Source organism: Strongylocentrotus purpuratus, unplaced genomic scaffold, assembly GCF_000002235.5.
Source record: "Strongylocentrotus purpuratus isolate Spur 01 unplaced genomic scaffold, Spur_5.0 spur5_scaffold_21, whole genome shotgun sequence".
NCBI classification, from domain to species: domain Eukaryota; kingdom Metazoa; phylum Echinodermata; class Echinoidea; order Camarodonta; family Strongylocentrotidae; genus Strongylocentrotus; species Strongylocentrotus purpuratus.
Window position 1 is genome coordinate 19,604,538 of NW_022145607.1, and position 72,089 is coordinate 19,676,626.

The window sequence follows — 72,089 nt, forward strand, 5'->3', positions numbered from 1 at the left end:
TTGATATGATATACAGTTCGGTTCTAGGACACCTACCCCCTGGACAACCATCCCTAGGATAACCATCCCTAGGACATCCACCCTCTAGGGCAGGGCAACCACCCTCTAGGACGACTACCCCCGCCTTGATTATGACCCTGATTCGTGTTCAAGCGAATCATTCTATGTTTGCTCGTTACGAAGTGTGAAAAATGGGTGCGTCCAGGGGTGCGTGCAGCACACGAGTTCATTATCCGAGTACGGGTCATTGCAACGATATCAGGAAAGGTAACGAATTCATGAACTACTGTTTCTTTATTTGCATAGATTTGAATATAGTTCATCGTACTCGAGGCCGTTAGTAGAGAGATACGGCTTGGTATCCATCGCATACATCATTTTGATTGCAAGACTATGTTTAATATGGGGACAGTTTATATATTAATTATGATACGAAGCCGTGATGGCACTTTTTTCGCAAGATTTGCAAAATAGACATGACAATTTTTGTCAAATTATTGTCAACATTATATTTTTCTCCGAGTTCATTGCAAATTGATTATTTTATTTAAAAATCGACTTGCAGGAAGTACTTGAAATGCAATTTCCCTGCTTTTATGATAAACATGTGTTTGTTATGTAATTTGTTTCCTATGCAATGGAGCTGAATGTCTACGAAGGAAGCAGTAATTTCATAAACCTTTTCAGCTCCTGTCAAATGTGATGCACATAAATAAAGTTTAATATTATGCCGACTTGAGGAAGAATTAATATGAACAAGAATTATTCTTGTTTAAGAAAACTACAAAACAATTTTTGTCAAACACATCTGTTACAAGAAATGCAATTAACTCTTGCCTAGCTTTGGTCGACTGATTGAACGATTGAACCAGGGACCCGTTTCAACGACTCTGCTGATAACCAATCACAAGCAATGATTTTACTAGCTTATAACAAAAACTGTCATTTTTCACCGATGACAACTTTTGTGAAATGGGGCCCTGGACTAGGACATGCAGTGGACTTGTCATAACATAACAGTGTACATGTACATCTATCATATTATAAATGATAACAATCAAGCGGTGTGCATTTGTGTTTGATCATTACAAAAACCAATTTTATTTTCTTCTTCATATCAATTATCATGTAATATGTGAATAAACTGTACAATACTCTGCATGATCTTCACATTTAGACCACGATTAGCAAACCTATCATCAAATAATGCAAAACAAAAGTAATGAGAAAGAGAAAATAAACTTAGATGAAAAGAAGAGCAAAAGCTGGCATGCCGTCCCATAACCTTATATTATCCATCTAAATTTAACCCCGAATCGCGTCGATCTATGAATCACATACATAACATTGGACGGTTACAAGTACATTTGTTTCAATGAACTAGTTAACGAAATATCTTCAGAGTTGTGAGCAAAGTCTGAGAACCCCCATCAGGCAACTCAATAAACCAGTCTGTAGTTAGCACAAGGTACAAATAACCCAAATTGTTCACAGATCCGTTACATATTGAGAACTCTAAACTTTGTGCATTTTAGAATAATTACTGCTTAAGTCATGGATGTGCTTCGTCATGAGGAACCTTTATTTGACCCCTTGTTTACCCCCTTGTGAAGAATACTATTCTACCTGTGCATCATTGAATATCCAGTCAGTGCATGAATGAATTAATTACACAACTTTGATGAGCATGTATCCAGCCTATGCATGCGCGCAGATTGTATCTACGAATTGTGTATCTAATGCAAACTACTTTGATTTAAACATCGCCATATCGGCTCTACACCGACCCCAAACCGACCAATACTTGGAAGATACTTGCAAGATGTTACACACTTGAAAAAAAAAACTCTCTAAAGCTTGCATGTTCTAGTAACTATCCATAAATTCATCATGAATGAAAATTTGGTGGGTCTCCAGGTATATTATATCAACATACCGGTACTTACTTTTTAAGTATTCTAATGTACCTTAAGTATTACATGTTCACACATAACAGTCATGTTATACTCATTCATAACCATGAATACTTTTGTGAAACACAATATACTGTATTAAACTGATATCAGCTAACTTTAGTAATACTTATACAGTAGGCTTACAGGTGCACCATGTGTGAGAGAGAGAGAGAGGATTGAGGAGTCCTGAAAAGGACTCTCGGTAATCTTTCTTGGGGGTGTGTAGTCCTGAAAAGGACCGTTTGTGTAGTCTTGAAAAAGACTGTTGGTTATCTTTCATAGCTTATAGTTCTAAGGAGAACTATAGCGCTTGGAGAGGATGAGTGGCGGGAGTGGCTCGACGTTTCGAACAGGTCGACTATCCGTCGTCAGGAGTAATACCGTTACCAACTAAATTATTCATATCCCTAGTAAATTTGATGCTTTTTGTGTTTTTCATAACTCAAGAATAAAAGATGGACTGGTTGAATCAGGGCCTTTCTTCAATACTTTCAGATGTAAGCTTTTATAACTCACATTCAAAAGAAACATAAATCAGGACAAATCAATTTTACACTAACTTAAGTTACAAAACTTGGTAAGGGTATGAATAATTTAGTTGTTCACATTAGATTCTCCCTGATTCATGTAAGTACCTCAAGAGTAATTATCAACCATATCCTCATGACTAATTGTTAGCAACCTTACACTTGGCATTTTAATTGTCTCACCAACTGTCAGAACACACTTGGTGTTAGTACGTGAAGGTGTAGTAGGTTTATGGGGAACTTTATTTATGTTGCGCTGTTGTCATGGTGAGGGGGTGGGGGATGTTTGCAACCCTGATTTTACATATTCAATGACATGTGAAAGAAAGTAGGTTACGTTTAAAGGAGCCTTTTAGGAAACCTTCACCTCTAATGTCCTCTATCAATTTGAAACACAAAGTTAGTGTCTTATTACTGTTTAAAAAAAGAAGTTTCAGAGAGTTTGTTTATGGTCGCAAAAGAAGTGGTGTGCACCAAGAGAATAAAGTGATGTGGGAAAGATAGCTCTAACTTCCATTTGATACCAGTATATTAAGCATCAGAAAGGTATGTCACCCATCTTGACAGCATAAATACTGCGTTATGAGCATTATAGGCATTGGGTAGCAGGCTTAAGTTGAATACATGCTACATGTACATTTATGCTTACATCAGGAAACAAAATGTGAAAATCCAACTCACAGAACAGATTATGCCTTTTTCATTTATCAAGTCTGAAGAAAAAAATATTCTAAGCTGACAGACATTCATAAATTTCCTCATGATTGCTTGTAAAAGAAAGTAGGCCAAGAAAGCATAATATGATATGACACAATTGTATATCGATATAATATATAAACCTTTTTTTATATACAAGTGTCTTGCATATCTATATGAAAATATGCATGTACCAAACATAACGATTCATGGGTAGCCCTATGCATCAGTTTCTATTTTTGGAAAACATGGTTCAAACTATTTGACACAGTTGGTACGGTAATTGTAGAGTAAGCAAGTACATCATGATCACCCTTTGAAATTTACATAATGTACTTTACAAATGCCCTCAAACATGATCTGATGACAACATATTTTTATTTTAAATAAGAATAATAATAACAGTCACATTTATTTGTATAGCACTTAATACAACATTTCTAAGTGCTTTACATTGTAGTTATTATCACCTCGGTCAATAAATTCAATTGGTTATCCACACGTGATAGTGTCAACGCTCACTCCCTGGGGAGTATTAAATGACTGCAACTATATTTTGGAGACACAACAGAGGACTGTAGAAAGAAAAGAAAACACATTAGGTACCGCTACATGAATGTACCTCTGACAAAATGTGTGTGTTGTGTGTGTGTTTGTGTGTGAATAGGGGGGGGGGGGTGGGTGTCATGAATTATGCTCTTTGCATTGAGAGGACCACTTTCATCACACTGATGCCTATAGGGGTGAATCTCTTCAGCAATTTCCATTTATTGTACAACTTGTCCATTTTAAAGCTTCATGATCTGTTTCAATGTTATCAAAGTAAGTGTTGAAAGTGGTAATAAGCCTTGATTCAACACTTCTAAAGATGGAAATGATGCTATTCTTCTTTTTATCGGAGATACAGAAAAAAAATATGTCTGTTTGGTGCCAGAAAGGCCTTAACACCAAACACTTTAAAACAGAGTTAGTGCCCTTCTGGCTCTCAATAGACGAAATACATTTCAAAAGCCTAAAATATTAGGAGCAGACAAACAGACATTTTGGTTGAAAAAAATGACCAGGTTTGTTTAAAAAAGAGAAATAGTAATGCATATTGCACAGATAAGTTCCCCTAAAGCACAGAAGCTCTACTGATATTATAACCATAACAAATCATAGCTAAATAAAGTCATACAGATGAGATAACTGATACACGATTTGTGTGGAAATCTGCAATTATATCTTCTGATGAAAGTTCTAGCAAGGCTATTCGGCGATCAGATGTGGTATGCAATGTATAGGATAAAAAAGCAAAGGCATGCCTTTTCATACAATTGAGTTGTGGTGACTGGAGGAAATACAGTGTAATAGACTCTAACATACATTATAGATTTTGAAGCTCTAATTCAATTACTATTACCGTTATATGTCACTTGGTTCATACAATCGAAAGGACCAGCAGTATGGATACAATATCAAATCTTTGGATAACTGCGATTTATTCCACAGATCATATTTAACCACATTGCATTGCATCTTGATTTAATCAGAATGCAATATCAGAACCGTTTCTCAGATCCACTACAGATGATGATGATAGGAGGGTTGTTACTGTTCTATGAATCATATACAGTTGAGGACATTGAAACAACTGCACTACATCACAATATGAGCACAGAAGTTGTTTTGAGGCTTGCTTTCTGTTGTAATTGAGCTTTTACAGATATGTATCAATCAGGTATGATTATTTACGTCTTTGGAGTTGGAACCGACCTTTATGTCACCATAAAAGAGACAAAACTCAGTTTTTAACCGAGCTTTGTCGGAGGAAGGCAACGGCACAGAGCTGACCATACCACTAGACCATGTTACATCTCCTCTCTCCAATTACAGGCATCCATATTCAATAACAATCTTCCATCAAGTATGCTGCAACATCGGGGGGGGGGGGGGGCATTTCACAAAACTTGTCATCAGTGACAAGTGACAGTTTGTGTTAAAAGCTACTAAAATCCTTGCTTCTCATTGGTTATCAGCAGATTTGTCACCTAATTTGTTTAATTTGTCATTGAAAAAAAGAATTTGTGAAATGGGCCCCAGATCATTTTTGCATCAAATAGTACAGTGTGCAGATTAATGCTGCTCTTCTTATCCTTGCCTCTTTCCTTATGTTTCTTTCAAAAATCTCCACAACATGTAGCAAATACAAAATGAATGATTGCTTCCAACTTTATACAGATAAATATATTTTTCTCTGTTCAGTATATTCACAAAAGTCAGTCTATTGATTAGGCTAGATATATGATGAGTTTGCAGTTACATTTACCACTTTCTTGTGGATTGTTTTTAGAATGAGCCCAACATGACAGTTAAAATCGGTCATTGATTCTACCTTCTGCACATCTCGCTATACCTTTCTCTTATCAATTTACTTTTGTAGCAAACCTGAAATGAATAGCCACTTCCAACCTAATGAGATAAATATATGACTCTCTTACCAGTGTATTCACATCAATACATCAGGGCCCTGTTTCACAAAACTCATCAGTGACAAATTACAGTTTTTGTTATATTAAGCTACTGAAATTCTTGCTTCTGATTGGTTATCAGCAAATTTGTCACTGATTTTTGTCATTTGTCTTTGAAAATAGGCTCTGTGAAATGGGTCCCTGGTAAGGTTGTTGACACTGCCCTACATGTAGATAGATGTTGTGGATGTCACTATCTTCTTCATCATGTTCTTTAGTACGAGATGACAAAAGACGGTTTGAGGGCAGACATTCATTGTATCCATCTTCACACCTCATCGATGCTTCGTCTTTTGATCTGCTTCATGAATGGTCACTTCCAAATTCATGGAAATAAATATATATATATATATATCTAAATCCAGGATATTCACATTAACATCAATTGATTAATTGTCCTATTTAGGATAGATGGATGATGGTGATGGTGTTCCGCATCAGGATTGTTCTTAAGGTTCAGCAGAAACAAAGGTTGGAGGGCACACCGATTCCATTCATCTGCACATCTTGTCACAACTTTCTCTTCTCAATTTCCCTGACGATAAACATTTCTTGTTTCCTTATCTCCCTCAGATCTCTTGTAACTCTTTCTAGTATATTCACACCAATCCGCTAATTCAGTCCAATTACGCTGGCGTGATTAAGCTAGATAGATGAAGGTATTTCCAGTATATGCACACCAATCTGCTAATCCAGTCCATTCACACTGGTGTGATTAAGCTAGATAGATGAAGGTATTTTCAGTATATTCACACCAATCTGCTAATCCAGTCCATTCACACTGGTGTGATTAAGCCAGATAGATGAAGGTATTTTCAGTATATTCACACCAATCCGCTAATCCAGTCCATTCACACTGGCGTGATTAAGCTAGATAGATGAAGGTATTTTCAGTATATTCACACCAATCCGCTAATCCAGTCCATTCACACCGGTGTGATTAAGCTAGATATATGAAGGTATTTCCAGTATATTCACACCAATCCGCTAATCCAGTCCATTCACACTGGTGTGATTAAGCTAGATATATGAAGGTATTTCCAGTATATTCACACCAATCCGCTAATTCAGTCCATTCGCACCGGCGTGATTAAGCTAGGTATATGAAGGTATTGATGTCACCCTCGTCTCTCTTCATGTACTTGTGTTCTATGAGCCACTCTATCTGTTCTTTGATCATCTTCTTCTGCGGAAGGAACATGTTCTTGAGGATCTCTACCAGTTCAGTCTGGAGCTGGGCATTGTTTAGTTTCTTCCTCATCTTCATGATCTTCACTATTGCCTCCTGTAATCATAAACAGAAAAAGAGGGAAAAAGGGGATGAGTATTTCAGATGTACATAACATAAAAGTTAATGTTTTTCACTGACAAGTAGTAGAAATGTTCAATGATTGAAAAGAAATATACAAATATTTCAATAAAATAATAAATGTTGTTAACAGCACAAGATGATGTCTCTAGGTTTTGTTTTTCTCCATTTTCAATTATATCTACAATACAGGAGAATCTGTACAGATCAATAAAAATGCCTTCAAGTCAACTCATATGTACCACGTATAGAATTTTGTAAGGTAAGATTTATATCATAGTGCCTTTCTAATTGCGACTTTTAATACAAACATTGTGAAATAATATCCTATTTCACAATTACTGAAACTGCTTTAATCCTAGAGAGAATAATAAGCTTTTCTTTGTACAATGATAAGTACAAGAAAAAAAAGGGGCAGGTTAAGCAACTGACGGCACTGAAAGAGTTTACAACAAATTTGACTGACCTGAGTTCTAAGAATCCTGAGTTGCACGATTCCTTCCTTATCCTCTTCAGTACTCCTCTCCGTAGATAGCTGAAGTCTTCCAATCAGGTTGATCTTACCTCGCTTCTGTGGCTTCCCATTCTTACTGCAATACAAAACAGTAAAATCATTTCAAATCAATTTATGCTCTATGTGATCTACTTTCTGTGAGACTGTACATTTTTGTCCTCTTTTCATATATTTGTATTTGTATGCGCTATGGTACTTTATTGTTTTTAGCGCTCCTGAATATTCAATATCATTATTATTATTATCTTTGTAAATTTGTATATACAGAGGCCCTATCAAATCATCAAGACCAGTCAAATCATCTCAAATCAAATAATGCCGATATCTTTGTAAATGTATATACAGAGTGGCCCTATCAAGATACATGGTTAGTTTGATCGATGAGATAAACATCTTAATGTGGTCCATGGTTAGTACACAGTGAAGGGTTGTTGTATGAAAGCGTTTTATGGACATATGTAGTGATGTTGTACTTACATGCCATTAGATGCATCAAGGGTAAACATTAATAAAGTAAATCAACACAAATAATAATAGTGGCTTCTTGTATAGCGCTCATGTCTGTCAGACTTGACACTCCGGGCGCTCCACATTATTACCCCAGCAGGGCTGCCATTATGGCACACTAGCATTTCATGGTATTAATTCCTGCCAGTTCCCCATTTACGTCACCTGGGTCGAGTGTGGCAAATGTAGATTAATGTCTTGCCAAAGGACAATAGTGCCGCGGCGGGACTCGAACCGTGGACCATGCAATCCACAGTCAGGAGAAATTTCCTCTCGACCACGACACCTCTAAACAATGAAGGTAAATAAATATGTTACTACTTGTCCTATAAATGTTTTAAAAATTCATATATGAAATGATATCAAAAACTCACATGACAGCAAAATCTTGGTTGACCCAGAACACTGTTCCATCTACGAATTCCTTGGGTGACTTTGCCTCTGGTTGCATTAGAACCATTTGTCTCTTTAACTTGGCAAAGGCTACCAACGACTGCAAGAGAAATAAAAGAAATTGCGATTGAAGCAACTCTTCATACTCATTTCAAACCACTGAGTAATCACTCTCTACCATTCCCTAATATTCAATAAATTATACATGGTAAGACATATATCCTCATTACAAAGTCCCTCGAAGAGGACTAAAGCCATTAGTCCCCTGTTGCTTACTTATAAGCATATACATGCTTTCTTAGCAGTCAGTTTTAAAAAAATACAAAATGGAGATTTTATTTACATATCATGATATGTAAGTCATGTTTCAAGGACTAATTATCCATAACAATAAATCAATGAAGCAAACTTCTAGCAAGCCCAAGGAAGCACAAATATCACAGTGCATGACACTGCATAAGGATTTAATACTGGTTTTGCTTCCGAAAACCAGAAATGTCTCCTTCAAAATAATTATTACAACTCTCAATGAAGAACTAAATGACCACAGCTTTCATATGTCAAGCTAGACATATTTAAGAAGCACTTGTAGACCCAGGTGTTAAATGGGTAACGGTAGGAAGGAATTCCTTAAAATGCTGTGAGCGTCGAAATCGGCAGCCTAGCATAGCCGGGTAATGTTGGAGCGCCTTGAGGACCTTTACAAGGTCGATACGTGCGCTATATAAGAATCCAATATTATCATTATTATTATTATTATTATGTATTTAACTGATTTTTCCACCTTTATACCATGTGACAGTGCTATATAAATCACCATATAATAATCATTAAGCTGCTCTTCTTACAAAGGAAGAAGACTTGAGATCGAATAAGACATGACAAGGCTCTGTCAAGTCAACAAAAAATATACTTTCTTGTATAGTGCATAAATAACGTCCCTATGCACTACCAAAGAGCTTTGGAAATTATTACCCTAGCTTTTGCTCCAGCAGCCATTATCAGCACACAGTGCATTTTCAAGGAATAATCCTACAAGGTACCCATTTACTCCACCTGGGTGGAGTGTGGCAAAAGTAGATTAACATCTTGCTAAAGGACATTGGTGTTGTGGCAGGGATTCAACCCCTGTTTCTTCATTGACCCAAGTGTGCCTCATCGATTCAGTTTAGACTTACCCAAAGCGTTCTCCTGAGTTCATGATCTGGTAATTCTGTTGCAAGCCTCAGGTTTTCCAGTGAGATCTTGTCTAGGGGTCTTTGGTTCCATGCGTATAGTACTGCCATTTGAAATGTGGTGACTTCAAGATCGAACATACCGACTTCATTCTTCATCGTGATCTAAATTGATTAGATAAAAAGGAGGAAGGACAATTAGAAGGTGATGATATAGAGTGAACCTGTCTATAAAGGCCACCAAAGGGAGACAAGAAAAGTGGTCTCTAGAGGCAGGTTGTCTTTGTAGACAGCTGCCTACAGCAGGCGCGGATCCAGGATTTCTTAGGGGAGGGGGCCCAACTTTTTTTTTTTTTGCTCCCGAAAATTTGAAAATCGCTCCGGCCGAAAATTCGCTCGGTGGGGGGGGGGGGGGGGGGTAGTGAGCACATTTTTTTTTTTTTGATCCTCAAAAAAATTTCAATTTGCACCCCCCCCCCCTTGAGCGCCAGGGGGGGGGCCCAACCCCCAAAAAAGGTAAAAATCACGTGATTTTACATGATTTTTTTCTCAAGGGGGGGGGGCCCGGGCCCCCCCCCCCCCCCCCCCCCCCCTGGATCCGCCACTGGCCTACAGTACATGTTTCAATGAGAAACCATTTTCAAGGGAAACACAAAATGTGGTCTTTGTAGACAGGTGGTCACTAAAGCAGGTTTGACTGTATTAGCAAGCCCAGTATCAATGCATGTATCCTAATACCATCTCCATATAAAGAACACATTAGTTCAAGTTGAACATAATGTTCAAGTTCTGCAGAGAGATGTGAAATTGGGATCTTGTCTAAGGGTCTATGGTTCCATTTGTATAGTACTGCCATTTGAAAAGTGGTGACCTACAGGTCAAACATACATACTTCATTCTTTATGGTGATCTAAGTTGCATTACGTAAGATATATGAGGGATGGTTATGGATTTGACTTTGATGTCTTGAAGTCTTGGTATAAGATCAGTACCAATGCATGAAATATATGACTTTCTTTCATCACCCAAGGTTTTGCATTGTGATATTAAACATATTAGGATAGTATTTGTGGTCTGAGTAGTTACCTTGATAATATTATTTTGGTTGTTCAACTGGTTTCACACTGATGTTTCTCAAAATAAAAATGTAACACTGACAAATAATACAACTTTTTTTCTGACAATGCTAAAATGAGCAAATCTAACCTGCTCTATAGTCTTCATATAACCAGCATGTACGATAAACAAAAGATAAATACCAGAAAGGGGGAAGTAAATATGTTAAACGAGTATAGAGCAGCTTTGAAAACCTGTAAGAGAATGCATGAGAAAGAGAGAGAAAGAGAAAGAGAAAGGGGGAGGAAGGGGTGAGAGTGAGAGAGAGAGACACAGAGAGAGAAAGGGGGAGGAAGGGGGTGAGAGTGAGAGAGACACAGAGAGAGAAAGGGGGAGGAAGGGGGTGAGAGTGAAAGAGAGACACAGAGAGAGAAAGGGGGAGGAAGGGGGTGAGAGTGAGAGAGACACAGAGAGAGAAAGGGGGAGGAAGGGGGTGAGAGTGAAAGAGAGACACAGAGAGAGAAAGGGGGAGAAAGGGAGGGAGAGTGAGAGAGAGAGAGACAGAGAGAGAGAAAGGGGGAGGGAGGAAAAGAGAGAGACAGAGAGAGAGAGAGAGAGAGACTGATAGGAAGATGAGATAGAGGGGTGAGAAGAAAAAGAGAGAGAGACAGAGAGAGAGAGAGAGAGAGACTGATAGGAAGATGAGATAGAGGGGTGAGAAGAAAAAGAAAGAGAGAGAGAGAGAGAGAGAGAGAGAGAGAGAGACTGATAGGAAGATGAGATAGAGGGGTGAGAAGAAAAAGAAAGAGAGAGAGAGAGAGAGAGAGAGAGAGAGAGAGAGACTGATAGGAAGATGAGATAGAGGGGTGAGAAGAAAAAGAAAGAGAGACAGAGAGAGAGAGAGAGAGAGAGAGAGACTGATAGGAAGATGAGATAGAGGGGTGAGAAGAAAAAGAAAGATAGACAGAGAGAGAAAGATGGGAGAAAGGAAAGAGATAGAGAATGAGTGAGAATGAGAAGAAATGAGGACACAGGAGGGGGACAAAACATGGAGACGTAGGGAAAGAGGGAGGTGGAAGGAGAGAGGGAGACAATCAAACTTACTATTCCATTGGACATGAGATGATGCCACTGTAGTTTCCTGCCGTTGTGCTTGTTGCGATAGAATTCCTCTACCTCGGGGATGAAATCTTCTAGCTCGACTGGTAACGAGCACGGCACCCTCTCACTACTCCTAGACCATGCACCGGCATTGAGGATTTTTATATTCATGTTATCTGTTTGAAAGATTACAGGCAGAAAAGTTAATAATCTTATAAAGCTGATGATATAACCATAAGAAGAATGACAAATACATAATAAACACTGAACCCTCTCACTACTTTTAGACCATGCACCAGCGTTGAAGATCTTACTATTCATGTTGTCTGTTGGGAAAGTTCTTTTTTTTTAAATGTTGTCTTGTATAACATATTACAAAATCAAATTTCTTGAATGAATGATAATAAACTTGTCTGGGTTTCACTACTTCTAGAATAAGCACTGGCATTGAGGATCTTGATACCGATGTTATTGTTGGGAAAGTACAAAGGTAAATATCACAACAACATACAAGTCTCATTCAAAATTGCAACATAATGACAGATTACTAAGAACAGAAGATACAGCATCTCACTACTTCTCTACTAAGCACTAGCTCTATTATCTATTTAGAAAAGAGGTAAATCTGATAAGGTGAATAGTTGTTCTGCATGTTCCTGATAGAACCCAGCCATATCACAATGACAATCGACAATAAGGTAAAAACAATTTTTTACTGGAATTATTATTAAGTCTGGGGCGTCATTCTAAACTTAAGAGGATCGTTCGACCTTGAACTTTGCATAGAGCCCTGATCTAAGAGACTAGAAACTTAATAGGTAACTGACCTGCTACATTGCCATAGTTGTTTCTGTGAAGTTCCTTGAAGGATTGGTTTAGGTCTTCTGAGACTTTGATGTCTTGGAACATCCTGGCAAGTTTATTGACATAGTCTGCTGGCATCCCTACCTCCTACATTCAGTGAAGAAAAAAAAATCATTGTATATTGGTACTTGAGTTCTGATAATACTACAAATCTCACTTTATCATCATTCACCACAACAACAACAACAATTGATTGATGTTAATGGCTACATTTATATTGTGCACAATATCCATCCAAAATGGGATGTCCAGTATTAGTAAAAGCACACACAGAACTTGAACCCCCCCCTTCATTTTTTTACGGTACATGATATAGTACATGACTACAAGAATATATGCTGAATTATGCGCAACTCGCAACACAGTCAAATCTGCATTCAATATTTCAGAAATACAGTTTTCTTTTAAAGTGCATCATATTCTTTCAGAAGAATGTACTGACAAAAGAAAACTACCAACATTGCCAATTTAAGTCATTTAAAATATAAAATTATTTCTTCAACTACTTTATATTTGAAAGTTTATTCTCTAAGGAGGTCTACATTTATGACCTGGAGAATATTCCCTTACATCTGAAAGTTGAGAGGGGGGAAAATAGGAAGAGAGAGAAAGATAGGTAGAGAGACGGAGGATGAGAGAGTAGAGAGGGAGAAAGAGAAGAAGTAGAAGAGAGAGAGAGTGATGAACATACCCTGAGCCATTCCACCATGTTTTCCTCCTTCTCACTGTCAGCTGATGTGTCCAGTATTAATCGTCTTGTTAGATGAGCTTTATGGTACCTCATGAACACATCTTTGTTCTGCACATACTTCAGTACTAGAAGCTAAAATGGTAAGAAATACAAGAAACAAATTACAATCAAGTTAAAATAATACACTTGTAATAGTCAACTAAAATCACTTTTAATTCAATTCAAAATACAATTTTAAAAGGGTTTACTAGACACGTTTTACAGTAGTAAAATACGAAAGTAGATCTGACCTCTCATTTTCGCTTCCGTTTCATGACCGCGCACAGCGCAGCAACAAACTGCGCACCTATACAACGTTTCGCTGTAGAGTTTCTTTGTTTCAGGATGACTTGTTCTTGTGTGTGTGAACACCCTGCTCGTTATAAGATGATTCTTTATACAACGTTTCTTGTGTGTGGATGCCCGGTTCACTATACGCTGATTCTTTATACAACGTTTCTTTAGAGTTTCAAGATAATTTTTTTTGTGTGTGTTGACACGCTGAGAGAGCTGCAGCAAGAGGGGTTGAAAGATAATGAGAGAATACTTACGACATTCCTAAGTTTGCTTTCTATCTCTTCCGATGTGAGTCTCTTGCTGAGGGGTGTTTTTCTCAGAAGCATGTCACAGTAGTTTGCTAGTAGCTCCGGACATCTCGACTCGGGTTGCCCTTTACTAACAGCACTGAAGGGAGATGGAGGGAGAGAAATAGAGGGACAGAGAGAGAGGAGCGGAGAGAGAATGAGGGGAGAGAGAGAGGGGGGAGAGGGGAGAGGCAAATAAATAAGTGGGAGAGAGAGGTGGAGAGAGAAAATACAGAAAGAGAAGGAATAAATGGGGAGAAAGGAGGAAAGAAATAAGTGGGAGAGAAAGAGATAGAGAGAAAAAGAAAAAAAGAGAGAGGGCAAGAAAGAGAGAGGCAAGAAAGAGACAGACAGAGAGAGAGTGAGAGAGAGAGAGAGAGAGAGAGAGTTTGTGAGGGGTGGGTAAAAAAGGAGAAAGACAAGGAGAAAACATGGCAGACATGGATGGACAGACAGACACATAAAAGACAAAGACACAGAGGGATATTTAAGAGTTGGATAGAGATACAGTGGAAAGGTTAAAGAAAGTGGTGCGGGAGCGAAGAAGAAGTGAAAATGACAAGATAATATATGTGAAAAACAGACAGACAGACAGACATAGACACAGAGAGAGAGAGAGAGAGAGAAAGAGACCCAAATAGTATGATTAAGATTAAATATGAAGGATATATTCAGAGAGGAAGATACAATACGTGAGGGTAGGGTGTTGTCGAAATTGAAAAAGAGTGATTTGATTATTTATATGACAGATAAAGAGGAAAGAAGAAATATAAGATATGCATAAAGAAAAAATAATGTACCACATTAGCATGCCATGCACAATATTTAAAATTCATTAATTCAGAATTGTTTTAATGAAGATTTTTTTATTCTTTCAACTGAATTTTAAATTATTATATGCTAGTAGAGGTGAATTTCTATCTAACAACTCTATAACATATTCAAACCACTCAATTGCACCTGCGATAAAATTCTCACCAAGACATCTGACAATCAAGATCATAAAGTTACAAAAGAAAGAAAATATTACATTTGTGATCAACTTTAAGTACATTACTTATCCAACTGTATTTAAAGAGCACTATACAATTTATAAAGGAGATATAAACAATGAATTACGCTGCTGGATTTGATCTACAAAAAGCTGCACAGTAAAATTTGTTATTTAAATCTTTTGTATTATTGCTGAACTGGGCATCAAATATCCTCAATGGAAACTAACTCTACAATGCTTGTAATAGTTCAGAAACCAGACGAGGAATAAGAAAGTAAAAATTGTTTGTCTGGACCAATGTTTTGTCAACATAACATGTTTATAGCTTCACCTCTTGTTTTTTGTTGGAAGCTCCAACCGGAAGACTTTGGTATCATTGACTACATGCCTGTAAGCCTGCAATAAAAAATCACATCACATTAATTATATTGGACAAACACAAGTTTCTATCAGCATTTCCTCTGCTGTGACTATGATAATACATAATGAACAATATCAAAAGCCAGAGAATTCATAAAATTAATTATTAATATCAACAATTTAGGTCAGAAAAAAGACTATGGCATTTGAGAAGCCGACTATACTCGTTGAGATCTTGTGTTAACACACAAACAAAACATTTACAAATGAAAACACAAATATTGTGATCAAACAGATGACCTTGATGAACTAAACAAGGAAGTTAGAGCAAAATATCTCTGTGTTATTAAGTGGAGTTCTTTTCATTTGATTCAATTGTATAAGAAACTGTCTGGAATTCATTTGGAAAGCCTCAGAATAAAATTTAGTACCGGGTACACATGAATCAGTAAATAATGTGAGGTATTGGAATAATCAAAATGACAAATGCCTCAATCCTGCTGAGAGTCACATGCACTGTACTAAGAAATTATTATATGGGACTACACAAACATGAGGCATACAGGTTTTGTCTAATCAATTCAGCTATTTCTTGTCAAATTTCGAATATGTGAGCATTTCAAGAGCCAACCTTTTCAGGAGACATATCTCCTACGACATATTCTTCCACACCGACATCAGACATACAAAGAAAGAAAAATCTGACAAACTAGTTATCACCTTTTACAGAACTTGAATGAAGGCACAGAGTAGTGGTCTCTCATGGGGAATGATGAAATGAGGAAATTCTGATGTTTACCCAATAGCAGGTGTTGTCAATTACCAGGATTAGCCTTCAGTTTTATGACCAACAGGCTTTATGTAATGCACTGCCTTTGACACTCATTCAATTCGGTAAAGTCAGTATTTTACATTTCTATCACCCGAAGACTCTGTGAGAGATTAGGGGATATTTCTTGATTGGACTCAAATTTGCTGTGTGCAGACTTGTACACGCATTAATGGTTCTTCCACCAAGTCTTGTGTCAGTGAATTATGACCTTCTGCACATGGAACATTTTCTTTCAGGTTTAAGACTAACCTTATCTCTTGATGTCAAGAATCTTGGGTCATCGTTGAAGGCCTCTTTGACGAGATTGCTGAACCTATGGAATAACTCTAACAACCTCTCTACATACTTCTCTGAATCCTGTAAAAGTAATGCAGAGGCAATGTAGTTTAAATATGTAGTCAAGCCCTTGCCATTTCTAATGTCATATTCTTCTACATGAGCTTGGAAATAAGGCCCCCCCCCCCCAAAAAAAAAGAAAAAGATGTTGTATTGCTCTTATGACCGACCTAAAAATCTTGAAATCTACGGTCGGCTTTAAAAAAAACACTCTTTTTTAAGAGAAAAATATATTGTAGCATTCAAAACTGAGAAATATCAGCCCAAAGAGGGAGAAATAAAGAAGAAAAAAAATATTAAACAAATTAAGATTTCCGAACCGACCAACCCATGTTTTGGCACCTAAAGGGCAATACAACATTTTTTTTTATAGGCCTAACAAGAAAGCAAACGTATCAATTTCACCTTAACCAGATTTCAATCCTAAAAAGGTCAGGGGGCAGAATACACCCTCCTCACCCTGATTTTTTCCAACGCAAAATTTCATTAGTTTATTGCCTAGAGTCTTAAGCATCTGTTGATACCAACTTTATTAAATCCCAACCAAAGGGTACTGGAATCCACCCCCCCCCCCCCCCCCCACCTTCTGCTGAGAGAGAGAGCACAAAAATAACCTGGCCTTTCAGGGTAAAACTTACATTTTTAAATGGACTGTTAAGAATTCAAATGATATTATAAAATATTAGTCTAAAACAATATATCTAACAATTTCTAGTTTACATGTACAGTCAAACCTGCTTTAGTGACCACCTGTCTAGAAAGACCACTTGTCTACAACAAGCACATTTTTTGTTTACCTTAACATGTACTAAAGGAACCTGTCTACAAAGACCATTTCTTGTGTTTCCCTCGGCGTTCGCTGTAGAAAGGTTTGACTGTAGTAAGATTACTTTTAGATTGCCTTTTGATTAAACGTAACTATTAAATAAATGCTTCATACAAAGATATCTGTAACTTACTGTGGTGATGATCTCAGCCGCTGCCACCATATCAGCAAGACCTGCTTCGATGATGTGCTGCTCAAGATCTCTTAGCATTGGATTAATGCCTTCTGGAACTCTGTCCATCAGCTTTAGCATCAGGTTCAGTTCTACAATGCAAAGTAATGTCAAAGTTAGGGATAGGTATAGATTTAGGACTAGGATGAGGGTTAGTGTTACCAAAGATATTTAATAAGTCTTAAGATTTAGCTTCATTGATGAAGCCTTTGTTAACGTAGGAACCTCTGGTTGATTATTGTGGAGGCGCATTTTTAAGTTGCTCCTACATATCTCCCTCTTGAACAATAGTAGTAGACATTATCATGGCTTTCTTCTACATCAAATATAAACCCACATATCTGTCAGTGTCACTAGATATAAACCAGGAGCCACACAACTGAAACAACAAGACCTTAAGGATAAAGACCGGTAATATGGTCACGCGATTACATTGTGAAAGAAACGTTGTAGAATCGATCAGAAAAGGTTGATCATCTAGCATATAAGTATTGGTGTATACTGCAAGGTTCTAGAATCATCAAAATGATAAGAAATTTGGCCCAGTCTTCGTAAAGTTACAAGCACTGTACACAGAAAGATGTATATGGGACTACGCACACATGCGCGACACGTGCGTTTTATCTATCACGTCCAAATAGATAATCTAATTTACCAAATATATCAATTAGAAGGTGGTTTTCCGGCAAAATTTTAATCATTATGTATTAGTCAAAACATATTCTTTCACATGATTGGTAATAAGAGCTTCCATTTCATTTTTGGAGAGGGGGGCGTTTCCAAAACTGGTCTTTACCTTTAACTATCACTTACAAATGTCTCAATAATCAAGCCCCTGCATACCTACATGTAGGTGATCTACTCCTGCGCGCACATCCATGTACAATACACGATAAGCCACTAGTAATACACTTACCGTCCCTCAAACCAGTAAGCAGATAGGTGATAGGGGCTTTTCATTTATTGTCCCCGAAACCTGGAACTCCTTAACCCCTGTACTAAAGAATTGCCCTACTCTCACAGCTTTCAAGAGGTGTCTGAAAACACATCTTTTCTCATTTGTTTTAATATTCTTCTCTCTTTGTAATTAACATAATCTAAGTATGATAATGCTTTCTATCTTTGTTTGCTTGTAAGTATTTCTTTTTAATACGCTTTGTATCTAATGATTAGGTGCTTAATAAATGTAATAATATTACCATTATAACCAATTTTGATCTAGATAACTCTGTTCCAACGTAAAATTCTTACTTACTGTCTGTTTCATTGTTCTTGATCATGGGTGCACACTCTCTCAGAATCTCCTCCTTGAAGACCGAAACTAGACATTCTACACAGCACTCTGTTAACTGAAAGAGAACAGAAATGATCATAGGTTATCATTCCATGTAATGACATTAAAGGTACTATGTCCCATTTGCAGGCCAAAAAAATGAAAAAGTTAAATTCCAACTGCATTTGAAAAATAATACTAATTTAGAACTTCCCTAAAAAAAGGTGGGGCTTGAAAATGTCTCCAAGTTGGAAAATAACGACTATTAGTTGTCAAATCGACTTTAGGGCTATAGAGCCCAAAAGTAATAGTCTTGATTTTCAGACAATTGTACTGAATGGTCATACATTTTATGCTGCGCAAAGATTCAATCAGTTCAATCTTGGACATCACAAGAAGTGGGTTATTGATGTAGACAAATGCTCATGTACCCTTTACAACTCTTTTCATGTATGTTATTACCAAAGAAGAAAAAAGCCAGTCAGTCACTCAATAGTGTCTGACAGTGAAGTCTAGCAAGTAAACGGGTTTCCTTGCATAATTTGAATATGAGGACACTGCTAACGTTTAAATTTCACGGATAGAACATACATGACATATTCATAATTCCTGCAAAGTTCTACAGCATTTGAGGTTGGATGCAAAAGGGACAAAGTACCTCTAACAAGTTTTGGGATTCTATGCAGCATTCAGTTAGCTCACAGAGAACAGAAACGATTATGAAATGAAATTATCTACATTAAAGTCTCAATCATAGTTTATCATAATAATAATAATAACAATAATAATACTTTTAAAAAATTAAAAAAGGATAATAATAATGATAATGTGTCCATATATATAGTGAGGCTACTTTATGAATAAACTCTACTGCGCTTATTACAAAGTATCACATTATTCCTCATAATGACATTCACAAGTTGAGGTATTCTATACAGCACAGTCTCTGAATCATGAAAGACAACCACTTGCACTACTTCTGCTTAGACAAGACCGTGGTTCATTGTTGACATTTCACTTGATATACTCTCGAAGATACTCTCTGCGACTGTGGAGAGACTCAGACGATAGACCACATCTTGCAGTGTGGCAGAACGGGTTGCACAGATGGCAGCCATCAATGGACGATGGAAGAACTTAATTTAATTTAATTTAATTTAATTTAGGAACTTTACATTAATCTTGATCTAAGGAGACACAAACGAATGAACTTGATATACTTACTAAACTCATTGAGTTACTTCCTTTGCTCGTGTCAAGGTATCTGCTTGCTCTCATTTCTTCCTCTTTTAGTTTGCTGTCCGCCTGTAATTGCATAGAACAAAGCAAAGAATCAAATTAATAAGGATTCTAAATCCTCCACATGGAGATGAAGACCAGACCAAGAAAGAGGGAAGTGAACATTTTGAAACACAAACTACCAAAACTATCAAATTGTATTTTTTAGTTTCATGCATGGGCGCAGAAAACCAATGTGTGGTTTTGTAATCGAGCACAGACACTCTTTTTTACAAGTTAGAAGAAGTACATGTAAGTAATTATGAATAAATGTTCTACTTCAGGGCACTGTAACTAGAAACATCATACAACAGATGCAAACTTTCAGTTGCCAGATTAAGATTGTTATAACCTTGTCAGCAATTTTAATGATCTTTTTCTTTTTGGGGGGAGTTGTAAGATCGTTTGGGGCTTTCTCATCATACTTAGTCACAAATTCTGGTTCCAGCCACTGCTCTAACACACCACTAGCATTATTCATTAACTGATTCTCAAATAACATGACAACAGCACTTACTAGATCAAATATAATACAACATCAATGAGTCTAACGGGTTCTATACTCACATATCTCATGTAGTTCTGCACACCATTTTCTGCTAGGTAGTTTGGAGCTTGAGCTTTGTAGAAGGCTTCTGTCGCATCCAGGTAAGCTTTCTCAAAGTTCTCCTTGTATATCTGCAGTCTATCTTCACTGTTCAAACATAAATTAACTGCAAGGGAATAGGGGAAAGAAAGAATGAAAGAAAATAGATTTTTAAAAAATCTTTGAGTGGTTTGGCATGCGAAATACTCCTAGTTGAGTGTATGAATAATTATTTAGCATTTATGTGAGTCCCTAAGCATTAATGATGTTTGTATGACACTTCATGCGCTTAATCATTATAGGATGCTCTATTCCACTAGGCATGGGAGAGAGGGAGGGGAGGGTGGGTGGGGATTGTGATCACTCAAATAACCCATAGGGTTAATGCATCTTCTCTACTAAGGACGATTGTCACTACCAAAACACAAAATTATTTCCAATAGCATCAAATTAGCAAAGCGTTGAGGGAAGGACAATGTCCTGCACATGAAAGACATAAAACCCCAAGACACATCAACAAAACATCAGACTGCTATCAGATCGATCCAAAAATTACAATATCCTTGATGGCCAAAATTGGTATGGAACTGGTTTGATTGAAGTATAACAGCTCCTTGGCCTAAAATTAGTAGTTTGTCTTACGAGAGGCCAGCCTTACCATATGATTCTCGGACACCAATAACAAGCTGTTTCTCAAAGGCTTCTCCATTCCTCTCAGCTAGTACCAGCCCCATGGCACTCTCCTGGAGCTTCTGTTTGATCTTAGAGAAGATGTAGTGACTCCAACTCTCTAGCATCAACTAAACAAGGAAGCAAGGACAAAAAAGAGAAAGAAAGAGAGAAATAGATCATTATTGGGAGGCATTGACGCAGAAAAAGATCTCTGTAACATCATTTCATATTAGAATAAACACCTTGAAGACAATAACTAGCTTTTTCAAAAGCCCTATTCATGTGTTTTTTATGGAGCTTCACTTTGATCTTGAAGGAGATATAGTGACTCAAGCTTTCCAGCATCAACTATGAAATTAAGACAAAGAATGGATGGACATACACCAGGTATGTTGCTAATGGCAATGGATGAAGAGTAGAGCTGTAAATCTAAATTGAAAACAAATTATCTCAGATAGGGCTCAGGAGTCAAATGAAAATGGCAATATCTGTTAAACCCAAAACTGAAAAGTGTTTTTTTTCTTCATTTCTGCTTGATCAAAAAATTGCTGTAGTTACATAGAAAGTCACTGTGGAGCACTCTCGGTAATCTTTCTTGAGGGTGTGTAGTCCTGAAAAGGACTGTTTGTGTAGTCTTGAAAAAGACTGTTGGTCATCTTTCTTAGCTTATAGTTTTAAGGAGAGCTATAGCACTTCGAGAGGAGGAGTGGCGGGAGTGGCTCGACGTTTCGAACAGGTTGACTATCTGTCATCAGGAGTGCACCCGCAAGCCTACTGTATAATATTATAATTGTTATCATTTTTATTTATAAACACACCTTTCTGACTGTAGAATCCTCGTTCTGCTGATTGGCTTTCTTCTGCTGGGCACCGGACCCCTTCCCCGTGGCCGTCTCTAGGGGCTTGAATGGCTTAGGAAGGTAGTCGCACTGGGTGAAGTACTTGCCCCACTCCCTGATGTAGGCCTTCAGGAGTGCCGACTCATCCTGGTCATGAAGGACACGCTGTGTTGACATAACAATAGGATCAAAGGATGTATCGTGATAGTGATGTAGACTAAACAGTCATCATTGATAGATAAACAGTGATTGATCCATGAATGGTATGCTATTTAAATGCACATGATATTTCTATCCTACGGTTATGAATGTTAGCCTTTTCTGGTTGTATCTGAATGTTTCCATTTGTTATTTCTTTATATGTGATCTTTTTTCATTAAAAAAAAAAAAGTTCACCATTCTTCTTTTAACAAGGGGAACACATTGCAGATACAGTGCATACCAAATTTTGCTAATCAATGAGAACATGGATGAAAACTTAAATGTATGGAATTAATTGATATAATGGATTCACATACATTGATACAAAATATGAAAACACACAAACAATCATTGTAAGGAAAGTTATGAAAATAACATACATATTCAAACAATTCCATAATATTTAAAAGTACTGGTATCCCTACATGTAGTTCAACAACAACTTCAAGCTATATATTTCCCTGAAAATGCAAGATAGTGTTGACTATTACCCCAATACATTGAATTCTTTCCACATTATTATGAGAGATTAACTTGTAAAATGCAGATCTGTAAGTAAATTGGCAAGTGGCAACAAGGGTTTCCTTCATCTCCCAATACAATCACATACCTGCCAACCTTTCACAGCAGAAATTAGGAATCTCTCTAGGCAAAATTAGGAATCTCTCTAGGCAAAATTAGGAATACAGACTATTTGATATACTTTTCAAGGTTTAACCCTTTGCTTACAGGAACCTGGTGGTCCCTGTGTTAAGCCTATGGAACCTATACAATTCAGTAGTCAACGGATAACCCAGAATATTTCAGGAAAAGAGAGAAATCTAGGGTTCAAGACAATAGCTTAAAGGCCAAAAGATGGAAATCATTCCTTCAAAATAGGAATGGCCGGCAGGTACGCAATTGCTAAATGATAAAATACACAATTTTCTTGTAAATTCAACATCATCCTGCTAACTAATAATAATAATAATATGTCTTGTTTACCCAGGGTAGCCTCATCAGTATTCATACTGTTCTCCCTGAGGGCCCTGCAATCATATTATTAATGAATCCATTGATTACCTGTTTGGCTTGCTGGACGAACTCGACGATGTCATGTTTGAGTGCTTCATTGACCTTGTCCACTCCCTTATCATCCCATACACATACAGAGTACACCTCCCTACACATCAAAGGAAAGAGAAGAGTACACAATAATGTCCTACTACATTAGTAACATACCAGTAACTATTACACAAAGAATCTCCCTCAGGTGTGGATGGCAATTTGAGGACTGAACCTCAAATAAAATGTTGAGTTAAAAGAATTACTGTGATCATTAGTGTACCTCTTTTGCTGAGTAAGGCATCTATCTCTTTCACTTTGAAGAACTGTAGGTGATTGTATTCTGATTGCATAATTACTATAAGTTAGCATATTACTTGCAATTTCATACTGTATGTACATTTGTATACATGTACATGTACAGTGTATCAAGACATAAAAGACTGAAGAGCTACATGTATACTGTAGCAAAAGATAATTTTGCTCGCCTAATTAGAAAAAAAAATAATTCCACTCTTGTTCTCTTTTAGAACTTGGGCAGATCAAGAAATGGACAAGTACATGTAAATATCTCTTTGTTCTTTCATCACGAGTGTACAAAAACATGTTCATGTACAGTATTTCAAACTCTCCCATCCTCTGTATTGTCTGAAGTTATTGGTTTGTATGATCACCTCTGTACACACTACCTGCACTTGTCTTTCATATCGAAGTGATTAATTATTCCATCCCAAATCATATTGACATGGTTGTTTCACTTTCAATTCGGAAAGATAGCATACATGAACATGTACACAAAAGTAGCCGTACAATATCTACATGTAGGACTGTGGTACAAACGCATTATAAAATGCAAGTTTGAACTGGGGAAGTACTGTACGTGTACAATAGTACATTGTACAGATAAACAACTATCATGTGTCAAATGAAGGTAGTTGTATTTTCATTGTACCATAAAGCAATTTAAAGTTGGAGGGAACAGATCTACAAGTTAAAAAGAAAACAAAAATTCAAAATTAGGTGACAAGAAAAACATGTTTATTTCTCTAAAAACCCTTTTCTTCTAGCTACATTGTATTCCTCCTTCATTGAATGATTTACTACTGCATATCTTCTTCTTCTTTTTTTTTCCATTTCAAAGTTACCGGTATAAAAACAATATTTTTTTTTCTACTTCTATCTATTTTGGAGGTGTTAACAGGTATACATACCCTAGGTCATCTTTTGAAACACTCTGCATGAATCCTGGATAAACACCTTTATCAACAGTTCAAAAAACAGTTGAACATACCAAACAATTTTAAGCACCCAATACACTATTTGATACGTAAACAATAATCAAAATAAAGCAAATAAAATGTTTATGATTGGAGAAATAATCCTATGACAAGTCCCTTGCATGTATATGTACATGTACAAGGTCAGTATTTAATACTTGTAGATGAATAAACAACTCACCAGAAAAGGTCATGCCATTCATTTCTGCTCACATTCTCCTGTCTCAAGAGTTTGAGTACCGTGGGCCTCATGCCCTCCCAGCGATCCTCAAACTGAGGTTGAGTTTTATCCTGCTGTAGAGAGTGAAAGAGATGGAAAGAGAGGGAGAGAGAGGGAGAGAGATAATGAGAGAGGGGGAGAGAGATAATGAGAAAGAGCAAGAGAAAGAGAGAAAGATATTAGCAAGAGAGAGATAGATGGAGAGAGAAAGAAATGGAGAGAGAGAGAGAGAGAGAAAGAAAGAGAAAGAAAAAAAGAGAAAGAGAGAGATAGAGAAAGATTGAGCAAGAGAGAGATGGAGAGAGAAAGAGATGGAGATGGAGAGAGAAAGAGATGGAGGACGAGAGAGACAGAAATAGAGAGAGAGTTGGAGAGAGAGTGAGAGAGATCCATGTAGATAGATAGAAAGAGAAAGAAGGTTTAGGGAAGAATAAATCATATTTTTACAATTTTCAATCTCAAGGAATTTATACATACAGTAACAACATTGAAAATAGACCCTTAAAGATTTACAAGTTCTAGAGGGATATTGCTTTAAAAAAATTATTGAATGAGATTGACCCGATGCAAAGAGGGTCCAAAAAGCATGGGAAAATATAGCAGAGACCACAGAAAGACATCCAGGAAGTCTAGATAAAAAACAAATAGGAAAAAGGACTGTAGCCCAGCGGAGAAACCAAGGTGTATGATTTTTTTCATCTGATTTGATTTCCACTACAATTTATGTCTAAGATAAGAAGCAAATTAACTTTCTTTTTTCTTGGGGGGGGGGTGGGGGGGGGGGGGAGGGGGGGGGGCAAAGCTGCAAGATGCAATGTATTTCTTGTTGTGCAGTCACATGTACAGGTGTAATGGCCTGGCCTGACCATTGTCATTGATGTACTGTATCACATCTCATGTATTTGTGACTCATTAAGGTACCAAAAATAAAAAAATCTTTTAATGGCTCTGAGGTAAAAGCAAGGCAAGAACTTGAAGTTTGAACAAGACATAATGCAGGACAGTTTTGTTTTAGAAATTGCTATGAACAAATGAGATGTTTGAAACTTTGAATGCAAATTCTTAAAGGAGCTACACAAAGAAAATTCACTAACAACTGATAATTAGAACAAATTACATATGGATGGAAAGATTTTCTCTTGAAAAACACAAATAATTTGCTGAGAAATCATATAGATATCATGGAAAGGCTTAAAATGCAATTTTTCAAGACCCTTCTTAGACCCCCAAGCGCCCCCGAACGTAAGCCAAACACACAAGCGTAGCGAGCTCTGAATAGCGACGTCACACACTGGACAAACAGCTCAGTGCCGTGTAGCAGTCTGCAGCTAGCCAGCCGTGTCCCGTACATGTATGTGACGTCACAAATATTGACGCTCTATAAAGGACCGCTGATTAAGGCAGAAATCTGGATCTCAAAACTAACATTTTTGAGAGTTGATTACTGCGGGCCCCAAACATATTTTGAAGAAAAGAGTTGTTGTATTTGATCAGCAAGGCTTCCCCTTTGCAATAATATGAGTTTTGCATCAATTCAAAACACTTTTGATTCTTTGTGTGTCTACTTCAACATTAGATTTTGTAGCATTACATTCTTCTTCTTTGACTGTCAAGTCAGCATCCTTCAACCTTGAAAATTCTTGCATTACTGTGTGACATAGTGTGTGTTTTAAGAGTACATGTGCCAATAATTTACAAGTTGCAATTAAAAACAGAATAGCCTGCAGCCTATCATCAATTGGAGATGATTGAAAGGATTCGACAGAGGGGCTGTCAGTGTCATGTCACAAACTTGCAAAGTCATTGATTTAATCATTCATAAACTATTTCCCCGATAAAGTGGAAAAAACATAGATCTAGATCACATTCTCATAAAACAATCTGTAGATTCATGTTCAGGTTCATTATTTGAACTGGACATTAAACTTATTTCATACAGCACAAAGAGTCCCAATATCACTCGCTCAGCCATTTTCAGCTTCACTCAGCTCTCAGTCAGCCGGAGGCCGGGCGAGCTACACAGCCAGAGAGTCGACGAGCCACACTCGTACTATGCACGCAGTGCATTGTCAACGCACAGAGCAGACACAACGACAACAAACCACAATCAACATCGCATAAACATGGTTAAATTTTGACAATTTCTCAATTCACATTGATTATTATCGCACAGTAATAATACACTGCATAATCACACATAATACCAAATTATTCATAAACGCAACAACTTACTTTGAGCATTGAACTTCCACCTCCAACGCCGCTCGGTTTACTTCCGACAGTCGCCATTTTGATGCAGGCTAATGTTACATGTTGACCTTAAATATTGTGGATGACCTTTCCCTCACGTTTACTTTTGGATCTGTTGATATTGCTTCGTGTTATCTTCTTCCGTTTTTCCAAGGATGGATAATTTTTGTAACACAAAATCCGTGGCACATTTCGTCATTTCAGTGAAGAGAACAATTTAAAGGGAAAATATTACAATCCCCCATAGATCTGGACAAGTCGCATTCACTGAAGTTGGGGGTCGAAGGATGGGGAGCTACAGGGATATGTGGAGTACGCCCCTAGCCCCCATTCCCGGTGGCGTATCTATACACGGCTTTGCAGTTTAGCGACTGATAGACGTGGCATACAGGTAGGACATGCTCCCCTCTCCTATTCAAAATGTTCCTGAGACGCCCCTGATTATTCACTGAAATAAGATTTTTTTTTTTTTTTTTTTTTTTTTTTTTTTTTTGGGGGGGGGGGGCTCACATATCCTTACAGAGTCCTCGCAGTAGTGCAGTTACTGGGCCGTACTATGCGAATTAGGAGTGATGAAAAACATATTCACCGACATTTCTGTGATAATTACCCCCCCCCCCAAAAAAAAATAAATAATAATAATAATAAATAAAAATAAATAAATAAATAAATAAAATAAATAAATAAATAAATAAATAAATAAATAAATAATAATAAATAAATAAAACGTCACTGGTTTCTTTTTTCTTCATTTTTGACACTAACGGGCACGAGAGGGGGCATGTGCCACCGGTCCCCCTTGGATACGCCAGTGAGCTCATTACCACGAAATCATTATCAAGAAGACGAGTGAGAGTCGCCATATTTGGCAGATCGTAATTTCTAAAGTCTTTTATTTTTTTGCCTTCGTTCCGTCTTGTTTTTTCCCCTATCTAGGCCTATCTTTTCTCATTAATGTCCTTGCTTCTCCATTTCTTTTTCTGTTTTTATTTCCCCTTCTTTAATCCTCATTTTCTATTAACACAAAAATGATAATGATTTGTTTTAATAAAAATAAAATAAAATAAAAAAATAAAAAAATTCAGATTTTTAAAATATTTTTTATAAAGAAGTTCTTGAATTGAAACCATTTTCTTGTGAACTTATTATTTCTACAATTCGAATCTGCAATATACTTTTCATTTTTGAAATAATTTATAATCGGAACTCTAATATTAACAAAGTCGGGCAATGTTGTTTTTTGTGCACGTATGCACCATCTGTCGCAATTCAATGCATAATAATATTTGAACTTCTTAAACCAAATAATTTATCGTGTGATAAAAATATTATTCTATTTCCGGTTCCTGTATAATATTCCCGGGATAATATTATATCCAGTGTTCCAACATATCCCAAATATGTTTAACATGCGTACAATCACATACCAGATGTATAACTGTATAGATTATGTGAACATCCTTTCATACGTTTCATAACCAATGCATCTGGTAAAAGAGGCTGTGGCAACCTATCAAAAAAGTACAGTTGCTAAAACCCTTCTCTAATTGCATCGCATAATCCACGATAAAAAAGAAAAATTATTTTAATATTATACGTATCTTGGAAATCTTCCATGCAGAGAGAAAAAATAAAATCACAATTTGTCTCTAAAATATAATTGACAAAACAAACTCCCCTCTTACACAATTTTTTAAAACTATATATTGGGCTATTGCCTATATGTTAATGTAATCATTATCCCATAAGAGTTGGCAGGAAATTTTATCACATTGCATGGACAAGAGTGTACTATAAGCCATGAACAATTCTTTCCGAAAAGGGTTCTTTGTTTTACCTGCCATTTCCCGAAAATGTGATAATATTATCGTCACTAATTGGGCCAAGTGTGTACTCTATACCTTCATATTTTGTGTCTCCCCATTTTCAATGACTTTAAAATTGTCATTATTTTGATGGTAGGAGAAGAAAAAAAATAAAAAACAAACATAATTATACAACTTTTAAACAACGGAACAAATTATGTCAAGATCATTACTGCATTTCATCATCACCGCCATCATCATCATCACTATTATCACCATCACCATCATCCTTATCATCATCATCATTATCATCATCATTATCATCATCATCACCTCCATCATCATCAGAACATCATCATCATCAGTTTCACCACCATCATCATAATAATCGCCATCCCCGTCACCTATAATCAATCAGCCACCACACATTATGAAGGAGAGAAGAAGAAAAAAACATACCAAGAACAGAAAACGAACACAATAAAGCCGGCTTTAAATAAAGAAATTTAGAGGGGAAAAAATATCGAATTTCATCCGGTAAAAAACAAACACCAACAAAAACACACAACCATGTAATTCGAGCAAGGAAATCAACTATTTAGTCGCGAGATGGCGCTAAATCGAAATCGTGAATGAGATGACTTCTCCGCTGCATAAATCAAGAAAATGCCTTCGCTCTATTCGATTCCGAATTTGCAGGTGTCTACCGCTATGCATGGCGTTGCTCCTCGGGTCCGGCGAAAGTCCGTCCGTCGAATCGAATGCATCCCTCCCCCTCTCTTTCTTTCTTTCTCTCCCCTCTTCGTCTCTCTCTCTCTCTCTCTCTCTCTCTCTCTTCATCTGATGTTAATGCACTGAGCCACACCTTACGACTACTGCTTCGCAAATGCTATCGAGACTGCAGTTGACATCGACCATCCTTCAGTCGTCAGAAGCATATCCAAGCAATCAACCATGGTAAGAAATCAAATAAGATATGATTTAAGATTTAAGATACTAGTGCTGGATGTTGATCAAGTCATTTTGGTCGTGATTGCATCTTGCGAGAAGAGCGCGCTAATTATTATGAGCGCGACCTCGATCGGCGGCTCGCAATAAAATGACCTTCGCCATATACTTTCTAAGAATAACTACAAGTGTGCGCTTGCAGAATCTTGCTCCTTTAAATACGGTTCTCTCGATCATTTCGATATTTTACTAGTACATACATCATCATAGCTCGGTATAGTGTTGCATATAATTCCGACGGTCTGCTTTTGTTAACCCGTTGTAACATCTTGACCTGCTTGGCATTTCAAGCATTATCCTATACAATTTGCACTTCATGCATGTATATTCAATGGAGATGTAAAGGATATTCGACATAGTTTTGACAAAATGTAGGAAATACTGAGGTGATGAACAAAAATTATTTCTGTTGCACACACAATGACAGTCATCATAATCATCAATGTACGTGTGCATCTAGCTCTGAATACATTTTGTAGATTATTCTTATTTGGAATCAAATCACCGTTTGTATATTACAATGGTAATTTCAACCTGCTAATTTATTATTCGTCAAAAACAATGATTAGCAGGGTGAAATTGTATTATGGTCCATGGCAAATATAGCCTAGCTTTGCTTTAGACTACATAAGAATGTTGTTTGAATTCATAAAGACTGATGGCCATGATGATTTGGACACTTTTGTTTGTAATCATTTTTAATTGTTGAGAATTAGGGAAAAGGGATTTCGTCAAATTATGCTGTACTATTGTGCACTATAATATCCGCAAGTCTCTAAGAAAAAGTATTATGAATTTTTAATAATAATATTGATAAATAACATTAATTTTGTGCAAATTCCGCCTTCATGTTTTGGAAGTTAATTCTAGTCATCAGGATAAGCCTATTGGGACTCGTCTTAATTACATTATTTTTGTCTTGTCTTTATAACAACCCTTCTTAGCTTTCTAATGATATTCACGTTTTCCTTAATTCTTATCAATTTCTATCAATTTCTATATAGATTATGGATATACGTAGTTTTTGTGTTGCTGTATTTGGGTTTATATCTTATGAAAATTAGTGAAAGGATTGAGGTCTACAGAGGCATGGAGATGTGCCCCCCCCCCCAACAAAACAAAAATGGCATAGAGAGAGGGGGGGGGGGTAAAGAAAGTGACACGGCTGCCAAAGTCATCAATGATTTATTATTTAGTAGTGGATCCCACTCGGTCAAAGTGAAATTTAAAATACTAAATTTATTTTGGAATCATGCCTTTAGTACCCCCCCCCCTTCCCAATGGCCAGACTTAGACTACACCATTGTATAGACTTGTTTTTAGGTTTTTATTTAGAAAGAAAAATTAAAAGGCAAAATGTTCACTTATCAAATAAAATATATATATATATATGTATAATTATGATCTAAAACATTCGCATTGATATTTACATGCAAATCAGATCATTAACATTGACTAGTGAGGAAAACTAATGGTAAAATAGGTCAACACTGCAGCCTTCCTAAATCTAATTCATATCAGTGTGTTCTCAGTGCATGCTTAACTTGCTGAATTTCTTACATTTTCTGTGCATGTAGGCCTACTACATTAACAAATATTGTATGAATGTTACATTAACGCGCGTGAATATAATTATGCAGGACTATAGGTTTGAAAATATGATCATAATCAATAAACTAAATCAAATTTTGAAAAGTCGAATCAAATATGATAAAAAATTGCATGTAACATAGGTTCTAAAACATCCACATTGATAATGATATGCCTCAACAGTGGCCATGGTAGAGTCTAGACATGTTAGGCAAACATTATAGCCAACTGCTGGGACAATGTACTAATGCTTGCACTTCAAACCGTAACCGTTCAGCTCGGTTGAGATTGGTGGCGACACCAAGATATGAGCCCGACCCCCCCCCCCCTCCAGTGTCATCATCAAAGTCTTTGTTTGCATGATTGTGGTCATATCCAATCGTTCATACATAATATGGCCGCATTCGGCTTTTTTAGGTGCTATCCATGCAAAATGTAGTGTCCCAACCAACCGCCCCATACCCCCTAAAAAAAACAAGAAAAGAAAAAGGGGTCAAGTTGGTTATTGCATGTTCCAACACAATTTTATAAGTTTTTCGACGGTATGAAAATCTGTCAAATTGTATCCCGAAAGTATGCAATGTTCTCCTAGTAATCATTATGATAAAGATAAGAATAGTAATAAATATAATGACAATAATAATAATGATAATGATAATGATGATGATGATGATGATGATTATAATAGAAAATTAAAAATATAGTAATAATAGTGATAGATATTTATGATGTAAAAAAAAAAGTGCTGAAGCACATACAAACAAGATAGAAACAACAACGACAACAACGGGAATGATTTTTTTTTTTTTAATGCTTAAGCCGTATTTATAAATTGAAAATAAAACACAACGCATAACATATTTACAATAATATCATATCATTAAAGTAAATGGATGTAGGCCTATACAGAACACGGTACAACACATGACAACACAACACAAAACAGCACAACACAAAGATATCGCCTCACTCCACATGCTCTATCAGAAAACTGAGACTTGACTCGTCAAGGAGAGGCTCCCCTGAAATGCAGTAATATTATCAATAGAATAACATAATTGACAATATGAAGTATACAATTTGTTAAATGCCAGGTGACCAAAATTCTACATGAAAGAAAGTGACCATTTCCTATATAGTATGGGAGCCCAATTTACCATTCTTCTGCTATTTTATGTTCAATTTTCTGTTTTATTTTTACAAAAGAAAGGAAATCCTGGAAATGTAAATTCTACCTCTAAAGATTTACAGCGAATAATGTAAAGTTTGAAGCACAGGAATAAAAAACAAAACAATAAATACACCATGCCTGCCACCGATATCAATACCAAATGTATGAGCGAACTCAAAGTACAATGTTGTCTCCTTCGTCATATTATCAATATAATCTGCAAGCTTTTTCCATATTGAAGTAACCACTGTGTATTTACAAAATATATGAATCAAGGCTTCAGGAAGCCCCTGACAGAAATAACACAAAAAACTATCCCTTCTTCCAATTTTCAACAACGGGAATGAGTTGTATTAAAAGGCACAAAGTCATTGACACTTCGAAGGCAAATGTCATTCGCGCCAATATAGCTGCAGTCCCACGATTTTAGAACATTACACTGCATCTCATAACATAATGATGTCTCATTCAAGAGATCAAATCCCGTGGACGTATGAATTTTCTCGGCATCTGGTGGAAAATCAACATTTTTAAACGCATCAGCCATCAGCAGGCTGGGTTCAGCAAAAATTATGTAAAAGGATGAGGTAGTGGGAGAGAGAGAAAGAGAGAGAGAGAGAGACAGAGAGAGAGGGGGGGGAGAGAAAGACAGATATAAAGAGAAAGAGAGAGAGAGAGAGAGAGAGAGAGAGGGGGAGAGAGAGAGAGGGGGCACACTAACTTTAAGGAGGGAGTTTCACATAATTATAAAACAAATAAAATTAAGATAAAATGCACGCTTTGATGTACGTAGGCACGATTTTAGGATTATAGGCAAAACATAGATATATTTATTTATTTTCAAGAAGACTAATGCAAGGAATACATGGTATGGAAATATAATGATAATGCTGGCACGAAACAGAACTACTATGTATTACTCCTTTAGCTTCATAATCAAACAGGTCGCTATGACAAACGAAATTCAATGAATATTGTAAGATGCATGTATATGTGTAATTGCAACATAAACATAAATGTGTATAATTTCAGCAATTCGTCGATGTCGGGGTATCCGTTCTTTTAGCTACTAAGTATAGACTTTTACTAGTATTTGGAATCCACTGTGAGTAGGAAGTCATATGCTGTTAGTAGTGTATGCTGAAGATAGGTAGGAGTGAGGTAGAGAGGGGAGAGGGGGAAGAGGAAGTGTGAACGATAGAAGGGGATACAGAGAGAGAGAGAGAGAGAGAGAGAGAGAGGAGGGGGTTAAGATTGAAAGAGGAAGGGCACAGAATAAGAGAGTGAGAGAAAGGGATATCGAGAAAAGGGGAAGAAAGCAAAAAGAGAGAAATGTCAGTACTATACACCAAATCCTCTCCTCCGCTCAGCATCTTCTGGATGTTGCGGCATCTCATTATGAATAGCAGGTGACTCATCTACTGGATCGCATCCCGTGATGAAATACGACCAAGATTGAGATGGAGAAGGCATGAGTTAACAGTGCGCTTCGTCATCATCCCTCTCTATACAAGTCATGTAGTATGTGCTCCGTCCAGACGTTACTGTAACGTAATTCAGCTATAGACATTACTGCATTTCTATTATTTCAATCTCCTGACCTTTCCGAACCCTATAGAGTACCGAAGCTGTGACGTCATAAAAATCAATTTTTAGAATTTCTCAATTTTTTTCTTCATTTTCCGAAAGAGCATCAAAAATAATGTCCAAATGTCGAAAACCAATTGAATATGTTAAGTAATGGCTGAGATATGACCATCTGAATATAATATGTCCTATGGGAACTCAGTGTTATATGCTCTGGCTCCTAGTGGTTAGGAGCCAGAGCATATAACACTGAGCTCCTATGGGGAGTATATTTATTCAGATGGTCATCTCAGACAATACTTAACATATTCAATTGGCTTTCAACATTTGGACATTATTTTTGATGCTCTTTCGGAAAATGAAGAAAAAATTGAGAAATTCTAAAATTAGATTTTTTATGACGTCACACTTCACCACTCTATATCCATTTTGGAAAGCCACCCAAAGTGCTTCTATTTATATTGGTTAATAGCAAGATATACTCACAATTCTAAGTTGCCCACGATGCTAAAGATGCCCACTAGAAATGTTCAATCTTTAAGCAACAAAATAAAGTGCTATGAACGGTAATTGACAAGCCAACAGGCTTTGCAAAGGATTTTATCAAAGCCAGGTGACAATTCTGCTCTATGATTTGTATACGTTCAACGATGTAATACGACTTTTCTTTAATAATGTATCAATCATAGTATTTGTCACGCTTTAGAAATTACTAACTCTAATCAATAAGGTAAACCAATGAAGAAGACAAAAGTGAAAAAAATCAGAGTTAACCTATTGTTATCGCCCCTACCCTTTTCCTCATTTTGTTTTGGGTTTATTCCTGTAAAATGTATATTAACGCAGGTGGAATCAAGTAAACCAACATTTGAAATACATCCGATTCTTAATCCATTGAACAGAAATGAAATCTCATTACCCCGTGGTATTATGACTCTAGCCAATACTAGACATCGCCTTCGACGCCAAAGCTCTAATTGAAACCATTCAGAGTCATGTTCCATTCACGATTGTTCCATTCATATCACGAATGGAAACTAATCAGAAAATCCACTTTAATTTTAAATATCATATCAAAAGTGAATATCAATGAAAGAAGAGACAAGCCTCTAATTGCTGAAAATGACGCGTTTGTCTATTTGCAAAAAACCATGAATATTAATTCAGAATTGGAGTAAGAACTTAAATCGCCGAGGGATTAAAGGTACACGTAGATTATTTTCAGCACTTCACATTAATATTTTCTATCTTGCAAAACACAGATAAGACTAGTGAGCATGCTCAGAGTCCTTTGTTCCGTGTTTGTACCCACCCTGCTTTTCACCCCTACTTGTACGTGTTTCCTTACAGGTAAAACGTCTGTATAGTACGCTACCCTGCTTTTTTGTGGGGGGGGGGGGGGTGGTGCATCACGTCTAAATGAGGATTAAGATATGTCTTAAAAGCTTCCAGGAACTCCTGCATATTGGTCTTACAAATACTAAAAATCTGTTGGTAATTATGTGATATTTAGACGCAAAACGAATGAATGGAGGAACACTGTATCTTAGTAATTCTATTTGAATAAGGTATTTCACGAGAAGTGGTTGTAATGGTAGACTACCCTTTGCTGGTATAAGGGCGTGTTCATGCTTAACTTTTTCTGGCCAGAATCAGGCATCTGTTACGCGTTTAGTTTAAAACACGGTTGCGTCCATGCTTACTTTTGTAGAATCACCGAAAAACGGCGATCACGATCGCCGATCGTAAACTCACAAAAAGATGCGTTTACAATTTGTAAACGCGTTTAAATGGGGTCAACGCACTGACCTCTAGTGGGTCTACGTAGCATGCACAGTGAAGGTTTGCGAATGGAAGACCAATTATGGCCACACACGGAGAATTGCCTCGATGAGCCAGAGAAGTAAGCTTGAACAGTACACCGTGGAACTGCGATTACGATGAGCGTTTACGATGAGCGTTACAAATCGCTCATTCTGCCTTCAAAATCAAGCATGAACGCGCCCTAAGACAGTCACGAAACACTGACCTGCACATCATCGCCGGGCTCATTTCAGACAGACAAGACGCGAGGGAAATTAGTTTGGGTCAATATTAAACATTAAGGTTGCGCCTTGAGGCGTGCATAACGCTGATTACGGGGATGGACCTCCAATAATCACTCTAAATCAAACAATTCTAGAATGTAGTTTAGTCATACTCGGTCAACATTTTTAAAAAGAATGGCGAGCGTGTATGTATCGGTTGCGGAAATGTATCGTATTCACATTTCGATTTTTACTGATACAAGCGTTATCAATGAAATAATCTGATACACAGATTGCGTAGAAAATATGAGTACCAATTTGCCTAGTTTTATAAACTTTTATTCAGACTCAACTACGAGAGGATACCCCCCCCCCCTCCTGATATTGCGAAAAGTTCTGTATATTATTATAAGTGCTTAGGTATGATAAGATAATCGGAGAGGGATAGATGGGGTGTGGCGTCTATGAACGATCTCATCATTATATATAACCAAGTGGAAAAAAGCAGAAACGTGTCATAGGTGAATATTATAATGATTATAATAATAGGAGAGGTATCTGCGACAATGGTTATTAATAATAGTTGATGAATAATTTGCTGTATGTATGTCATGTTGAATGCTTTTTTACATCATTTCGAGGCAAGTAATGTGCATTTAAAGTTAAACTTGAGTTCTGGTAAAAAAAGAAAATGAATTTTCACAGAATCTAACGAAACTTACACTGAATGTTCAAGATTACAAATAAATGTCATGTGCCAAACAATTTTGGAAGAAAATGTATACTGACTGAGTAATGAGCATAGAAAGATAAGGAAATCAGGGTAGTACTAGCCCCGACACCATGTGTGTTGTCCCATATACATCTTTCTGTGTAAGTGATTGTTACTTTACCAAGACTCTGCCAAATTTATGATGATTTTGATGACTCCAGAACCTTGCATTACACACCATTACTTACATGCTATATGATCAACTTTTCTGATCCATTCCACACCTTTTCTTTTACAATGCAATCGCATTACCAGAACTCAAGCTTATCTTTAATAACAACATTTATTCCAACATTTTCGCGATTAGGCCTAACAAAAAAAGACAATATGTATACCATGACTGTATAATATATAGATTTATTATATTCGAATTTCTGTTATCGCTTTAAAATATCGGATTCTTCTGTTCTTTTCCTTCTCTCTCTCTCTCTCTCTAGGAAACTAGGAATAATACAGTATAAGGTCAAGAACATCATATTAATAGCTTAAGTATTTAAGAGTTATTACCTCAATACATGCAGACACCGATATGTAGTATGTTATCATAGCAATCATTAGCCCCTTGTAAACTAAACGGGTAACTCCACAAATATATTAAATGCATTTTTACGAAGACATATATTAAACCTAGAATTTTGAAATCAAAGGGCATGTTGCATTATTTTTATGAATTGAAAGTGATTTGAGGAGATTATATCCAGTCAAAAGGTGGAGCGTTACATGAATAGCCGTCCTAACTACCTGGTACACAATAGGGACTTTTAGATTTGCACGTCAACATAGTGGACTGCTACGTGTGACGTCCTTTTAAGGCACTGGCAGTGCCTTATAAGGAGGTCACAATGCCTTAAAAGGACGTCACACGTAGCAGTCCACTATGTCGACGTGCAAATCTAAAAGTCCCTAGTTATTACACACGGACGACGACAACCAAAAACCCTTACCAGCTAACGGCAAGTCCTTTTCTTGTCCGCAGTTTTAATCCCAACCATTTTATGAGCCACACGCACACTGTTTTGGCGGGAGCAGGGGAGACGGAGAAAGAGAGGGGAGATTATTTCTTTTAAAAAAGAATAATGCAACCTTAAATGTACATTTTTACTCAAAGTAGACGATTCCCATGACAACCGGTAATGTGAGCTGACTGCAAGTGTTTGATCAAATTCGGGGTTTCGGGTGGGGGTCAGAGAATATTGTAGGCCAAGTATATACAGTAGGTATACTGGACTTGTACGTAATTGTGGTCGTATTAACAGAACCCGCGGACAATGGGGAAAATAATGCCTTTTCTTTAAAAAAAGAGAGAGGGAGAGAGGGAAAGATAGAGAGAGAGAGAGAGAGAGAGAGAGAGAGAGAAAGAGATAGAGAGAGAGATGAAGGGAACGAGGGAAAGAGAGAAACGCACACACACACACACACACACACACACACACACACAGATGGGTAAGGTGTGAGGGGGTATGGATGGAGGGAAAAGAGAGGGGGCAGCTGAAGAAATCACGTGTAGATATTTTAGTTTTTACTGAGAAAATATTTACTTGTTACTCTGTCACTTCGTTGCACATCTTGATGAAATTTAGCAACAATAAAATTCACGTCCTAATACAGAGTTCTTGCTTCTTCTTTTTTGTTTTTTGTTTTTTTTTAAATCTATGTTCATATAGAGATCGTGTTGAAATAAACAATAATTACTTTGTTCCAGTCTTTGAGCCTTTGTGGTGGGTAGAATCAATGTAAACGCCCACAACAACATTGGCTCCCCATAAAACAACATATACTATTCAAAATTCTGACTGTAACAATATAATGTCTCCACAATCGAGTCCCATTTTATTTCAGCACACTTCTCTCACCTTATCATCCACATCGACTGTAAGGGTGTCAATCAGGGGGGAGAAGGAGACACGACTCCCCCCATGATTTGTCCTAGGGGGGGGGGCATCATATCAAATGTCCCCCCCCCCCCTCTCCCATGTTTTGTCAGAAAAGAAGGGGGACCACCCATTTCTGACTAACGTGCCTTAAATCTCTGCGCATAATAGAAACGAATATGAAAGCGGATCTCCTTGTCGGCAACCCCTTTTAATATTAAAACGCGATATTAAACAACCGTTAACTATAACACATTTGAAGCAGAATTTGAATATAATGATTTGATCCAAGAATTGTACTACATTCCATAAAAAATCACGTGAAACACAATCGAACGCCTTTTCAATGCCAATAAAAAGTAATATCCCAGGAAGTTTTTTATAATATGCATAAGAAAGTATGTCGTAACTATTCTGATATTCTCTCCAATGTATTTACCGAACAAGAAGCCTTTTAGATCTTTATGTATGTTTTCGTCTAACAGTGGTTTTATTCTGTTTGCAATGCAACGAGAAAGAATCTTGTATTGGAAATTGAGCAAAGATATAGGGCGCCAGTATTTAAGTAGATTGCGAGCTTTGATACCTTTAAGTGGTGAAGTTATAATTTCCAAATTTTGAAAATGTGAAAATCTTCCACAATCTTATGCTGCGTTCAAACCCCTCATGAAATAAATCCCTATATCCTTTTATAAAACTGGAAAAACTCTGCAGTAAACCCACAAACAATTTTGCAAATTTCTATAAAGAAAATTTTTCTACCCAACACTTCTACTTTTTCATCTGGAATTTTATGATCTATTTCTTCCAGGTCGTGCAAGATATCTTGAAAATCTGATACCTCTCGTAATCAATAAAGGTCTTCGTAAAATATTTCAAACTTGTTTCTAATTTCCTCTTCCGTATTCAATATTTTATCATTTTTATCAATAAGTTGAATAATTTTCTTTTCTACACTCCTTTGTTTCATAAGATTATAAAAATATTTGGAGAGTTTTTCACTATACTGTAATTCCTGTAGTAGAATACTTTCCTCCATTCTTTTCGTTTTCCTTATTTTATGATGATGCATGTGCTTCTACGGACCTCATAATTTAGGTTGGATTGGTGACAAAGCTTTCTCCTGAATTAGAAATAGGAGCCTATGGTAGCTAATCTTTTTCACTTCCTCTACGCCTTTCTGAAGCTCTAGTTCCCTTGAATTCTGCATACGAGTTTGCAGCCCTTGAAAAATAGTAGCAATCTTATTCTCTCTCCCACATAACACAAACGGGAAAGAGAACTTCTTGCGGTATATGTCATTCTTCTTCTGGATCTCGTTGTACTGTTCATCAGTTAATGAAAATAGACCGGCACTTGTTTGCTCTTGCTTTGACTCCGATGATAGTTTGCCTTGACGCGCAAGCTTACCAGCAAGATCAGGAAAACCTCGCAAGATGGACTGCTTACCTATCATGAAGAAGAAAAAAAGTCGATCTCAATTTCGTTCCATTACTTGTTTATAAGAACAACATAACATGGGAAGACTCCTGGGACCCGTTTCTCAAAGACTTTTTTCAGTGAAAAATGACAAAAATCAGTGACAAATCTGCTGATAACCAATCAGAAGCAAAGATTTCAGTAGCTTATACTGAACAAAAACTGTCATTTGTCACTGATGAAAGCTTTGTGAAAAGGGTCCCTGTTAATGTTTTCTCATATACATGTTTCAACTTTCCGTTACCTTGATTAGATTGTTATCAATGAAAAATGCCACACATATATAATTAATTATGACAAAATTTGCTCATAGCCAATCATAATTATTATGCGAGGATTTCATTGGTTTAGTACAACTATATTGTACCTAGTTATTGATAATAAGTTTTATGAAATGGAGCACCAGGTAGGATGCACAAAGCCATTGTAATGAAATGTGCAATATGCCCTTACGGTGACCACATTGAAAGAAATGCTCCTTATGGAGAGTGGAGATGGTGCACATAGTGTGTGCATGCATGATTTTGAAGTGACAAAAGAATTTAAAAATGTATTTATTATCAAACACTGTAAAACAAGATTATTTCTACTGCTACTAACTTTCATCACAAAACATGGTAAAACATGGCAATATTTTCAAAACATCAATACATTTTTGAGTACTAAAAAAAAAATCATCAGAAAATATAGATCTTCAATTACAATACTGAGACCATTATCACTGGTTTAATTACTAATGGCACAATAACCATGATAGTGGCTGATTGTATCAATATCCAACTTATGAACATACACTGATGACAGATAAATTTACAAATTTCGTTCTAGATTTTGACAGGGGCAGAGAAACAAAAAATTCTCACCAGACTCGGGCAATGAATCCATAACGTCACAGAAGCAACGGTGTAAATGACCAAAGCTCTGGAAAGGTCGATACGACCAGACTGCTCCGGCTATTAATCTACCTTGCTCAACTATGTTCTTGAAATTCTCAATAAATTCCTCCCACTCTTGCTGGTTAACAGCTTCAACGGTGAATTTCTCTGCCATTGTCGATGAAGGCTTCCGACTCTTCTGAATATGAAAGATTATGATTTAAAAATAGTTTATTCAATAATTTCATTAAAAACATCCAAAGATAAACAAACATATCAAATTTACAAAAGACTGTCAATTATATAACATGAGAATAAAACAGGCGGAGAAGACCGGAAGAAGAAGAAAACTAAAAATCTAAACATGTTCATTAATGAAAGTATTTGGAGACAGATTTGTCACTGATTTTTGTCATTTGTCATTGAAAAAAGGCTTTGTGTGTGTGTATTGGGTTTTTACAGACGTGTATCAATCAGATATGATTATTATTTACGTCTGGGGACCGCGCGTCACCATCCGAAAGACGTGACTCAGCTTCGAACCTGCGTCCTTGGCTGAATCAGTTTGTAACTTCCACTTTTAGCTGGATTACAGGCGCACGCCACTAGGCTTTGTGAAACGGGTCCCAGGTTTTTAAATAGCATCAACTTCACATTTGAACGCTCATGCCGTCATGCATGCATATTACTGTACACCGTCCATATTATACAGACCACCGGCGTACTGGTGGGGGGGGGGGCAAGCGCCCCCAAATAAAATATGTTTTTTATAGTCACAATGGGCCTTAGGGGCCACTAACAGTAACACTAGTAGACAATTCCTTTCCAGAAGCTACTGCGTCTAGCGACGCCCCTGATAACAACACAGTTTATACACTCGAGATAATTTGTGCAAGTACTACAGGTAAAATACCGGACCACCGCCTTTTTGCATTGTGCAGCAATGAAGCATCTACAACGCAGGGCCGTAGCCACAGTTTGATGTTTTGTTTTGTTTTGTTGTTTTTTTTTGTTTTTGTTTTTGTTTTTGTTTTTTTTTTTTGGGGGGGGCACATTCATGTAATTGATCGACGTCCTGGGGAGGGGTCTAAAAAAGTTCAACCGATCTTGGAAATTTGGGGTGGCACGTGCCCCCCCCCCCCCCCCCCCCCCCCCCTGGCTACGGGCCTGCTACAACGTCTCACGACGTGACAGATCACTTTTAACCAATCAGAAGGCCTCGTTTTTTCCAGGAAGTGCCGGTAGACATTAATGCGCCAAGTGTGGTTCTCAAATTGCAAAAGATCCCTACTCTTGGAGGGGTAGCAGAAAGCAATTTTACGTCATATTACTCCAGGAAGTGCCTGAAAATGCGTCTAATGTGGTTCTAAAATTGCAAATGCTTCATATGCTGGGAGGGGGTCAGACCCACCCCCGCTTGGTCGCTCCGCTCCCCCGCCGCTAAAGCCTCGCTCTGTCGCTTCATCGTTTTACATATATTTCACCTCCATGCCATTTTGTGCCCCCCCCCCCCCTGGTAAGAATTTCCTGGATCCGCCACTGATGCCCATACCCCTTGAGCTTCGGGGGCTCCACCCCTTGACCCCCGCCAGGGCTTGCCCCTAGACCCCACTTTGAAAAACGTTCAGCGGGACCTGCATGTAAGAGGGGGGTGATGCGGATTTTTTTTTTGTCTCCCCCCCCCCCCCCCCAAAAAAAAAAAAAAAAAAAAATATTTTTGCTCATTACGCCACTAGTACACAGACCCTATTCCAGGTTAAAAGTAGCCAATAGAAATTAACGTGCTGTTGAATTCACATTTTTTAGAAAAGTATTACCAATCGATTTATCAAAGAAACTCAATGATACTGTATTGAAGTTCCTTCGTTCAAAATACAGAAAGGCCTACATATATTTATATTTTTAAATTTATATTGATTGACTTTGCATGGTACAGAAATAACTTAAGATTTATGTATTTTTTCGCCCCGCATGGTTGTTTTGAATACATAAAGTACACGCGGTACGTGTTGAAATAGTTTGACATGTCAAGTTGCAGAATTTGGCATCGATGCAAGGCACTGGAATAATGCTTCACAAAAAGTGTTCTTTTCCGTTAGGGTACAGGTTCATACAGTGGCGTACGCAGGATTTTTTTCAAGGGGGGGGGGGGGTTAAAATCAAAAGGGGGGGTTTTCCAAAAAAACATACATAAAACATACACATAAAAAAAACATACACATAAAAAAAACTCGAGGGGGGGGGGTTAACCCCAAAACCACCCCCTGCGTACGCGCCTGGGTTCATACGCGCCGGAAGCGGGGTTTACAGGGGGTAAAATGCATTTTCGCGCCCCCTTCCCCCCCCCCCCCAAAAAAAAAAAACGAAGAAAAAAAAAACGCCCCCGATGAAAAAAAAATAATAAGCAATAAAGGAGTAAAAATGGTTTGTAAAAGAAAATAATAAAACATGAATTGAATCACATAAAAATTATATTCCATTCAAAGAAAAGGAGAGCAAACAGGAATTAAATTGTCTCACTTTTTTGAAAAAGTATGTTAAAGAGAAAAAGAAAGAAAGAGAGAAAGAAATGAGTTATCAAAATATGCTCATCTGACCATAATTAAATGCCTAAAACCCCTGAGCTTCATGGGGCTCAACCCCCTGGACCCCACGCCAATTATTGACCTGCCAGTGTCACAAATAAGGTATCTAAATATGCTTATCTGACCGTAATTAATGCCTAAAACCCCCTGAGCTCCGCCCCAGGACCCCACGCCAATTTATGCCCCACTCGCTTCGCTCACTACACTCTACCTGATCTTTTATTTATTTTTTATTTATTTATTTCGCATATTTATACAGGGTATCTCATTCAAATTAAAAGCTGGTCTTCCATAAAGCCCTGTCTCAATTAAAATACACATATATATACAAATTCTCAAAACAAAATCATACATATAACTACAGTAGGAAGAAAAAGACAACAAATTGAAATAAATAAAGCATATAAACATCAAAGCACAATGATAAACAAGTAAAACCAGTGGCGGATCCAGGATTTGCCGATAGGAGGGGGGGGGGGGGCCTAAACTTTGAAAATCGCGCCGACCAAAATTTCGTCCACTTTTTGAGAAAAAATTTAAGAGAAAATTTCGCAACGACTTAGCCGGCCGCTGAATAAGTGGGGGGGGGGGGGGGGGGGGGGGAGTGAGCATTATTCTTTTTCTTCATTTTTGCCCTCGGGAATTCGCTTTTTCGCTGAGTGGGGGGGGGGGGGGTAGTGTGGATAGTGTGGTACCGTGGATCCGCGCCTGAGTAAGACTAAAAATATGAAATAAGTTACGATTAAAAAAAAAACCTGATCTTTCATGTTGCCTTGCTTTGTAAAAATACAAATAGATATGCAAAATGTTTACATATTTAATAAAATGAGAGAAAAAAAAAACAGAGTGTAACATCAAATACGACAACAAATATATATAGTAAAGGTAAGACCATATTAAAGGTAAATAATGATACAATATAAGAATTTAAAATTACCTTTGTATTAAAAAACAGGAAGTGAGACACCACTTATATAATATTGTAAAAGGGCAAGAAAGGTCAGATTTTACAATGTTCTGCAAGATAGAGGATTCATGATAAAAATGACAGAGAACCTATAAATCTCCCAGATCCAATTTAGTAGATACAAATTTAAAATGAGTTTGAGAAAAAAACAATAATACTCGGCCACTTTGCAAAACTTTTCGCGGGTGTGCAACGTAACGTAAAAGTGGTGGTGATGCAGATTTGTATTCTGCCCTCCAAATATTGTTGCTCATTACGCCACTGCCCCGGAAAGGTGAGCCGCCCTGTAATGTTTGCCCCCTACACCCCCCCCCCCAATCCTGCCTTGGACCATCGCCCATGTAGATGATAAAAGAACATTTCTCTCCATCTACGAGGCGATATTTACGGCCAACGACATGCAGCAGCACAATCATAATTCGTGCATATAAAAAAGGCATGCATCGTTTACTAGATTGTGCTTCCTCGGTACAGTTTCGGTCCCTTTCTTGTATTTTTTTAGACAATGTTGTGTCCGGGACTCCGGGATCTTCTCAGCTGGGTGACATAAAATAAATTGTCTCAACTCAAACACAACAGAACTACAACTTGTCATTTAGTTATGATCATTTTCTAATTTGTTTTGAAATTAAAAACAACCATTTAACACAGCACAAGATGTTTCAGGAAGTCATGTGTATGCATGCTGTGCATCATGACATATCTTGGAACTAATTCAAAATGTTGTGAATTATGGTTAAAAGGTTTGTCACATTACTGTTCTATTTGGATTTATAGCACGTATATATGTGGGTTACTTGTACAATATTTGATGTTTGTATTAAAATGAGCAAGATAAAGGCCTATGGCTATATACTATATGAGCTGGTAAAAATGTGACGCGAGTTTCGTTGGCCTAAGAGCCCGGGGGTCTCATGTAGAAATAATATAAGCATGCGTGACCACAGGTTTTGCACACACCCCTAAGCGAGGATTCCTTCGGAAGCCAAAATTCACCCTAACTTTTGGATTTCGCGTGTTTTTTTGACCGAATTCGCACCCTAAACGGGTACTAATATTCCAAAAACGTAAACTCCTAACCAAGTATTGTAATGTTGTAACTCCTTGAGCATTTTGAAGTGCGATAGGGATTACCATTTAAGTTGTTGACAATGTAAAATATATCAAATTGAGCTTCTGATGTAAAATTCACAACGTAAAAAAATATTTCAAAGAGAAGCAATATTAACATCAACCTGTACTCTTCCAAATGGGTTTAATATGCACAGCGATCACGGTGATACTAACGGAATACAGATTTTCTACAATATTTACTTGTACATTTTGAAGGATTATATGCGAGGGAGCAAACTGAGTCCAAAGTTCGACTTGTTTCACATGTGTATTATAGGCAATGACGAGCTTGCAACCTATTTTGATCAAATTACGGTGGGTGAACTTTCAAAAGTCAACGGGACATGAGGGTTCCAATGAAAGAGCTAGTGATAACGTACGTCGGGGTGGATGTGCTTTTCGTTTAAATTTTAAACGATTTTTTGTTGTTGTAACATTCCTTAGGCTAACATGTTAGGCTGCTGACTCTGACGATAGGGGGCGTTGTGAAATGAGACTAAACGGAGCAATATGTATTCACTTCTGAACAACAACAGCAATAATGGTCTGCATCATGGATCTGTATGCATGCATTGTTAGTATTTTACGACACATGTTAGGTTATTACGCCAATTCGGATGTGCTTTCAAGGAATGATGGTGCAATTTCCAATTCAAATTTAACTTTATTCGTGATTAAAACAACAGCAATACTCAGCCCACACACATATCACTTAGGTTTCCCGCTTTATAGTAACATGTTCCAATGATCACGACAAACCCTGTAGACCTAGGCCCCTGCTTGTAATGAATATCAAATCAAAATTAATGTCATATATGTATGGGGTGGTGGCTAGGGAATGCTAATTATTTCGGTCAAATAATCATCAGACCCATTATATTTTTTAGCTGATAAACTCTTATAAAATGCAATCTCTCCCTGGTTCGATAAAGACTGACTCCATTTTTATTTTACTTCAATTAAATAGAATTTATTATCCAGTTATTATCATGGTACCTGCCATTTCATTTGCGATGAATTTAGTTTTATCTATTTGAAAATATTTCATTTTCATTCGCCAATTACAATACATGACTGTGAACTAAAATAAACACTGAAAGTAATGTACCTTATAAACAGAATAACCAATGAAAGAAGACTGTTGCCACTTATAGTATACTAAGGATTGCATTTGACAAATACTCTGTAGTTATTTTATTTGTCGAGTACGTGGAATGATATCATACGTACACTTTTAGAATATTTTTTGGGGGCACATGCCCACATTTTCTCCATTTATTCATACATATTATTATATCAATTCTACCAAAAATAGGTTTAAAGTCTCAACAGAATAGCATCTTCACTGTTGGACCGAAGGGTAGTGAAGAAACAGTCAATGAAAAGTCGTAGTAGGGTTGACTTGCTAATTTATTCTATGTCAACTAATTCCATCACACTTGCTCCGTGAAAACTGTATGAACAAAACATGATAAAGAAAAAGAACAGATTATAAGTAATTGTTCATACAGGCATTTTCGAATACATGTGTATAAATAATATCATCAGTTCGCCTATTAAATGCAGTGATTAATAACAAATGAATTTCTTCTCTTTGTCTCTTATCATTTGTGTATATGCAATTATCTATAAACAATACCTTCACTCAAGTCACGTGACCAATATTCGTGGTAGATAGTTTGAATCACAAAGACTTATTAGCATAACGCATATCAATGACGGCGTCCTTCTTATAGCGGACACGTCATTCGTATCGTTAATATCGTATACCTATTTACGTGCATACAATTAACATTGCCTTACGTAGCACCCTAGCTTACACTCTATATCGTATATATCGTATACCTGTTTTACGTGCATCTAATTTGCATATATATAACGTCCACTACAGCCGTATACGGTATCATACGTGTCCGTGCATACACTAATACTACACACACCATTCATTATCACTTAAGCATATTAGATTACATTCATATCATCATTTCTCATTATTTATACTATTTATACTCGTTATACATTAATATATCGAATTAACGAACCTTCTTGCCTCCTTATTGTTGCAAACGGGTTGGCTTCGTATCAATAACAGGTGTAATTTAGGACAAGATTTCGGTGCGAACATCCAATTCGTTGCTACTGCTATGTCGGAATTAGGAAAGCGTAGATGGCGCTATTTCAGCCCATGACGTAAGTCAGAATACTCCTTTTTGTCAGATAAACTAACTCTCATAAACGATCACATTAACATGGCTCCTTTAAATTAATAATTAATTTACCCCTTTTTAGCTTCATAGAAATGACTTGGATTATTTGTTCCTTATCAACATTAATAGTTCAAAATATATCAATATATGTATACATATAGATCTACATCTCAAAATTTCAATTTCTACTTATCTTGAAACGTACATGATCAATTGCGCATGCAGGAAAACAAATCTTTATTCAAGATTTACAGTTCAAATTGTATCGTGAGATTACTTCATCTCTAGTACAGAGCTTGTACCAAGTATCTTATTACAGCATCTGAGTTAAATTAAATTTAACCGCGAGTCTCAAACACTCAGACCTTGCAACTCACCATTTATGACTAGCAATTAGCTGTATTTGCAAGTACTGGATTTAGAAATCGAGAAAATAACCTGGATCAACTCTCAGTTCAAATACTCTGCATGAATTTACGTTGCAAAAGGGGGGTTTCAATTCAGGTTCACATCTAATGCTCATTCATGTATACAATACATACAAGCATAATGATGAAATTGAACTGAAATACCCTTTAAATACATTCTTATAAGTGCAATCACATTGTAATTTTTTGCAAGGTAATTAATGCGATAAAATGAGGTATATCAACTTAATTTCCGTTTTCTACAAATATAGTTGTCATATGCTCGATCTTCCAATTTGATAAGATTACATTTTTTCAAACAGAGAACAAAAAACAAACAGCAATAAAGGTCATTACAGCTCATTCGGAAATGTCGTCAATCCACAAAAAGAGTTCTTGTTGTTGTTCAATCAGATCAATTAGTTCAAGAGTTTACTCAGTTCAATTAGACTTCATTTCAGCTGATGTGCGTCTGTAGTTACAGTTCCAGCATAGTCTTTGTTACAGACCAATTACAGATATTCTTGGTTCTAAAACTTCAATTAGATTATTTGACTAGTCTTATTCTAGACTTTCAGATTTTGCGGGTAATTCGAATTTTGGATAGTCTTATGTTCAGACTTCTATATTTACTTAAATCTATCAAAACCTATTTGTGAGGGATATTAATTACCTTACAGTATTCAAGGCTCCTTGGTCGGGAATCCGTCCTGGTCTTCACGCGGAAGCAGCAAAACCAGTTTGTGTATCGGACGCTCTAGTTCTTTCACAGGTCCTTTACGCTTACCGCTGTCGTCAAGTTCGGAGTCACCCTTTACGAGCTTCACTTTACGAATGAGTCCATCGGTAGAAGGAAAGACCTCGCTTATCCTTGCTAGGGACCATTGATTTCGTGGCAAGTTCTCGTCTTTCATGATGACGATATCCCCAATCTTAGCATCCCGACGGGGCCGAGTCCATTTCTGGCGTGTCTGTAAGTTCTGGAGAAACTCCTTTCTCCAACGATCCCAGAACTCGTTGATCAGATGTTGTACCCTCCTCCAACGCTTTCTGGAGTACAAATCAGCGTCCTGAAAATTGCCTGGTGGAGGAAGTAAGACTTTCGACTTCATGGTTATGAGATGATTTGGCGTAAGAGGAGCCAAATATGTTGGGTCGTTCAGGTCAGTCACAGTCAGCGGCCTGCTATTGACAATTGCAGCCGCTTCATACATCAGTGTTCTCAGTGATTCATCATTGAGTTGTCTACTCGATTGATACAGCAAAGTTTCAAGCACTCTCCTGGCAGATCTTATTTGGCGCTCCCATACCCCACCCATATGGCTTGCCGCGGGGACGTTGAAAGTGAACTGTACGTAGTCACATCCTTCTTTCATTAGAGTGCCTTTGACATGTTCGTGATTCATTTCTGACCACGCTTTCCTTAACTCTGCTTCTGCGCCAACGAAGTTCGTTCCCCTGTCGCATCTCAGTTGACGTATTGGACCCCTCAGAGCAGCAAAGCGACGATATCCCTGAATGAATGAGTCTGTAGTCAGACTATTGAGTGTCTCAATATGCACGGCTCTCGAAGGCATGCATGTGAAGAGGAGTCCATATCGCTTCATCTCCTTTCTACCTTCCTTTATCACCCATGGGCCAAAGCAGTCGATGCCACAGTAAGTGAAAGGTGCTGCAGGTAACACACGGTCAGACGGTAGATCAGACATCTTCTGTAATTGTGCGGGACTACGTAGCCTATTGCATATGACACATTTTCGTATGAAATTGGCCACTCGATTACTGCTTCCAAGAACCCAAAATCCATTCTCTCTTATCTGGTTCAATGTCATGCCTCTTCCTTGATGAGCAGTCAACTCATGACAGTGACGTATCACAAGGTCCGTTACGTGGCTTCTTTGTGGGAGAATCAGGGGATGCTTTCTGTCATATGAGTCGTCTCCCCTTCGAATTCTTCCTCCAACTCTTAGAATTCCCTTTTTATCCAGGAAAGTGTCAAGTCCATGGAGACGACTTTCTTTCTTTATTTGACATCTTCTCTGCCTGTCATTCAGATCCTGTTTCCTCTGGATTGACTTCAGGATTTCTATTTCTTCCCCAAAGGCTTCACTCTGGACGTGTCTCAGTATCTCAGTTTCTGCCTGTTGTAGATTCTGCACCGAGACTTTGCCTTGGGAAGTTGAGTCATCATTTGCCTGTCTTGTACGTTTTCTTTGACAACGTTGTTTCAGTCTTGTGATGAACAGCAGACAATAAGCCATCGCCCTCTTTGCTCTATACCATGTCGGGAATCGGTCTAGGCGACTCAGATCAAACTTGGAGTCACCCATTACAGTCGCGTTCACCATAGACTTCTTCACCTCGGGGTCACCTGGTGAAACCTCGAATTCCTCCTGATCATCAGCGCGAGGAACCGTCTCTTCCCATAGAAAATCTGGGCCAGTGAACCAGTTCGAAGTGATGAGTTGGTCAACGGTAAACCCTCTGGAAGCTCCATCTGCTGGATTGTCCTGTGTTCGAACGTGCTTCCACTGCGATGATTCTGAGTGTTGTCTGATCTCACAGATCCTATTTGCTACGAACACATGAAACCGCTTCGATTCATTGTTTATGTATCCAAGTACCACATTGCTGTCTGTCCAGTAGATATGCTCAATGTCCTCCAAGGCTAACTCTCGCTGAAGAAATGTGCTCACCCTAATGGAAACAACGGCAGCTGATAGTTCCAAACGGGGTATTGTTACTGCCTTGAGTGGGGCAATCCTGGACTTTGCCATCACCAGGATACAGTGGACTCTTCCCTCTCCATTCTTAATTCTCATGTATGAGCATTGGCCGTATCCCTCGGAACTAGCATCGGAGAAGTGGTGCATCTGCATGGTCGTAACCTCACCGAAGTCTGCAGGTTTGTAGCATCTCTGTATTGATAGGGAGTCAAGATTATGCAGATCAGTTGTCCATTTCTCCCATCTTTCTCTGAGATGATCTGGCAGGGGGTCGTCCCAATCAGCAGACATCTTACACAGCTCTTGCAGAATCTGCTTACCAGGTAAGACAATCGGGGCTAGTAATCCCATAGGGTCATAGATCGACATCACGGTTGACAGTATTCCGCGCCTGGTTAGAGGTCTGTCATCGAGTGTGACTCTGAATTGGAACGTGTCAGATTCCACACACCATTGCACCCCAAGTGCTTTCTGCAAAGGAAGCTTATCCTGTAGGAGATTAGTCTTGGTAGTGCCCTTTGCTCTATCCTCTTCCGGAACTGTTTCCAGCACTTCTTGGGTGTTTGAGATGAATTTGTGCAAGTGGAGGCCTCCTTTCTTGCACATCTCTCTGGTTCTCGAGATCAGATTCTTGGCCTCTTCTTTGGTAGGAACAGATATTAGCCCATCGTCCACGTAGAAGTTATGATGTACAAAGTTCTTTACATCCTCTCCAAATTCAATAGCATGGTCGCTGGCAATCTGTTTCAAACAAAAGTTTGAGCATCCTGGAGACGACGTCGCCCCAAACAAATGGACAGTCATTCTTAGCTCATGGGGCTGTTGCAGAAAGTCTCCATCCTTCCACCACAAATACCGTAGGTATTTCCTATGATCTTCCTTCACCTTGAATTGGTAGAACATCTCACGTATATCGCAACAAAATGCGATTGGTTCCAGTCTGAACCTGCAAAGTACTCCCACTAGTGTGTTAGTCAGATCTGGTCCAGAAAGAAGCTGCTTGTTGAGAGATTCCTTTCCAAATTCTGCACTGCAATCAAACACAACTCGTAACTTGTTGGGTTGTACTACCCCATGATGGGGAATGTACCATGCTTGGCCGTTCTGCTTGTCATATTCTGGTACACTTTCAGCATATCCTTTCTCCAAGAGAGCATCCATCTTTTCCGAGTATTTCTGATGATACTCAGAGTCTCTTTGAAACTTTCTCTTTAGATGACTCAATCTCCTTTCCGCCATGAATCTGTTGTTGGGAAGGTTGACGACATCTTCTTTAAAGGGAAGAGGAGTCTCGTAATGACCATCATCTGTGATATGGACATTCTCCGACATGATTCTCATAAATCTTGTATCATGTTGCGAAAATGGTACCTCACTTCTGCTCTCTGAGAAATCTCTTTCCATCAGCTTCAGCACAGACGAAGGGCTGATCTCTTCTTTGATTGTAACGTTGTGAGTGAACGTTACTCTCTTCTTGATGGACATGTCTCTTTCAGCTAGTTCAGCGGGTATTTCACGTGCTGTCAAGCGATGACTGTGGCCAACGTGATCATCGGGGTTGTAGTGCTGTTCATCTTGACTTGTAACACCCACTATGCTCCATCCCAAGTCAGTTTTCATTCCAAATGGACCGTCATCGTCTTGGGAGGGAATCACATCTCGAGGAGTCAGAGCTCTTCCACAATCATAGCCGATCAACAATCCTATTTCACAGTGCTTCAGAGGCAGAAGTTGGTCAGCAATTGGAACCAAATGTGGGAAAGAGCGAGCTACTTCAGGAGTGGGGATGTGTTCTCTGTTGGCTGGCATTATGTCTCTAGTGTATGCAGCTGGAAGGTGTATCACCTTTTCACTGTTAAAGGCTCGAGCTGTGAGTCCTTTAATCTTCTCACTTGGAATCCTTTCGTTCTTGGTCGACATTGTAGACAGAAGAAGGTTGACCCTCAGTCCATGAAGTCCTAAGGCATCCTTTGTAGAATTCAATATGAAGGTGGTATCCGATTGAGTATCTAATAGTGCGTATACGAGCCTCTCTTCCTTCATATTCTCATGAGACAGCCAGACTGGCACGATTGCCGCGCTTTTCACATAACTTGTGGCGTTAGAATTAACAAGTGTATGTGAATTTGAAGATTGTATTTCTTCCTGGTTCGATGTCCTTTCCCTTTCTTCTGAAGGTCTTCTGTCAAAGTGTAGTGGCGTAGGATGACGCTTGTTGCACTCTCTGCATGTGCTTCTCACTCGACATTTTTTGGTCAGATGACCTCTCTTGAGACACCCGTAACACAAGCCCTTTTCTCTTATGAACTTCTTCCTCTCGGACATAGGCTGATTGACAAAGGCTTGACAATCCTCAAGGTGATTATGATTTCTACAGAATATACAGAATGATTTCCGTTCTGGCCTCTTTGTCTCATCTTGGATGGAGCTGGTTCTCATAGTTAACGCTCTCATGGATTTTCCTCTGTCCTGTTTCGGTTTGTCCTCCTTCAGGCTACCAATGGACGTGATTGGGTCACATGCAATGTTACTCTCTTCCTCAATGAATGATGAGAAGGTACCGAATGAAGGAAATGTACCATGTGACCTCCTATGCTCATAGACTCGTCGGCTCCATTTAGTAACAAGCCAATCGGGAAGTTTGGATAGGAGTTTCCTATTCTCACGTTCGTCATCTAACTGTCGGAGGTTGCCGATCTTTTCTATTGCTGTTTGGCATTGTCGTAGGTAATCAGAGAATCTACGCAGTCCTCTGGAATCCTTTGTAGGTATCTTTGGCCAGTTATCCAGTCGGTCACGAAATGCATTCGAAATGATGAATGGATCACCATATCTCTGTTCTAGTTCACTCGTAGCTCGATTGTATGCCATATCATTGTGTATCAGAGAAAATCCTTGCACGAGTTCGAGAGGTGGGCCACGTAGATACTTCTTTAAGTAGAAGAATCGATCCCTTGCAGGAATACCTTGATGTTCCATTAAGATGTCGTAGGCCTGTTTCCAACTAGGGTATTGCAGTGGATCCCCAGAAAAGATATCTGGTTCTGGCAGTGGCAAGCGACTAATCTGTAGCTGAGTCAGCAAATTTAACAAGGGTTCTTTAGTCGGCAATTCTGTAGTCGGAACATCTTCAGTTGGCACATCTTTGGTCGGCACATCTTTAGTCGGCACATCATCCTGGCTTTCAAACGAGCATTCATTCACCCATTTTTGACAGGATGATAGTCTTTTCGATGAAACTTTAGATTTTCTTGACGATTCTTGTTCGAGGAGGTGTTCTTGTACTCCTTTCATCAGCTCTGAGTGTTCTTGTTCGATGTTGTCGAGCCTTTCATGGCTGTCATCGTCGATTCCTGCCAACTCCAATAGAATCTGAAGGTCTTCTTAAGCGGATATGGCGTTGTCCATCACCTGCTGCAGAGCGTCCCTACCTTGTCGAATAACTTTGACATCACTGATGTCGCTCAAGGTAGCTCTTAACTTATTCGACGCTCTACGCCAAGCACTAATGGATCTCTTAAATTCCTTCCCTTTTGTTTCAGCTTGATACTGCAGACCTTTCTCAGTGAGTTTGACTTCTCGCTTTGACCTTGTGTCCACAGCTTCAGCAACAGGGTTTTCCTTCTCCTTGTCCCCCATCATGTCCACTTCCGACATCTTGTACCAAATCACGTAATCTGAATCACGACGTCATCGCAGGTTGCAAGTCGTAGTGAAGAGAAGTTTTCACTGAAGAAACAGTCAATGAAAAGTCGTAGTAGGGTTGACTTGCTAATTTATTCTATGTCAACTAATTCCATCACACTTGCTCCGTGAAAACTGTATGAACAAAACATGATAAAGAAAAAGAACAGATTATAAGTAATTGTTCATACAGGCATTTTCGAATACATGTGTATAAATAATATCATCAGTTCGCCTATTAAATGCAGTGATTAATAACAAATGAATTTCTTCTCTTTGTCTCTTATCATTTGTGTATATGCAATTATCTATAAACAATACCTTCACTCAAGTCACGTGACCAATATTCGTGGTAGATAGTTTGAATCACAAAGACTTATTAGCATAACGCATATCAATGACGGCGTCCTTCTTATAGCGGACACGTCATTCGTATCGTTAATATCGTATACCTATTTACGTGCATACAATTAACATTGCCTTACGTAGCACCCTAGCTTACACTCTATATCGTATATATCGTATACCTGTTTTACGTGCATCTAATTTGCATATATATAACGTCCACTACAGCCGTATACGGTATCATACGTGTCCGTGCATACACTAATACTACACACACCATTCATTATCACTTAAGCATATTAGATTACATTCATATCATCATTTCTCATTATTTATACTATTTATACTCGTTATACATTAATATATCGAATTAACGAACCTTCTTGCCTCCTTATTGTTGCAAACGGGTTGGCTTCGTATCAATAACAGGTGTAATTTAGGACAAGATTTCGGTGCGAACAACCAATTCGTTGCTACTGCTATGTCGGAATTAGGAAAGCGTAGATGGCGCTATTTCAGCCCATGACGTAAGTCAGAATACTCCTTTTTGTCAGATAAACTAACTCTCATAAACGATCACATTAACAGGTAGAGAAGCTATTCCTTCTGACAACAACAAAAAACAGTTATTAAAAAAAAATTGCCGTACTTAGTTTAGGAGATCTCTTGAATTAAAACGAAATAATTGCTGACTGGCTCCCGAAAATATGGTGACCGCCCCACCCCCTCCATGACCCCAGCGCGCCTTAAGTGGAGGGCACATGCTAAACCACTGGTCTATTCGATCTCGCACAATTATGCTGATTAGTTTGAATTGCGGAATAAGAACGAATAAATATAATAATTAATTTTTCTTTTCTTTTCTTCACTCAGCGTGAATGTATCTCAGTCCATGTCGGCCAAGCCGGAGTCCAGATGGGCAATGCTTGCTGGGAGCTCTACTGCCTGGAGCACGGGATCGGCAAGGATGGCCAGATGCCCTCAGATGATAAATCTGTGGGAGGGGGCGACGACTCCTTCAACACCTTCTTCAGTGAGACTGGAGCTGGCAAGCACGTGCCCCGTGCCGTCTTCGTCGATCTCGAGCCAACCGTAGTTGGTAAGGTTACGATTTTTTTGTTTACAAGCAAAATGGTAAAATGAATTTGCAGTAGGGTATCCAGAATTGATGGGTCAGAGTTTTGGTTGAGCCTGGGTTGTACGGTAACAACTTTGCCTGTCGTTGACCTATTACATTTTTTGTTGGGGGGGGGGGGGCAATAAAGGGGGAGGGGCTTATGCTTGCCTCATCCTATGACGAATACACGACTGTACGTAACAGGCAATGACTTGTTAATGGATGAATAATTCATTGACATTTAAATGAACGCACCTTTAATATTTTCTTAGTTGATACGAAATTGGAAAAACAAATCAGTCTAGAATAGTTCTTTAATAGTATCACTATGATATACACACCGGGTTGAACATCTTTCTTTTTTTTAAATGTAATTTGAAAATGAAGAAGAAGAAAAAACTACCATAATGGTAGGTCTTACGAGGCTAATAGGAATCGCAACCCTTCAAAGAAAAGCATGAAGAGCTCAAGTTTCATACCTTATTAAAAAGTAATCTAATCTAATACACTGTTGGTCATAATGGTTAATATTTTTTCCCCCCGATTTATTCCTACTAGATCTAGATAATAGTATACATTCTCAGATTTTATTGAATAATAGTTTATGAGTGTTTGTTTTGCGTGACTGCTAAAACATGTGTATGCTACTATGCTAATCTACTAGGGGACCTACGTCCTTAAGTCATAACTGACAATAATGAGGAATAATGCCTCAAAAAGGGCACTAATAAAGCATATCGACACGGTTTTGATCTGGGGGCTCACAGTAACGAGGTCATTGCTTAGCCACTGAATCATGACTGTACGCAGCGGGGGCTAGGCTACGTCGCCGCCCCCACATATACAAAAAAAAACAAAGAAAATGCAATAATTTTTCAATAAATCATTGCATGTTGCCCCGACCCCCAAGATAATAATTGAAAATATATTGTATTTTCTTTGTATTTTTCTTCTTCATAATTGTATGTACGAAATTATTATTCCTTTTTTTTTGTCTTTATAGATGAGGTCCGTACCGGCGCTTATCGCCAACTGTTCCACCCTGAGCAGATTATAAACGGCAAGGAGGATGCAGCCAACAACTACGCCCGAGGTCACTACACCGTGGGAAAGGAAATAATCGATATCGTTCTCGACCGAATCAGGAAACTTTCTGATCAATGCACCGGTTTACAAGGCTTCCTCATCTTCCACAGCTTTGGTGGCGGCACCGGCTCTGGCTTCACTTCACTCCTGATGGAGCGCCTGTCCGTTGACTACGGAAAGAAGTCCAAGCTCGAGTTTGCCGTCTACCCCGCGCCGCAGATATCGACTGCTGTGGTCGAGCCGTACAACGCTGTCCTGACTACGCATACCACTCTGGAGCATTCCGACTGCGCATTCATGGTCGACAACGAAGCCATCTACGACATTTGTCGCCGGAATCTGGACATCGAGCGTCCAAGCTACACTAACCTCAACCGACTGATTGGTCAGATTGTGTCGTCCATCACCGCTTCTCTGCGATTCGATGGCGCCCTCAATGTTGATCTGACAGAATTTCAGACCAACTTGGTGCCCTATCCCCGTATTCATTTCCCTCTGGCCACCTATGCTCCGGTCATCTCTGCCGAGAAGGCGTACCACGAGCAGTTGACTGTTGCTGAGATCACCAACGCCTGCTTCGAGCCCTCCAACCAGATGGTAAAGTGCGATCCCAGACAAGGCAAGTACATGGCCTGCTGTCTCCTGTACCGTGGTGATGTCGTCCCCAAGGATGTTAATTCCGCCATCGCAACCATCAAGACCAAACGTAACATCCAGTTTGTCGACTGGTGCCCTACCGGTTTCAAGGTCGGTATCAACTACCAGCCACCCACCGCCGTCCCTGGTGGTGATCTTGCCAAGGTTCAGCGTGCCGTCTGCATGTTGTCGAACACGACTGCGATCGCTGTCGCTTGGGCCCGTCTGGACCACAAGTTCGACCTGATGTACGCCAAACGAGCCTTTGTCCACTGGTATGTTGGTGAAGGGATGGAGGAAGGTGAATTTGCTGAAGCTAGGGAAGATTTAGCTGCCCTGGAAAAGGACTACGAGGAGGTTGGTGTCGATTCTATCCTCGAAGAAAACGAAGATGCCAACAAAGAGGAATTTTAGATAAGAAAGTGAGGTTGCAAAGCATTCTGTCAGGCCACAAATCTGGAAGGCAATGTGTTTAAACCTAGCAAGCATCTTTTGAAACAACTTTTATTGTGGACATTACGCGTAATATAAGCTATGAGTGTGTAAGCCTGTGAATATAATTGTTCGTCTTGCTAGTAAGCCTGAGTTTGTCAAAGTATAAAGTGGTATGGCAGTAATCTTCAGTTTTGTTCAGGGGTAATTTGTAAGTACAGCTAATCACATGTTAGTTGTTGGAGGAATACTGGAATCTCTGGTTTAGACACGGAGTGGTGAATTTAGAGATAAACAATCACAGCAACGGAAATAAAATGCAAAGGGGGAGCTAATAGTACTACGACTAGCTGCATGTTATAGAGGAAAAAGAGGCTTTGAAAAGAGCAACATATCAGTATGATCAAGACTCATTGTATTACCTACCATTATAATGTGAACGACAAATTGTCGTTTATCGAAATGGTAATACAAAATGACAAAATATTTCCTCAGTCCTTTGCCGGTAAACTATGATAATTTAAATCAAACGAAGTATTGTGGTTTTATCGGAATTGAATATATAGATTTAAAAGTTCTAACATGTACAGGTGCTAACTATGAACAAAGCTTGTATAGATTATGATAACTGAATACTTAAGACATCAGGAATTACTTTGAGACGTTGTGCAGTGAAGACTCAACAACATTTACGTTTTGGATATTGCTATGTTGTGTAGTGTATGAAGTTAATATGATAATTGTATCATTATTTGTATTTATTTTTGAATATTTCTGTTTGAGTTCGACGCAGATGAATTAATTTTTATGGTAATCTAGGAATTATGGCAAAAAAACAACTCTTGATCAAAATTTCTTGCCAACATGCATTTTTAGAAGTTAAAATAACTGCATTTGGAAGTAGACATATTCATAATTATGGCGCATTGAAAGACGTTTTTATTTGATAATATCAATTTGTGAACTTCATTCATATGCGTAGAATAAGACAAAATTGTGCATTATATATTTGCCAAAAGAATCAAAATTTCGTTTCTCTCATAGGCCAATATATGAGGTGAACAAAATACTAAAACAAACGATCAAAGCATAATCGGCGACCAACATCTGGTTGAATAGTAAATTTGTAAGAACAAATTTGATTTGTAGAAAAATAATAAATGCTTTTATATGATTTTATGCCAATGAATTTTCAAAGTGTTATATATTTCGCGTGTATTCAGTCTCTTATTATTGAAGAGTGCCCCGTTACCAGAATGTAGTTGGATTATGGATATTTGCCAAACCACCATATACGTATATCAGTTCATCAATAGCAATATAGTGCTATTGTCATGGATAGGTGGCGGCACGTAAACATTTTCTTTTAAATTTTTGGTTTCTGGTAAGGGTATAAAATATTTGATAAGCTTTCGCCTTTTAGTCCTATACATACATACATGGGTAGCGATTTATTTTCATGACCGGGGGACGAAATGCGAGGGACGAGGGAGCAGTGGCGTAATGAGCAAAAAACGTTTTGGGTGCAGAAAAATATCCACATCAGCACCACTCTTACATGTTACGCAGGCCCTGGGAAAGTTTTTCAAAGTGGGGGGTGTGGGGGGGGGGGGGCTAAATTTTTTACGATCAGGTAGAGCAAAGCAAAGCAAAGTGGAGCATAAATTGGGGTGGGGTACAGGGGCAAAGCCCCATGAAGCTCAGGGGTTTTAGGCATTTATTTAGGTCAGATGAGCATATTTTGATACCTTATTTGTGACACTGACATGCAGGTCACTAATTGGAGTGGGGTCCAGGGGCGGAGCCCCCTTAAGCTCAGTCGTTTATGGCATTTAATCGCGGTCATATGAGCAACAAGGGGCCCGCCTTCGGGCCTTGGTGGTGTCCAGGGGGCAGAGTCCTGTAAGCTCAGGGAAAAATCATGCCATTTCAGGAACATTTGTAAATCACTAGTATCGAATTATAAATAAACCACATTTGAATTTCATTTTGGGTGGACTGCCCCCCCCCCCAAGCCCTCCCCCACCCCCAATCAGTATGCAAGTGCGAGGGAGCAATGGTGAAGGTGACGGAAGTGGATACCCTCCGCACAGGTTTTTGAAATTTTATTGTATTAAAAATTTACAGTCCTTAGCAAAACTACATTATAAGAACAAGCAATGTACTTTTTTTTACACTTAACTTTTTGGGTATTTACTTGTACATTTTGAAGGATATTATGCGAGGTAGCGTAGCTACCGAATGAGAATTTTGTTTGCATTTTTATTTGTCTAAACGCTTCACTCTTGGGCCCTCCAGAGCCTAAAAGTGTGTTGCAGTCTTTAGTCAGTATTTGCTATACATTTTTTTTTGCACTTTTTCAAATTTGAGGGGGAGGGGGGGGGGGACGATCCCCCCTAAAATAAAATGAGGGGACGTGTCCCCTCCCCCCCCCCCCGTCCCCCGGGATCGCCGCCCCTGCATACATACATACATTACATACATATTGATATTTACAAATTATAGCGCCTTTATATAAACATGCTCAAAGCGCTTTACATTTAATAGTAAATAAATCAAAATGATTATTTTGCTCATTCTAGAAATCATTCTAGATATCATTTGAGAAATTTCACATGAAAATAGCTGTACTTCAAATCACGTCATAATATTTCAAACATAAATGGAAATATTGTATTCAAATCAAAATTTGATGCCTCATGAACATGTAGTCCCGTTGTGCAGAGATACCCTGTGCAATTTTCAACAAATTTGTTATTATTTTTGTATGATTTACCAATAGCTCTATAAAGGAAATTCGATAAACTACATAATCGACGTTTCTCAACTACTTCTCGTTATTTTGTTTCTTCCACTATGTAATCGCATGACCAGCATTCAACTTTACATGCACTTTAATGTATTCTAAAAGTTCACGATATGCCGTCAACTCCCAGACATTGTTGTTAAAATCATCGATCGGCCCGGTGTTCTCGACTGCTTCGAAGTGAATAAAATCTTGCAGTATAGGGGGCAAGTGTGAACATCCGTTTATGAATACCAACAAAAATCAATAACATTAACTGGTAAATCGAATTGTTAAAGAAGATAAGGAAATGGTATACACAAAGAGAAACGAAAGTGCTAAAATGTAACTTCCATCGTCATATTATTTGACATGATATCATAAGATGAAAACAAATATTACGAAACGTTTTTGTTTTTTTTAAATTTAATTCGTTTACATTCCAGTGTGATTTTTTTTCCGAGCATATTCTTATATTGATTCTGATTCATGTATGCTAATTCAATTAATACCTGACTTGACAATGCAATTTTGGCATTATATACTACTAGTAGGTAGAGCACTCAAAAAAATAATACACATAAGACATTCTTTATTTTGGTGTCATATTAAAGATATCAATGATATATTTATTTTGCTGCAAAAATTTTCAAATTCTGTCAAGGCATTCCTGAGATATGGTCTTTTGAAGATATCGTAAAATCATTCAAAAACCTGCCGCAAATAGCAAATTATGGCAAAAATGGATTTTTTACATGTTTAAGGGTGTTTTTTTTGACATAATAGAGTATTACATGGTCTTAAAAATGATATGTATTGTGAAACCAAAGTGAAATAAGCATGAAAAATAAAATTCAAGAACCAGACTTGTTGCATTTTGGTGCACCGGATTGACAAAAACCACATTTTGTTCAATTTCACCAATCCGCAGGTTTGGAAATGTTCAAAAAACGACTAAGTCCAGCTAATTAATATGCGTAAATGCAATATCTCAAGTTTTAAATGAGTCTGTTTGATACAACTTTGTGGCAAGCTTCAACTAATGAATCCCTATCCATTTATATAATAAGATTTATGAAAATTAATTAATTATGCAAATGAGCTGATAATTAGCTAATTACATATTCGCAACACCGTTATGCAAATTAGACAATGTTTATATATTTTTTTCCTTCTCACCTAATTTCCTGATCTATATAAAACAACTGTAGAAAGTTTGAGCTTTGTAGATGCTTGCATTTGCTGAATAAAATGATGAGCTGAACTTTCGCAGCAATTTCCAGTAATGTTTCACTCGATGGATTAAAAATCGGAGCATGTGGCAAGAAACTATGGATGTTAAACTACTGAAAACCAGTTTAGGATTTGAAAATCGGGCAATATTTACGGATTTATGAGCATTTTCTGAAATTCATTCAACTCAATGTAACTTCGTGTAGAAACAAAATTCCGATGTACCTGTTGCTGGGGTAGCCAGGGAAAGGTCACAGGTACCATATATGGTAAGGTCATTGAAATCCAGTGAATGAAACATTGGTGGCAAGTCCATTTTTTACAGGGGAGTTTTTTCCAATCTGCCGGGATGTTTAGTGCAGTATTGTCCGTGGTGATTGCACACACCCACTGGCCCAATTTGCGCGGTGTCAAAACATCCCTTTTTAAAAAAATAAAATAAATACTTTCCCTAATACCCACACCCACAGGATTTTAAGTATAGTGGGTTAAAAGAATGACTGAAATATCTGTGAAAAAATTATGTTGTTACATGTTTTTGAATTTTTTAAATCATAAGTTGAAAAATGGCTTCTCAGCATAGATTTGCTATTGCTGTGCACTGACGTGCACGGCAGAATGTATATGCATGCACTGTGATCAGCCTACTACTAGCTAAAAAAAACTCTCAAAACCCGTTATTCGGTGATATGGAGAAAATGTATAAGATACAAATCCCAATCATATTAGTAAACAAAAAATAACACAGGAGTCTACAAATTCGAAGTTATTTCACAGTGTTTTTTTAAGTTCTTATTATACTCATGCACCCGATCGTTTTAATTTTAGTCGTTTATACCACACTGATGTGATTGGTGATTTATATCATGGGTCTAAATCAACTTGGATAACACTGGTAACTGGATGCATGAGGGTCTACGGGGTATGATAGGGGTTGCTCTTCCATTTCCTTTCTCCTCTCTCTCTCTCTCTCTCTCTCTCTCTCTATATATATATATATATATATATATATATATATGTATGTAAATATATCTTTATCTCACTCTCTCTCTCTCTCTCTTTCTCCTCTTGTTGGGACGAAACTGACTTTTCTAAATAATGGGAGTAAAGGTATTGATATGTTTTTAAATAAATTACAAAATCAAACTCACCAGTCAATCAAACACTCAGAATCGCAACGTGATCTCTCAAAATAAATAAGCACTGGGAAACAAAATGATTATAGTTCAGTGGACTGAAGATCTCGGGTAGAAATTGGTTCGAATCCCCGTGGAGAAAGATGTAACCAAATTACGCACTAAGTGCCGCTGATAATATCGACAACCGGGATACCGCTCTGCTCTGAACCAAACCTAATAGAACCTAGAAGTTAACCAACGGAACCGACGGAACCGCCCTAAAAGGGCGAGTTTTAATTATTTATTTTACGTAACATTAAATGAACATTACTACCCACCGTTTCTTGGACATACAACTTAATCGTGTTTAAATACCAGATTGCGTTTACTTGGTAACACATGAAATTAAAATTAGTACATCAGTGATTTTTTGATTTCGTAAACAAATTGAGAAATAGTCACTACACACTCTCTCTCTCTCTCTCTTTTCTCTCTTTCTCTATACAGTCATGTACACAGTGGCGTACGCGGGATTTTTTCAAGGGGGGTGGTTTTAACAAAAAAGGGGGGGTTTTGGTTAAAAAAAATACACATATAATACACACTTAACAAAAACTCAAGGGGGGGGGGGTTAACCCCAAAAACACCCCCCCCCTGCGTACGCGCCTGCATGTACATATATCTTTATCTCTATGTGTGTCTCTTTTCTTTCTTTTCTCTCTCTCTCTCTCTCTCTTTCTCTCTCTCTCTCTCTCTCCCTCACGGCCCCTCTTTGTCGATCCTCTCTTTCTTCCATTCTTTTGTGTCCTTTCATTGGGAAAGTTTAAATGCTCCTGCTACAGAACCCAACCGACACCCTACGAGGCCGACAATGTCGGTCTCGCGGTCTCCCGAAATGTATGTGAGGGCTCACTAGACCAAAGACCAACGGAACCGACAGACCACGAATTCGACATGTCGGTCTCGTGGGATATCGGTCCCTGGGAGCCGTCGGTCTCATCGGCAGTCCAGCATGCCCGTCTCGCGGACCTTTTAACAGCTTTTCTTAGTGTTTACTAGACCGACAATGGCGGTCTGGTGAGATGTCGGTCTGGTGTGCAGTCAGTCTCAGCGCTACTCGGATACCCATATAACTCCGTGCCACGGGTTAAAAAATCAAAATGTTCAGCACCCAGCGAAAAGCAGTCATACAATGGCCTTTACCCTAAAAGTGCTTGATAGAACATAAATAAAATGAAATAAATGGAGAGAAAAATACAGACAGTGCTGTTGCTACGGAGAAGCGTCGGCTGTAGATATTTTTAAATTTTAGTATCCATTTTTATTTTCAGTCATTTGAAAGATGAACTTAAAGCGGAAGACAGTGCTGTCGACCACAGGTGTTCCCAGCTTCTAAATGAATGTCGTTGTACCGACGAGTGTTATCTTTCATATTGAACGAGTGGATGATAAATCCGCCGTTGACACGTTTTTACGACACATCGGCAACTATTGCCATGGAAACTATTCGCAGCTTCGGAGTGCTTTGCGTTCGGAGGATGTCGTGGATAGTTCTGGTATCAGACCTTTATTTTGTCCGTTATAATTATGAGAACTGGAAATCGTACCTTGATATGAGAAGTGGAGACAAAACAATTTTTCGGCGTCATTAATAGCAAACCATGTAAATATTAACGTCTGAAACGTTCTATCAAAAGTATTTTTGAACAATGTAAAATGGACCTGAATTAATGACAAAAGTCGATCTTAAAAATAATAATACACATAATTCTGGACTGTCCTAAATATCTTTCAATCTCTCAGGCTTATCATACCATCTGGGAAGGTAACGTGTTCTTATGTATTCAACCATATTGATATTTGAGATGTATACTTTCATTCTATTGGATTTAATTTAACTGATTAATTTCAATTCGTTGTTGCTTAGTCATTCGAGCATCAAGGGTAAAAAAATGCTTAATTTCTATGGTTAACGATCTATTTATATGGTACGTATCACTATCATGCAGTCTTTTGACTGTTTTTCTTTTAGAAAGAATTGCTTTATAAACCGAAATTAATCATGAATTAATGAATGTGCATTTCATATAGCTATTATGAATGTTAGCAAATATGCACAAACTTGCTTAAAGAAGAAAACGAATGTTTGACTCGAAAAAAGGCTAATTAACACAGGTAACGCCATAGATTATTTTATAAATGGCACACATAATTATGATTAATAAATATTTGGTAGGAATTCCAGAGTTCTGAAGAAGAAAAAAATAAAGATTTGTTTATGTCACCAATATTAGCTGGGGTTATACAATATTTGAAGATTGAAGATTGAAGATTTCAGATTTAAAATAAATTCATTATATTTTAACTACAGTATATCCATTACATTAGATTGTACAACCCGAACCGATAAGGATATGGATAAGATCGTAAATCAAGTAGTCACAAAAACATTGCATTACAAAATTGTCTGAAATATTTGTCATAGACACGGAAGCGTGCAAAATACCTTTTGCCTTCAAATTGAATTTTGAAGTGTTTCAAATCAGTTAACTTTATTTTGAAAATTGTTTTTGTTTAAATTACCATTCCAAATCATTACGAGGTATTATTTAACATGAAGAAGCATTTATCCATGACGGGTAGTGTAAGGGCCGCAAGTGTCCCTGATGGCAGTTGAAGGGGGCGGAAAACGAGAAAGAAAGGGGACGCAATAATTGTAAAGAAAAGAGAGGAATAGAAATTCATAGCTTTCATTATATACCTCTCTTAGACATCTTGCCATATGATTGGTCGAAATTGGAGTCGTGATTTTAGCCATGCCCGCCTACCTGTCAATAGTTTTTCAAAAGATGCCCGTTGACTCGGGTAACGGGCCACATAAATCAATTTGCTGAGATCCCCATTGGTTTACGTGTAAAAAGTGCTTTTTGTCTGCGATTCCCAAATGATCGCTACATTCAGGCAACTTTCCAGCTAAGATTTACAGACAGTATCTCAGATTTGCTGTGATGTTGTAATGAAGTCTTTACTCAAGACAAGGATAAGGTGGGAACTCTTTGTAGATTTGTTTGTGAGTTCGATATATAAAAGATTTATGGACTGCTTTTAACCCCTTGGCGCGCCTCGGGGTCATAGCAGGGTGTAACGTCCCCTTGAAAAAAAAATGCATTATGTTGTTGATCTTTAGGATTGTCACGACATTTAGGTTAATCAGGAATCAATCGATAATGTAGCTTGTTTATTTAAAAAAAATTACCTTCGGCGGCCACAAAAAGTGGTATAGTAAAAACTTATGAAAATCATAAATTGTTTGAGCGGAAACCTTGTCAATCTGGATGAAATGGGAAACCATGGTTTGATGCCAATTGTGCTCGGTTAATCGTTCAGTATTTTCATCAAAAAAAATCTTAGGAAGATTGATGAATCTGATAATATTTATACCAAAGTTAAGAAAATGTTTGTAAAAACTGTACGTTCAGCTCAAAAACAACTTTGACATACAAATCCACAGTGAATTAAGAAATCATTAAAGCCTGCACTAGTTTGGCCAGGAGGGATTAGACCAACCTGCATGGTCACTGACAGTTGGTTATCTCATCAAATCAGCTCTCAATTTATATAAGAAAAAGGGGACCATGGGGGGGGGGGGGTCAACTGGTACCGCTGAGGCATTGCTTGCTGTATAGAGGGCGCAAGTAGCTACAAGTAGTGCAGTCCCGCTTTAAATAATTCGAAAAAACTTTCCCTTTACTTTTGACTGAGTTGCATTTCTTCAGGGCGGCATTTTGGCCAAATTGTTCTCTTTGTTCACTATTAACAAAACTTGATGAAACATCTTTGTGGCGGCTTTTCTCCGAAGTGATTGGTTCCTCTAAATTTCATCTTAATTCTGATCTCTCAGTACTCAGTTTATACATATTTATACATGACATCAGAGTCAGTGTTTTATTTACATGAGGCATAACTCGAACTTTCAAAAAGACCTACAGAGAAAGGACTTTGTACTGTGGAGCGGTAGCAAGTGAGAGACATCTGGGATTTTCCAACGGGATAAAGTGATGAGAAATTGTTGTTCACGGTGTTATTATGATAATACTATATACTATTATATTCCACATACTAAGAATCTTGCACTACGATTGGTCATAAGTAAATCACGTGATCAAAGATAGTTCGCCCATCATTGATGGGAGAAGCAAAAAGTTCGTTGCCCTTTGTAGATAGTACTACTATCTACAAAGGGCAACGCACTTTTACTAAAGATAGAGGTACTATCTACAAAGGGCAACGCACTTTCACTGAAGATTATCCAAAAGCGCACTAAAATAGGCGTAATTAAGCGCGCATTACCAATGAGCGCAATTAAAGCAAACACATGCGCGCACCGTAACCTCAAGGGGTTGGGTTAAACTTTTAACCTTTTTGGTGTGAATTTGGGCCTGGTGTCTTTCATGTAGATGCATACACGTCCTTTTCTTGTTGTAGTTATATTGTTTTTAGATGTGGAATATAAAGCAAATAATCACCTTTTGGTTTCAGGCGATGGCAAACTATCACTTCCTCGTCAATCAGAATGTATACGCTATCTTTCCTCAGCTTCGCTTCGGAAAGATAGCTACATCCTGATCGCCTCGGAAGTGATAGTTTGTCCCATCACCTTCACCAACGGTAGTTATTTGCTTACTATTCTACTACAAACACTACTGCTGCTACTAACAGAACTACTACTACTACTACTACTACTACTAATAATAATAATAATAATAACAGTAATAACAATAATAACAACAACAACAATAATAATAAAAATAATAATGATACTAATAATAATAATAATCATAATGATAATGATTGATAATAACAATAATACTACTGATGATAATAGCAATGATGAAAATGTCAATAACAAAAATACGAATTGCGCATGAGGATTGTGAAGATTAAGTGGACTTCATGACATTAGGGATGAATTCTTAACTGAATAATGATGACATTCCCTCATGGGGTAGTACAAAATCAAGATGTTCGGCCAAGAACTACTTTGCCCATTATGCTACATGTACTGTCCAGATACATGTATAATATTCATGATGATATTTTTTTCTACAGGGTATACATCAGGAATTACACAAGGAAAGTCGGCATTGTTACCTGTGTGTTCGCAGTTACTTTGACGATGGGAGGGCCAATCAGAAGACAAGAACCTCAGTCACGTATGTTGATTTTTTTAATGCATGTTTTTAAAAAGTATAAACAAGTTACTGACATGATAATTTCTGGTACATGTAGGAGCCTGAGTAAATGCGAATGAGTTTAATTCAAGCCCCCCTTTCTCTCTTCATATGAACATACATATATCATTTTCTCTATCGATCCTTTCCCCCTCACATCTCTTGTTCCTCTTTCAACTGTATCATATTGTTTTGAGCACCCCCCCCCCCCCACACACACACACACCTTCTCTCTCTTTGGACTCTATGGCCCGAATTCACAAAGCAAGGTTTGAGCTCAAACCTCCTTTTGTTTCGCCAAACCTCCTTTTGTTCTTTACAAACCAGGTTTGTAAAAAAACGCGTAAAACGCGTCATATGACGTACGAAAACCAAGGTTTGTCGACAAACCTCCTTTGAGAATTCGGGCCTCTGGATCGGACCAACTCTCATAGAAATGCGCGTAGTTAAAGGCAACTCCTCTAGCATAATGCAGGATGTCAAACTATTACTACCACTGCATTTCTGGATGAGCCAGGAAATGAATTTGTTCTTGGTATGTTTAGGTATTTCATTGGAAATGTATGAATTGCATGATACGCTTTTAATCATGAACATGGTGAATAAAAAATATATATATTTGCACTGTAAGCCACCAGATTTTGTTGTGAACCAAAATGAATGGCAAGTGGGGATAGAAAAAAAATAATTAGCTATGAATAAAAGCGTATAAAATATAAATGACGTTTATACATAGCTACACTGTTCAAAATTGTATAAAAGATGCCTATACATTCACCAAAATGATTGACTGGGAGCAAAAATTGAGATAATAAGTAACAAAGAATTGATCACCATATTGCACTTCAAACTCATGATAAACATAAACAAATATTTCCAATTTTAAAGACAGAACAAGAGAAATGAGTAAGAATTAAAAAAAAAAAGCTAGGGAGGGACACAGAGAAGAGAGAGAGAGAGAGAGAGAGAGAGGAAGAGGAGGGATATGTTAAGAAAAGGATATTTATGCAAGATAATTCAGAAAATGATTGTATTCTAAACACAAAATATTGATGAAAAGATGTCGGTTTCAATTAGTTCAGTTTCAACATATTTTTATAAAGTATTAAACCTTGAAAAGAAAACAAAGAAGAAAAACAATACAAATACTGTTTGAAAGCAGCAGGAAAATTTAAATTGTGTGACCCCAGAGATGATACATGTAAATAAGCAAAATCTTATGTATATATTGTAACAAGTCAATCAGTAAGGACGCAGTATTCAAGAATTGCCATTTGGATCCATACTTATTTCAAGTTCAAACTTCAACAGTTATTTCTGTATCTCTATATGGTCTCTTACGGGTACAATAACCTCCTTTCTCAGGGCCCACCAAATCATGTCTCTCTCGATCAACATGACCAAGGAGCTAACACTCCTTTCCTTTTCATTCTAACTCAAAAAATATTCAAAAAATGTTAAACTGTCCAAATAACACTGAAGCCTTTAACACTAGTTGCAGGCAGGAGCGTCGCTAGAAGGAGGGGGGGGGGGGGGTTGAGGGTGCGACAACCCCCACCTGTCAGGACATTGTCGGTAAAATTGAGCTGCCGTCTGGAAAATGAGAATAGGGGGAGGGGGAAATGGGAGGGAAAGGGAAAGAAAAGGAAAAGAAAGGAAAATAAAAGATAGAGAAGAGAAGAAAGAAAGAGAAATAAGAACAAGAGGAAGGTGAGTAAAGAAAGGAAACAAAAAGGGGGAAAAGGAAAAGGAAAAAAGGAAACAAATGAGAAAAAATGAGAAAAATGAAACAAAAGAAACGGGGGGGGGGTAAAGAGAGGAGATAGAGGGGGGTAGTGGCATGAGAAAGGAGGGATGAGAGTAAAAGAGAAAGGGGGTTGTTGGCTGGTGTCGTCTCGACAAGGGAACAAGAAAGATACGCTGTGACGGGTCAATTTTGTCGGTATTCTTGCTGAATCATCGTGTACTATATCAATGCAGAAGTTTGAACTCGGTGAGACCATGGGCCTATTACGAATGGACATTCAACGTGATTCTTTCTTTGATCCAATGATAGTCACAGCCTTCTGATTATGTGCATCTTAAAGGAAACCGAACCCCGAGTAATAACTTTACTTATTCTGAGAGATTTATTATATTATTGCCCATAAATCTACAAGATTCCCCACCAAAGTGTATGAGAGAGGTATAAAGCAAAAATAAAGTACAGTTTCTCAACACGACATGGGCATCGCCATTTTATTGATAAAGTGACGTACTATGCGAAGTCGTTTATCAAGTAAATGTATTCAAATTTATGGATGCTTCTTTCCCAGACGTGTGTGGTGATGAAGCATTTCATTCACCTGCTATTATCCTTTGTACTATAACTGCCATAACGCAAATTGCATAAATAAGTTAGTGCTCTTCTGGGGTGAAGGTTTCTCATATATGAAATAGATTTGTCAACCGCTATAGTGTAGTATTTATAAATTAATTTTGTTACAATTGTGCCCCTATTACTTATTTTTCACCTTATATAATTTCTATCATCTCAGTTATTACTTATTTGTATTGAAAAGTAAAGGTTTCGTTATTGATTTAAAAATTCTTTCCAACTAAAGCTTGGTGCATGATACATGTACAACTTCAACAGGTACGTCACATTTTCAAGAAAATGGCTGCGCCCATATCATGCTGAAAGGCATCACATCATGTCAGGAATATCTTCATTTACAGTGGCCAATCCAGGGGGGGCGAAACGGCCGCGGCCCCCCCCCCCCTTATTGGCGGCGCAAAAGGAAGAAAAAAAAGAGGAAGAAAAAAGAGAAAAAGAGAAAGGAGAAGAGGAGGAAAAGAAAGGAGAAGAGAAAAGAAAGGAGAAGAGAAAGGAAAAAAAGAAGAGAAAGGAAAAGAGAAGTAAAAAGATAAAGAACAAAGCGATTGGCGAAAAGTGTCCACTCGATTTGTGTACGTTTATTTTCAGAAAAACCTTAAAACAAAAGTTTGGCGTATTATTTAGTTGTTTTTATGTTTGAAGTGTTATGTTTTTATAATGGGACGTTGCAAAAAATGTTGAGTTGCAATCGATTGCAAATAACGAAATCTCTACATTAAAACAAAATGGCGATATATTTTCAATAATTAAGTTTAATGTCAGTATAACTTAAAT

At 37.8% G+C, this 72,089-nt stretch overlaps 2 protein-coding genes across 2 annotated transcripts; one reads left to right on the forward strand and one right to left on the reverse strand.

Annotated features, from left to right (window-relative positions):
• Positions 1-4,418: 4,418 nt before the first annotated feature.
• Positions 4,419-27,177, reverse strand: LOC582593 (cullin-5). The gene is made up of 19 exons (XM_030995271.1): positions 27,064-27,177; positions 24,793-24,905; positions 23,353-23,452; positions 22,069-22,254; positions 21,237-21,378; positions 20,560-20,705; positions 19,939-20,019; positions 18,697-18,790; positions 17,403-17,533; positions 16,357-16,464; positions 15,247-15,311; positions 13,889-14,021; positions 13,299-13,430; positions 12,571-12,694; positions 11,747-11,919; positions 9,590-9,751; positions 8,393-8,511; positions 7,464-7,587; positions 4,419-6,973 (listed from the first exon to the last, which is right to left on the reverse strand). Exons 1-19 carry the CDS (start codon positions 27,118-27,120, stop codon positions 6,779-6,781), a joined length of 2,385 nt encoding a protein of 794 aa, XP_030851131.1. The 5' UTR covers positions 27,121-27,177; the 3' UTR covers positions 4,419-6,778.
• A 2,533-nt stretch (positions 27,178-29,710) lies between these two features.
• Positions 29,711-58,825, forward strand: LOC115918943 (tubulin alpha-2/alpha-4 chain-like). Its single transcript, XM_030995272.1, has 3 exons — positions 29,711-29,843; positions 56,174-56,399; positions 57,421-58,825. Exons 1-3 carry the CDS (start codon positions 29,841-29,843, stop codon positions 58,551-58,553), a joined length of 1,362 nt encoding a protein of 453 aa, XP_030851132.1. The 5' UTR covers positions 29,711-29,840; the 3' UTR covers positions 58,554-58,825.
• Positions 58,826-72,089: the final 13,264 nt, after the last annotated feature.

Bases quoted from the DNA above. Each gene is read 5' to 3' on its own strand.
- LOC582593 (XM_030995271.1), bottom strand. From the start codon at position 27,120: ATGGCGACTGTCGGAAGTAAACCGAGCGGCGTTGGAGGTGGAAGTTCA. The intron at 20,706-21,236 runs GTAAGGCTGGCC...ATTCCCTTGCAG, and splicing joins TGGTGTCCGAGAATCATATG to TTAATTTATGTTTGAACAGT. The intron at 12,695-13,298 runs GTATGTTCATCA...CACTGAATGTAG, and splicing joins ACATGGTGGAATGGCTCAGG to GAGGTAGGGATGCCAGCAGA.
- LOC115918943 (XM_030995272.1), top strand. The intron at 56,400-57,420 runs GTAAGGTTACGA...TTGTCTTTATAG, and splicing joins TCTCGAGCCAACCGTAGTTG to ATGAGGTCCGTACCGGCGCT.